The sequence below is a fragment of the Gekko japonicus genome, unplaced genomic scaffold, assembly GCF_001447785.1.
Source record: "Gekko japonicus isolate JY-2015 unplaced genomic scaffold, Gekko_japonicus_V1.1 scaffold904, whole genome shotgun sequence".
In the NCBI taxonomy this organism is placed as follows: Eukaryota; Metazoa; Chordata; class Lepidosauria; order Squamata; family Gekkonidae; genus Gekko; species Gekko japonicus.
This window is the reverse complement of record NW_015161976.1, coordinates 87,467-159,555: the sequence shown is the minus strand read 5'-3', so window position 1 is coordinate 159,555 and position 72,089 is coordinate 87,467.

Here is a 72,089-nt window from a genome sequence, read left to right as displayed (position 1 = left end):
TCAGAAGCACTAGCAAGCCTCTAAGTAAGTTAAGCTTTGAAAAAGCCTTGACTATTTCTTAGTGGATAAACTTTATTTGGAGCACATAACACGGATCATGAAAGCGAGTTAAAATTTCTTCACACTTACTCTATCTTTTTACTAAAAATTTTTTCCTCTGGCCCATCATGAAGGTAATTATTGCCCCACTGTGTTTTGCTTGTACTAAATAGACACTTTATTTTATTACAGTGAACTGTTAAATTTAGCAAGGTTGAACTGTGATTTCCGTACATGGTACTCTTTCCTGATACCCAGTTTCCCAAGCAATACCAGAGAGTGACTTTTTTTTATAATATTTGTTCATTTGTAAACACACACCGACACCAAGCAGGTAGGAAAAACTAAAAGCCACAAAATGAAGCCCTGCCACTTTTTCCAGTGCTCCTTTAACAGCCAGCAACAAAATTCAGATTGATGTCCTTTTGGGACTGCAGTCTCAATTTCACTGTTTTCCTTTAACCAAGCAGATGGGGCGTGTTCTGGCACCAACACTCACAAAGCATTTCCAGCTAGCAAACTATACAAAAGCCTTAGGAAAAGTCTGTTTTGTATATTCAGAAGTAATGTTTGCGGCAGTGTTTTTTATGCCATCTGAATTACAGGGCTTGGGGTTTTTTTCTATTAAATTATGCAGGACGATTTTGTTTTCAAGTTAGCCTACTTTCCATTTCTCAAATGGAGAGTATGTGGGACACGGGAGAAGTTTTTAAAATTGCTATAATGCAATCTTGATAAGTAATAAAAATCTCTCTGACACATACATTCTTCCATTAGGTAAATTCTGGTGCTCTCTTAGCAAACACATCTCCTACATCTTTTCGAAGTGATACAGTTTGCACAATTCTGGAGACAGATCAATTTAGCAAAGCATATCCTTAAGTCTAACAGACTTGGGAGAGCTTCAGAGATAAGATCAGAACCACAAACAATGGCTGCAATCCTATAGGCACTTTCCTGGGAGTTAGCCCCATTGAACATGAAATTTACTTTTGAGTTGATCTGCTTAGGACAGTCCCCATGTGAACAAGCCCTGTGCTCATGCACTGACCCAATGGCTGAGCAGCTAGGTTCCATATTTGATCCCCAGCATCTCTCATTGGAAGGTAGATGGCAGGTGATGTGAAAGACCTCTGCCTGAGGCTCCATCTATACATAACAAAGGCCTTATGTTTGCTGAGGAACAACATGAGTACTTTGTATTCCGAGTGCAACGGGAGCTTTGTGTGCCTATCAGATGCACACCAGTTCTTTTCGGTTTGTGACCACAGCACACAAGGAGAAGGGCAAGATAGGGCCTTTGAGCTCTACACTGCCAACGCTCATCCTGTGTTCTCTCCAAGTCAAGGGAATGGAAAACTCTGCCTTTCAAATGCTTTGGATTCACAGTTTACTAGACCCTCTGGAACTCCCCAACTAAGGATGAGTCATCTGTTATACACACCAGAGATCTTTGCATGTAGTCATGGAGAGTATATGGGACACGGGAGACAGATCGCCTGTTTTTTTGGATGGAAATAATAATCCCACACTGGTATTAAAAGAGGAACAAAGTGGGGCCTCTGTGACACCCCCTGAAAATCATGCACAGGGTTTTAATTTGTTCCCAGTCCACCACCAAACTCCCTTCGCTTCTCAGTTTGCTCCCACACACATTTTTTTTCCTGTTAAAAGCTTACTTAGGCCCAAGAACGTTAGTCCATCATCAGCTTTTGACATTGTTGTTACTCCATGAAAATGAGGATGATTATTTTTTTTGTGCCCAGATGCTGTACAAGCCTACAAAAATGACAAGTCTATGAAATGCAATAGTATGTATTACGATAACGTAATTTCAGGGTATTGGCTAACATATAAAAAACCCTTCATGGCCTTGGTCCTTCATATCTCCAGGACCGCCCCTCCTCCTATGCTCTACCATGACAGTATTGCTCATCTGAGCAGGGCCTTCTGTAGGTGCCACCCTGCAAATGGGCAAAATCAACAGCTGCCCATGTGCCTTCATGGTTGTTGCCCCCACCTTGTGTAATGGCCTGCCTGATGAGGTCAGGAAGGCTCCTGCTCTCCTGGCTTTCCATAAACTATGCAAAACTGAATTATTTAGGAAGGCTTTTCTGTACAGGTAACAGGGATGTACAATAGGGATGTACAGCTGGTAAAAATAAATAAGAATAACAAAAGAATGTGTACCATTGTTTCGTTCCTTTTTCCTGTGTTTCACATTTAATAATACTGCCATCTTTTCTCCTGTGTGTGTAAAGTGCCGTCAAGTCACAGCTCTTATGGTGACCCCATAGGGTTTTCAAGGCAAGAGACTAACATAGGTCCCTGCCACATGGGGGGGGAAGTGTGGCAAAAGTGTGGCTGTTTCAAAGCCGCACCAAAAGTAACACGCGGTGGCGGGATCACATCGATCCCCTGAGCCGCCGTGCATTACCTCCCCGGCATGATCAGATGCCGGGGGAAGCCACGGTAGGGAGAGGGAGGCTGCCGAACTGCGCATGCGTGAGCATGCTCAGTTTGGCCAGGAGCCTGGGATGCACCGGCAGAAGAACGTGCCGGCGATCCCACGGCCGTGCTTACCGCGGCCTTTCGGGTAAGTCCACCTCAGTAGGTGGGGTTTTTTCCCAGCGGATTACTGGCATTAGGGACGGATCGGGGATGGGTGCACGCTGCTTCCCAGATGTTGCGGTGAGATCGTGCCCATTTGCTGTGCCCCCGATCCGTCCCTCTCCTGGGCCAAACACTTACGTGTGACCGGGGCCATAGTTGGCTTGCCATTGCCTTCCTCTGCACAGTGACCATGGACTTCTTTGGTGGTCTCTCATCCAAATACTAACCAGGACCAACCCTACTTAGCAGTCAAGAGATCTGACAAAATCCAGGTAGCCTGGGCCAACCAGGTCAGGGCTCTTTTTTCTTCTACTGGTCAGAAATTTGGATAGAATCTCTGAAAACTGCATCGAAACTGCGTGGGAACCAAAGGAGGAGCAGGCATTTCCTACTGAACTAAATGAAACCAAAAATCAATATATAGTGAAAACTATGCAATAAAGGATACATTTTAAAAAGTAATGAAGCTTTTGAAAATGAAAACAAGAAAAAAACGGAAATGGAAAAACTTGCATGTCATGTTTTTCACACAGCAGAAAGTTTGACGGTGCTTTACTATCCCTTTTTGTTTTGTTCCTGAATAGATTGAAAAACATAAAACTAGGAAAATGGGAACATGGATCGAGGAAAGGGTTTATTTGCGTACTATCTTTTGGCATCTCTTTTTCCCCCTGAATGCAGCAAAAATAATGTTGTTTTCATAGAACAAGCATAACTGGTTTAATTCTCTGTTGAATATAATCAAGGGAATTTGAAAAGATAATTCCATGTTAGATGATGCATGAAGATATAAATAATTTAATTTATGGTTTATATATGCAAGCACTATAAATATAATTAAAAGCATTTATAGAGGCATTGGGCTGCAGTGCTGCAATGCATAATCGTATTAATGGCTTTGAGTCAAATTTCAGATAGAATGGTGAGGGCAGTTCCTCATTTAATTTATGAGCAAAGTCTAATTAAGGGTTGAATTCTATGATGTACTGAGAACATTGTATTTCTTCCAACTTCAATGCAAGCATAAAGAATGCCGTAACTTACAAAAAAGCTATGTACCCTGAAGAGGAGGTTCCTACCTCTAATAAACTATAGGATTTTGAGCTTGTTATGTTAATGAAAAACAATTTTCCAGGAGACAGAAGACATGCTAATTCAACACCTCCAAGATGCAATAAATATATGTGCTGTTTATTAGTGCTTATTCAAGAAACTACAAGTTAACCTAAAGAGAAATGGAAAGTGTCATATCCCATTACTAGATCCTTCACAAATACCAGATAACTGTCATACCAGATTACTAATGCCTTCCTAAATCACTTTGTAATCTCTTGATTTTTCCAGTCCCTATTATTATGGAGCTGCGGTGGCTCAAGTGGTTAAGACGTTGAACTGCAGGCTGTGGAAGGTCAGTAGTTCAGTGGTTCAAGACCCGGGTGCCGCAAGACAGGGTGAGCTCCTGTCTCTAGTTCCAGCTCCTGCCAACCTAGCAGTTCGAAAGCAAGAAATTGCAAGTAGATAAATAGGGACCACTTCGGTGGGAAGGTAACAGCGTTCCGTGCGCCTTGGTGTTTAGTCATGCCGGCCACATGACCACGGAAACGTCTTCGGACAGCGCTGGCTCTTCGGCTTTGAAACGGAGATGAGCACCGCAACCCTAGAGTCGGATTCGACTGGCTTTCGAGCAAGGGAACCTTTACCTTTACCTCTATTATTAAGTTATTTTAACCAGGAAATGAGGTGGCATTTACCATGATTTGAAAAAGTATCAAATTAGAAGGTTTTTGGTTCTGAATATTTCAACCAAGCATCAAACTGGATGTAGTGGCTTTAGGAGGGAGTGGGAAACCTCTGCTGTGTGCACCATCCATGCCCTCACCTGAAGTCCTCTCAGTTTGCTTCAGTGGCTCTGCCAGATGCACAGAAGAATGAATGTGCAAAAATCATTTCCTTGTGGAAATCTTTAGGGTGCCCATTCACACAGGAGTTCTATCTGTTTACATAGACCCAGAAATGGGAACAGGAGCAGAGCTTTTCATGGAGTCATGGGCTCAGACATATGATTACAAGGATCTGCAGAGTGCAGAAGGTTGTGGATCCGTGGACTCATCATACATACATCACCAAGGCACCAACGGAGCTGTTTTGGTTCTCAGTTGATCTACTGCTATCAGCTGTCTGTACTCAGTTCATCTACTTGTTTAAGTCACTATAAATTTCAGTGTGATAAAGCTTCTCATGTTGTCTACAGTACTGGGGGGGAAAGGATAAGAAGCAGTTACTTGAGCCCTAGGGATTTGGGGAAATGTCACTAGTGAATTCAGAGAGTAAAAGAAAACTGCTTATAGATTTGGGAGTCTGTTCTCTCAGAGGGACCAAACTTCAAAGCAGGCCCTCCATATATGACAATCCTAGGCATCAGTAGCAATAGATTCCAGTTAATTCAGAGCAGAAATTCTGCTTCTTTGAAGATACTTGCCATCTCAACTACATGGTCCACCCACAGAGCAATCTGAGCTCAAATCTCAATTGAAAAAGGCAAGCAAGTGATCTTCTTTTGGGAACTGTTGATGTGATTGTGACACACAGGTGATCATTCTATCACTGCCTCCAATCACTGAACCCTGAATCAGAGGCCAGCTTGGAAAATCCCTTAAGTGACCCTGGACCCTCTTCTCAACCAACCCAATAGCAGGTCATGCAGGCTGCCACCACATATCATCCCGAGTCAGCTGTGGGACACTGAAGGTTGACTCCTGCATGCTTCAGGCAGTGGTAGGAGGGGAATGATCAGGATACATAGCCAGGTACACTTGGGAGCTTAACACTGTCAGAGCTGGGGTTTCAGAGGCCAGGGCTCAGGAGGAAAGTGGCGACAAGGGAGATATCACAGGCACCTGAACAAGGCAACTAACAAGAAGAATAGGCAGAAAGGGTTGCATAAATCAGTCCTAAACTGCTACTGGTGCATCAGGGAATTCATTTCCAGGACATTAAATGGACATCTACTGACCATTATCAGAGGCCATAAAAAGGGCAAGGAAGAGAAAGGTCACTTTAAAATTTTTCAGAGTAATATTTTCTGGACATTTAAAATGCAATTTTTGTCGTTCAAAACAAATCAATAAATGGGACAGCAATCTGAATCAAACCATACTGAGACCTACACCAAATTCAATATTTCCATTAAAAATGAATGATACAGTATTTCTGTCTACAGTATTTCTGTAGATAAACATACAGAGCAGAGGTCCATCAGTGGCTATTAGCCACAAGGTACAGATGGGAACTCTCAGCCTGCGGCAAGTGATGTACTGTATTCTTGGTGCTTGGGGGGGGGCAACAGTGTGAGGGCTTCTAGTGCCCTGGCCCCACTGATGGACCTCCTAATAGCACCTGGTATTTTTGGCCACTGTGTGATAGAGTGTTGGACTGGATGGACCATTGGCCTGATCCAACATTGGCTTCTCTTATGTTCTTATGTCACTCAGGGGTGGATCCTTGCACTTAATATCAGAGTATTTTGCATTCTTTTGATTCCTGATCATAAAAAATAACCCGTGATCCAGTAGAATGTTCAGGTTAATCATTCTGTGGCAGCTGCTGGAAATACCAGTTTCTGCATGGACTATCAAATCACATCTGGGGAAAATAAAGTGGTAAGCAAGGTCATTAGGTGCCCATGGAACCTCTTTTGTTAGCAGTCATGGGGAAATTACTTGTGCGTATTTTTCTTATAAAAGATTTGGCTCAAGAACAGTTCTTTGAAGGTTCTATAAAATGGAAAGCCCATATTCTTAGGAGAATTCTTTATTTATAGCTGTAATAAAATTAGTTCTTAAATAAATACAGTTGGTCGCTCCCAAGATTAAAAGTACTCAAGGTATGTGTTTGTTATAAAAAAATTCCCCATTATTGCCAAATCACATAAAATATTTATCTCTTTCAAACCAGCCCACTATATCTGGCATTAGGAACAATTCATACAATTTGGAAAACACACACATACATCCTGGTTTAACTAAACGACGATGAAAATCAAATCCCTAGGTGAATTTTAGGTAATTACTTTTGCAATGAAGGATTAAGAGGAGTCACACAAAGAATACTGAAAAAGAATTCCCAATGGGTTCTTGTATAACGTAATGCAATTGGGAAAGAACTGATACAGCATAATGGCTAAGGAACCAAATTGTTCTCTCAGCCATAAACTTACCAGATGAACTTAGGCAAAACACTGTTTATCTCAGCTTCAGCCCTATATGCATAATATTTGGGGGCGGGGGTGTGATAATACAGGCCAACCTTACAGGACTGTTGTAAGGATCAAACTATGATCAGATACGTGAAGAGATTTTGACATTAAAAGCACTACACAAATGCGAAGAGCACTATTAACACCATGAATTGACCCTGGGATATATTTCTACAGAAATGTAGATGGATCAATACATTTCACCCATATAGGTCAATACCAATGTCACCTAAGTGACAATGTAAACTGTCACTGCAGAAAGTTTGGCACAATGCGGTCTCTTTATCTTTTCCCTTCACTTCACAGTGTTGTTCTTGTTTTTCTGTGCTCTTTTGGCTCCATAAACAACACAGTTATTTAGCAGGCCCAGGGGCATGGGTCGTCTTATTGAATACACTCAGCAAACACTGATTTGATCATCCCAAAACACTTCTCATATGACATATGAGAAACATCATAGTGCTGTATGTTACTATACATTTGTTACATGTGGAATGACTAACCATACATTTAGGCTAAACTAACACTCCCGTGTTGACCAAATAAATGGGATACCCCTACAATATTAACACTGTCTTGGGCATGAAAACCCATGGCTGCAACTTTCTACAGTGCAATTCTAGATTCCAGCTAAATGTAGGTTTTACAATCAAATTATATTCTGCATTCCCATGTTATCCGCAATCACACATGACACAAATATAGACTGCGTCCAGACATCCAGTTTAAACATGGTTAAATGAAAATGTGCATGAACACAGTTTGTACAAAGCTGTGAGTACACCTGGCTCCTCCCTTTTCTTCATCGCAGAGCGTGATGAAGGAATGGTGGTTTAAGATGAAGTCTGGTTTTCTTTGATGTACAAATGCAGATGCACACCTTAACTAACATTAACCCTGGTTAAGAATCCCAGCCTGAGACCAGAAAAATAACTCCAGTTATAACATGTGCCTGCCTTTATACATTACAGGTCACTAGAGGTAGTTTTAAACCACTGTTCATTCATTGTTCTCTGCACACAAAAAGGCAGGGGGAGCAAGGCACACATCCAAGCCGGGCACAACCCAGATTTGTGCACATTTTTATTTAAACCATGATCAAATGGGACATCTGAATGCAGCTGTTCTGTTAGATGCTCAACTGCTTTTAAGTGTCTTTAGCTATGTGGGCCGATGCATACTAACATCACACAGATCAGGCCAAGGAAACTTTCCAGTTAAACGCAGGGAAATAATTTGCAAGTTTAAGAACTGCAGTAGCAAAAGAGACAAAGGCAAATTGTTCTTTGATCACATGTGGGTGGAGAATGCAAAAGTGTTGCCAGTTCTTAAATTTGATAAGAAGTAAGGAAAGTACCTCCTCTAAGGCCCTTTGGACTGAAAGCAAGTTATGGGCAATTCTGCATCTAGCATTCACTCCACATTTTCTCAACTGGAAGGGGGAAAGTGCAGCTCAAAATGACATTCAGATACCTTGGGGCAATGCCGTACTGACTGCAAAGTCACCCCTGAACAGCCATAAATCTATGCAGAAGGTACCATAAAATCCGATGATCAAAGGAAGTGAAAGCAGCATGCAATGCAGAGGGGAATTTCTGTTCCACTGTGGGTTTTGTAAAACAACAAAGGGAAGAGCCAATGCAGAATCAGCCAAAGCCGCTATCCACCTGGTGTTGCTGAATTTGTGGGGTGAGAGCTGGAACGGGAGCAGAGCACAAGACCAACCACACACCATATCCCTGTCCTTAGCTAACCTCAAGGATTTGCTGATTGGAAATCTGAGCTAGTTAATGCAGCCTGACATAGCATTAACTCTTACAGAGTCTTACTGCTAAGAGACAGCTACCAGGAATCCTGTCAATTTCCTGCAAAGTCCATCATTTCCTGCAAAGTCCATTTTATTATGAAGATCTGAGATGCAGAGCACCCAGATAGAGGGAAAGCTTGCTCATTGGCCTTGAGGCTTCCTTTGCCATGGTGCTCAGAAGATATTTATTTAAGTTATACACACTGTGCTAATCACTAAATGTCGCAAATCTCTGATGGTCCTAGTACAATGAAATCCTGGGGAATAAACTATACAGCCTACAATAAAACAGATATGATTAACACAGCTCTTCAGATGCTTACATATTCTTTTATGAATTAAAAGAAGATAGAATATGGACTCCAGAAAGCTTGTAGTACACAGTTCCTTACACTGTAAAATAAAATTATTACAATGCAAACAGCACAGGAATTAATTATGTACTTGTTAATAAGGATATCTGGTTGTGTCTGACTTTACTATGTCCACCCATTTTCCAATTAGATTAATCAGAGGACTCTTTCCTTCCCATGAAGACTTTCCATCAGACATGCCTCATGAGTTCTGTGCTTGGAACTCAATTCCCAGGAGCGTGGGGACCCTATGTGGATTAGAACTATGGCATGAGGGGAGAGGAGCTTAAGCCTCCCCACCCCTACACCATTTTCCTGACCTGAAACCACCTCACTGAGTTATTTCCCCATTGGAGACCCCAATATTAATTGTCATGTGAAATTTCCCCCACAAGACTAGTAGTGGCTCCCCAAGGCCATTTCAGGTCAGGAAAATAGCCCCTTCTTCCCACAACCCCCAATCTCAACCTGAATTGGGCCCCACACACCTAGGAATGAAGTTCTGAGTGTGGCACTTGTAAGGCATGCCTGACTAAGGCTGCAGTCATACATACTAAATAATCCACTTTCAGTGCACTTTCCAACTGGATTTTTACTGTGTGAACTGGCAAAATCCAGTTGGAAAGTGCACTGAAAGTGAATTGAAAGTGGATTATTTAGTGTGTGTGACCGCATCCTAAAAGTCCTCATGGCAGACCTGGGCTCCGATCATACACAGAAGTTGCCGCGGGATACTCACGGATGCTGGGCGGATTTAACAGGCGTGATCAGACCAGCACATCTGGCAAGCGTTGCGCACCTGTTGGCAAGCCATCGCATCCCGCCGAAGATCCGTAGTTCAAAGCCACTGCATGTAATGTATTCAGAAGCTGCCCTGAATGCATTAAGATGAACGTGAATCATCTCATAGGGAAGCTATGTTAAGCTTCGTCTTGGCCAGGGATTCGCGCCAAGACTAATGCGACCAATTACATTCAAACAGACGGGAAGCGGGAACGCTTGTGATTGGACTATATGCGCTCAACCTGATAGGTTGATATCTGTATAGGAAGTGTGGCTACATTAGCCCGGAATGTGTAAATACCGAGCAGCTGCAATGGAATAGCTGTTCGGGCTATCGAATGTTGTACCGTGTTGGAGAAGTGATCATCGAGCTGAATAAACCTGAGTTTTTGCTGAAATCACTCTCTGACTATTTGTTAAGCACCAGACTTAACACTGCAGAAACACCAGTATTATCCGCTTGCGACAGGCCATAGACGGACGTTCTCCGTCTGATTGCTCCAGCGCCGCATGAAGCGCACCAGAAACATGTGCCGACAAAATGCTACCCCCGATTCCCTACCATCGCATCTGATAGCGTTTGGCCGGGTCACAAATGCGGCGGAGCGAAAAGCCACGCCTCCCCCCCGTGTTCTCTGGCCAATGTGACCGGGACCCTGGTGAGGATGTGAAGAAAACATAGGCTGTGCTCGCACACACTAAATAATCCACTTTCAATCCACTTTCAATGCACTTTTGAATTGGATTTTGACAGTTCACAAAGTAAAATCCAGTTGGAAAGTGCATTGAAAGTGGATTGAAAGTGGATTATTGAGTGTGTGTGATTGCAGCCATAATGTAGTTAGGACCTCTGAGTATACTGAGTTACAGGATTTATCACTTTGCCTGCATTACATGGTGAGCAAGTTGCATTTACTACCGCTAGCATCTTTTGCCAGAAGCACACTACCCAGATAATTTAAGGGATGGAAAATCACCTACATTGGCCCCTTGAATAATCCTAGTTTGGACAATTATAGAAGGCACATTTCCAGAAATCTTAGCATTCTTCGCTGTAGAAAAGGGAAAGAGAACATTTTCATGTATTTCCACAACACATATTTTTATCTGTCTTCCTGGCTGCTGATTCAACAGCTGGGACAGGATAGAACTGCAGCAGAAAAAAACCTGCTGCCATATTTGTACCCTCCTCCCCTCCTTTGTCTGACAAATGAATAGCACTGCACCTACACTGGGGTTTCCAGCACTGGTGTGGGTACTTCCCATATCATCTAGCAGGCCCATATAGATCCAATGGTTCTTAAAAACATGACCATGCAGCAACAGTTTTCATTATCAACCACACTACTGACGAAATGTTTGAATGTGGGAAGTTGGAGATCCGCTTGACCATAGGAATGACACAAGTCTACCCTACATGATTGTTGGATAGACTGTTTTACTTTGAACACTAACAATGCATCGTCATTGTTGTCGTCGTCATAGTAGTACAATGGGAAGGCGAAGGAGTTCCCTGGAGCTCCACAGGCTCTCTTCTCCCACCCTCATCACAACAAAAAGCAGAAATGGGAAAGACCTCTTGTGATTCCTTGCCTTTTGACTTCTACCACTCTGGAGAAGACTGGGTTAAGAAGGAGAGGCTGGCAGTGACTGGAAATAACCTTTGCTACAACTGACTGGTTTCCTGGGAAACCATAAACCATATTGCAACTCACTGTTTCTCCTGTGTACCCAGCTGTCCTTTAAGGTCAGCTAGAGACACCTGGCTCCAAGTATCATTTCTATGCAAAAAGTGTACAGCTGAGGTGTGATTAGAGCTAGATGCCCTCATCTGTGGCCCCCATTCCTTGGAAATAGCTGCCCAGCAAGGCCCAACTGTAAATGGGCCATACAAGTGAGCAACCACCTAGATTTAATATGTATAGTTTATACCCACATTTTCTCTTTTATATTTTGTTTCTGATATTCCATTGTACTGGAATTACCAACAGTTATAATTCTGTGTAATAGCCATTTAGAACTGTTGGAATAAAATGGCATATTAAACATCATTGTCTAAGTATAATAAAATATAAATAAATGTGTGAATACATATTGTGACAGAATAACTGCATGTTCAAGGTTGCAACAAAGGCAAAATTTCTACCTACAGTACAACTGTTAGTTACTGTACTGAGATTACAGGTGACCTTTGACTTAATTCTGAATGCTACCTAGCATCTGGTATGAGATGTAAATGTTGCTGAATCATTCATGGACTGTGACTATACTAGGCTAGACTACCACATGTATATAACTGGAAAGTTGCTCAAAAAATTCAATATGTTCACATTCATTAAAGCTGGAATGCTGAGATGGTCAGATCTCTACAGGTTATTTAAAACCATAATACCAGAAACTCAACTAGAATGCATGCCACAGATTAGGAGTGATTACAAAAAGTCCAAGAGGATACCAGTTTGATTAACAAGCACAGTAAAGGAAGATATAAAAGATAAAGTATTACGTTGTTTCAAAAGTGGAAGTCATGTTCAGAAAGGCTTAGTTCTATCTACATTTACAGGGAAAGGAAAGAATACATTGCTGCATTACAATTTATGAATGTTTGATTAAAGCTACTAGTCTGATACCCATGCTTCGCTACGGTATTTAAGTTCTGTAAATCCAGTTATAATACTGATGATGTGACATTTGAAAGGTAACATTAGTTGTAGGAATTCTAATGGAGAAGACTGTAGTGTAAAAAATGAAGCGAGACATACATACTTTTTTTTTCTCTACTGAAGGACCTCTCTGTAGATGACATTGGTGGTTTTGCCCTCAAGTGCTAGGATCACTCTGGAGCAGGCAGCATAGAGCTGTCCATTTAAGAAGCAGTCTGTTATGTCAACTCCTGCCACCTTCCACAAAAGTTATGGCATTTCTACTTGTGTTCCTGGATTGTTTTGCTCATATGGAGACCGTGTTGTTCTGAGCACCTCAGGGTGATCTCACTGATACTTGGCCATAGGTTCTATCTACATTTAGCTGCAGCTAAGGCAACGCTTTCCAGGTGTGAGTCAATGCACAACCATTGAAGAGAGCTTAAATCATCTTTATTTTAACTTCACATGCATTCAGTAGATCATTTACTCACAATCAAGCTGATAGCTGGGTAGAGAAGTTACATCTTTGTGATCTAGGTAAATTCTATAGCCGTGGTGAGAAAGAGATGAGCTTCCCCTTCTCCTTCGCGGTAAGGATAGACAAAGAAGCAGGAAAAGAGCAATAAAACTCCTATCTTTGCGCCTCTGAGCTCAGGAAATTACCCTAATGAGCCAGTCAGAAGGAAGCTGCTGGGACCCCTAACTGAGAACTACAATTCCCAGATGCTCTTAAAGATACACAGCAGTTTTACTAAATTACAGTTAATGCTGGCTGGGGCAGCACAAGTAATATGTGCAAATGTCTTTACTACATTCCTAAGTTGCCTCCTCCTTGTAGCATTGGTGTATTTGGCTCGAGGTTTGCCAGGAGCTTTCTTGGGGGCAATAATAGGTGAGAGGTTGAGGGAGAGTTGGTGTGAGGGAGTGGTGATGTGGTGGACATTTCTTCAGGTTCATAATGCAATCCTGCTGAGCAAACCTCCCCAGTGGCTGTAAGCATCCCACCTCCTCCTGTCTGAAGACGTTTCCGTGGTCATGTGGCTGGCATGACTAAACACCGAGGCGCACGGAACGCTGTTACCTTCCCACCGAAGTGGTACCTGAAGTGGTACCTATTTATCTACTTGCAATTTCTTGCTTTCGAACTGCTAGGTTGGCAGGAGCTGGAACTAGAGATGGGAGCTACTTGTATTCTGCTTTCCAAGTAAGCCCATATTTTTTTATTCTTCAAATTAGCAGAAGTGTAGAATACAAAACTGGAAGAAAAATAACAAAGCAGAAGATACCTGAATTACATGAGATGTAATGCTTGAGTCTTGACCCTTTTTTGACATTTTGGCCCCGTTCATACGAGGCAGTTTGGGCCAGGAGCAGGCCGGATTGGAGGCGCATCAGACGGGCGCGATCCCACGGCAACATCTGCCTGGCGTCGCACTCCCACCTCCAACCCGGCCCTTCCCCCGATGAAGCGCGTCAAAGATGAACCACCTACTTTGGTGGTTCATCCGGTTGAGGCGCTTCATCTTGGCCGTGGGATCGGCGGCGCGTCTTGCCGCCGTCGCATCCCCGGCCCCCTGCTGTACTGCGCATGCTCGAGCATGCGCAGTACGGCAGCCTCCCCCTCCGACTAGTGTCGTCCTCCCCGGCATCTGATCGTGCCGGGGAGCAACGGAGCGCAGCAACCGGGATCCGTGGGATCCCGCCAGGGCGTTTCTTTTTTGGCGCGGCTTTTAAAAGCCGCGCTTCGCCCCGTCTTTTCCCTGCCGTGTGGCAGGGGCCATTGTTGGATCCAAAGGTTCTTTCCCACTAATAGGGCGCAGGGAGCGTTCCATCCACAGAACAAGCCTTTTCTCCCAGAGGAAGGATCCTTGCACTGGTGAAGGTCTCCACCCATAGTGAAACAGAATCTTTGGATCTAACCCTATGTACAGAAAATCTTGAGACCATATGCCAGTCATACTTATATTAATGTTTCCTCCAGTTTCCTGCTGCGGTCCCTTTCAGTTTTGATTCATGTTGCATTGCTGAGTCAGTTCATTTTGGAAAAATAAGACTCAGAAAATGACAAAAAAGTTTTTTTTTTTTTAAAAAAGTGGAAATAGAAACCAAACAAGGAAATTAAAATAAAGCATGTAAAACATATGGCTAAAACAGAAACAATAAGCTCTTATTTATATCTCAGCAGAAATTCAGCCATTAGGTCACAAAGACGTGAAAGAAGAGGGGTAGGATTACAGCGAAGCTCAATTCATTCTTTGCATTTGCCTTCGCTGTAGAAGACACTTAGCAACTATATTCATTTAAACCATTTGGAAGTAGCAGGGAGAATGACAGCTAGATAACTACAGCTGCAATTCTAGACACTTACATGGGAGTAAGTGCCACTGGTTAAAGTAGGATTTACTCCTGAATAAACACACATAGGATTGCAATGTGATAATTTCTGCAGTAGTGAAATTTCCCTGCATTGATGTTTAAAAAACTGTGTGTTATATGAAATTTTCTGCAGTAGATTTTTCCTCACCAGGCGCAAACCCAACATTTTCTCCTTCTTACCCTGCATTTTTGGAACTTGCTAAAACTGGGAATTCCAAAAATGTGAGGTAAGAAGGAGAAAACTTTGGGTTTGCACCTGGTGAGGAAAAATCTACTGAGGAAATTTTCACATAACACGCAGTTTTAAAAACATCAATGTGGGAAATTTCACTACTACAGAAATGGTCTGTAAATCAAACATAAGGTGAATTCTAGTGCTAACTGACAGATTACAAATTAACAAGTCATTGGGTCTGTACACCTGAGGGTTCTTAAGAAGCTCAAATGTGGAACTGTTGATCTTTTGACAAAAATAGCAGAGTCTCGTGGTGTCTTAAAGACATCAAATGAATAGTGCAATAAGCTGTCATGGACTAGAGCCCATTTCATCAGATTTTATCTTCAGCTGTAAGATATAAACACACACACACACATGCATGCGAGTACAGAGAAAAAGGTTGGGAACAGCAGGGCCAAAGGGCCATGAAATACAGACATTTCAGTAGGTCTGGGACTTTGTTATCTATCTACCCGTGCACTAATTGAGTCTAACATTTCATGCCTCTGACAAAGTCAGCTGTGTTCTCCAGAAACATATGACATATATAATACTCCGTAAATCCCTACAAGACTTTTTTTTCCAGTTTTGCTGCAACAGAATTAATGTGCCTATGGAATTTGTAGGAAAAATATGCAACTCAACTCAAGAATAAGCATCCTAATGGGAAGATAGCTAACGTTACATTAACTTTAAAAATGGAATCCAAATCACTATTAACCCAACTTCTGTCCATGGAAGGTAGGTGGAAAACATCATTAAATCGAAAGCATATAGAATATCTAGCCTTGCACATAATTAAAGTGAAAGCATAGAACATCAAACCTTGCTAGGGAAAAATAAACTTGACTTCTGTATAGAGAAATCCTGCCTCGTCAGCTTTTTATAGATTCAGTTTCAACAAATATGTACTTGGGAGTACTTCAATGTATACTAGCAGTACAATCCTATGCAGAGTTACTCTAGTCTGAGCCCATTGGTTTCATTGGGCTCAGATTGGAGTAACCATGCATACGCTTGCACCGCAAGTCTTCTAAATAGCTTTTGAAAAGTCCTTCAGCAAGGGTTACTGTATAAGCAGTCATGGGGTTAAATGACAATCATTATATGGATAGTAACTGGCTAAAGAACAGGAGGCAGGTAGGAATAAATGCACAGCTGTTATAATGAATGGAATTAAACCATGGGATGTCCCAATCAGGGCTGGACCAGGAAGTTAAAATAGCCCAGGAACAAGGCTGAATGAATGGTGCCTATGGTACTACATGCCAGCACTGCATGGGCCCCTCAACTCAGACCTGGCCAGCAATGCCAATGAGGAGCATCACCCACTGCTTTTTCTTGCTTCACAGTGGGGAAGAACTAAAGGATGACACATCATTGGCACCACTGGCCAGGTGCGAACTGTGTGGGCCCAGGAGAACTGGAAGAGCTACTGGGGCTTGACTTGCTTTCTCCTAGAAGCCAGTGTCCCTCCATGGCAGCAGCCCACCATGAATATTCCCTGTATCTGAAATAGCCAGTCCATCTCTGCACCCAACTGTCTAATCTGAGATGAGATAATATCAGACTATTATTCATAAATGAGCAGGAGTCAGAAATAAGCAGTGAGGCTGCTAAATTAGTGGATAGCACCTATTCTTCAGAATGGTGAAAATCCAGGCAGACTATGAACACTGCCCAAAGGATCTCTCCAAACTGAGTGAATTGGCCGCAAATCAGCAAATGAGAGTCAATATAAGTTCCACTTATTAACATGTAAGAGATGCACATTTGGATTTTTTAAATCCCAAGTTTTCACTTATGCACTGACAGGATCTGAAATAAATGTCAATGTCCAGGAAAGAGCGCTTGGGATTATAGTGGATACCACAATGGAAATATCAGTTCGGTACGTGATGCCAGTGGAAAAAACAAATTCAGTGTGAGTTATTATGAGGAAAGGGAATGAAAATAAAAAGGCCAGCAGCAAAATATCCTCATATAAATGGAGCAGTTGCATTTGGATTATTAGATATAGTTTTGATTGCCTCATGTGGGGGAAAAAACATATTAGAGCTAGAAAAGGTACAGAAAAGGGCAGCCGAGGTAACTGGGGGTTGCAGCACCTTCTCCACACAGAAAAGATAAAGTACATGCTGTTCTTTTAGTTTAAAAAAAGACAACAAAAGAGGAATATGACAGAGGGTTATAAAATCATGAATGGTGGTAAGAAAGTGGTTAGAGATACATTTTTGACCCTCTCTCTTAATGTTAGAAAATAATATTACAATGATATTGATTAAGAGTAGATTCAGGACAGACAAAGGAAGAGCATCTTCACACAACACATTCGCCCCAAGATATGGTATCAGCTACTGGTTAGATTGGAGCTGCGGTGGCTCAAGTGGTTAAGGCGCTGAACTGCAGGCTGTGGAAGGTCGGTAGTTCAGCAGTTCGAGACCCCAGTGCCGCAGGACGGAGTGAGCTCCCGTTTCTAGTTCCAGCTCCTGCCAACCTAGCAGTTCGAAAGCAAGAAATTGCAAGTAGATAGGGACCACTTCGGTGGGAAGGTAACAGCGTTCCGTGCGCCTTGGTGTTTAGTCATGCCGGCCACATGACCACGGAAACGTGTTCAGACAGCGCTGGCTCTTCAGCTTTGAAACGGAGATGAGCACCGCAACCCTAGAGTCGGATTCGACTGGCTTTCGAGCAAGGGAACCTTTACCTTTACCTTACTGGTTAGATTACTTTAAAAGGAGATTAGACAAATTAATGGAAGATAGACCTTTTAGCTGTCACAGCTAACTGGAACCTCCATGTTCATAGGAAGCATACATTGGCAACTACTGCCAAGCAGCCCCCCTGACAGACTGCACGGAAGGATACCATGCTCAGTAGTAAACAACACTGTTGAAGTCCCCCCTCCCCCGTCTAACCCTGAAAAAGGTCATCCATCAGCATGTTCAAGGCCCCTTTTACCCCACAGTTAGATGTGAAATAAAACTGAACTGGATCCAGATGATAATGGCCCACAGTGTGAAAATCTGAAGCTTTAATGGTTCCCCACTGCCGCTCAACAGGGTGGTAAGGGGGAAATTGGGTGTGTGTGTTGTTTGCTGTCACACTAACACTGCAACATTACTTGCAGCACCAACCAAAAGTGACATCATCACAGTGGTGCGACACGTTGGGATTCACACAAAACTCTATGGTTAAAGGGTATATTAGTGAATCCTAGAATGCCACACCAATGCAATAATGTCTCTCCCCGTTTGTACCATAAGTAATGTTGCATCATCAGCATGACACTGATTTAGTAGGTCCCTGTCCCATACAATCACCTGCTGGGTGTCAGCACTGTGCTGGCAACCCTAGGAAAGAGCAACCCATTTGAAATCAGCTGCCTCTGTCATAAAAGGAAGCTTGACTTGGAACCAATGTTCCCTCTAAAATGTAGAGTCTTGTGAGCAAAAATTCTACTTTGTGAGCTACTGGCATTAAGGTTGTGAGCGAGCAATTTGGTTACTGCATAAATTAGTATGCACTGGAGCCATCCTTCTTGAGCTAGGACAAAAATGTGTGAGCCGGAGGCTAAAAAACTGTGAGCTAGCTCACACTAACTCAGCTTAGAGGGAACACTGCTTGGAACCTAACATTTTGGCATTGAACCTAGTCCCTATATTGTGCCATAACAGCCTCAAGGTAGTACATGCAATTCTCCTGGAATTAAAACTGATCTCCAGACTTCAGAGATTTTATTTATTTATTTATTTATTTATGGATTTATATCCCGCCCTCCCCAAAGACTCAGGGCGGCCAACAAGGGCATAAGTGCCAGGTAAAAATAATAAAACAATATAAAATTACAGTAATACAAGTTGATGCTCTCTGTGTCCCCCAGTCGGTCCGGGCGCCACGATCTCAGCGAGGCGACCACTCACCACCCAACCGGCAAAAGGAACCCACGAAAGGTAAAGACCCCCTCCTGGTCCCCTCGTTGCTGGCCTCCGTTCTGTCGGCTCCTCCGTCGGCTGATGGTCCCACAGCCAGCCCAGGCAAACAGGGTCCCAAGCACCACGCAGCCCTCCTGAGCATCAACCCGGAGAGCCCCGCGCTGCCCCGCAGAGCCCTCCAGCCGTGCCCGCAAGGCGACCACTCGCCACCCAACCGGCAAAGGGACCCACGAAAGGTAAAGACTCCCTCCTGGTCCCCTTGTTGGTGGCCTCCATTCAGTTGGCTCCTCCGTCGGCTGATGGTCCCACAGCCAGCCCAGGCAAACAGGGTCCCAAGCACCGCGCAGCCCTCCTGAGCGTCATCCCAGAGAGCCCGTGCTGCCCCGCAGAGCCCTCCAGCCGTGCCCGCACTCTCGTCTCACCCCAATAGCGGCAAAGCAAGCATACACAAGGGCCTCCACGCCGAACTCCAGCACTCCTCAACTCTGCGGTCAGGCCCGCTCCGCACCAGAAGCACAGCGCTAGGTGTCCGGGAAGGCCCCTATGCTGCACCGCAGTTCCCGCTAGGTGCAGGCCATGCCAGGGAGGAGGGGAATAACAAACTTCGTAAGCTTCGCTGCACCAAAGCCTTCGGTCACCATGGGGCTTGTAAGTCGATGTCCCCTGGAGGAAATGGCTACTTTGGAGGGTGGATTGTATGGCATCACCTCCCTGCTGAGCTCCTGCCCATCCCCAAATGCCACCCTCCTTATGCACCACTCCGAAATCTCTATGAATTCCTCTACCTACATAGCAGCCATTACGACTGGTTTGCTCAGGCATCCATTTTGTGGTGACAACCACTACCTGTTCACAAAATTCCAAAAGTGCCAACACCATATTCAACAAGATTGGGAACCCCTGTTTAAAGTTTTCTTCATTTTGCTTAGGATAATTAAAGACTGTCCTTTTTCAACACCCTCTCAGTGATCACTCCCTCCCCCACCACACAGACGTTGGCTAGTGAGGCTGAGACCCACTGCTCTACTTAACAGATCCTGTTTCCTTGCTTTCATTTTCATTGCCTGCAGTGATGTAGTGTTTCAAAAAGATCCATGCATTATTTTGCAAAAATACTTATGGAAAAGACAATGAAGTCATACTCTCCATATCTCCTTATTCCGGCCATACAACAGAACAGATAGGGTTGGCAGCTCTGGGTTGGGAAATGCCTGGAGATTTTTTTTTGGGGGGGAGCCTGAGGAAAATGGGGTTTGGGGAGGAGAGGGACTTAAATGGGGTATAATGCCATAGGGTCCATCTTCCAAAGTGGTCATTTTCACCTGGCTAACTGATCTCTGTCACCTGGAGATCACTCGTAATAGCAGAAGATCTCCAGCCACTACCTGGAGGTTGGCAACCTTAAGAACAGACGATAGAGATTATATAGCTTCAGGAAGTGGATGGGGCAACCGTTTGGAGCACTTCAGCCAGTAAACCTCTCCATTTACTTATGAAACATAACAGGGAGAATGGTAGAACAGATAGTGTCACTAGTGTATTGCAATTTTTCATTTGAAAGGGTTTTTACACAGGGGAGCAGTAAAGTTGCCAACAACCAGGAGAAAAAAATGTTCTGTTCTCTTAATAGAAGCCATATGAGACATTATTTACCAGGTGATGTAATTTACCATGGCACCATGAAAAGCTTCAACTGCCCAGTTCCTAGGGTTGCCATCCATGTGAGACCGATAGTTCTTCTGAAATTTCAGTTGATTTCCAGATTACAAGGATGAGTACCCCAGGAGGGTGGACATTATGGCATTACACCCCTGCTGAGATCCATCTCCTTCCTAAAATTCACCCTCCCCAGACTTCCTCAGACTCCCCCCCCCCCAGATCTCCAGGAATTTTCCAGTATGGAGTTGGCAACCATACCATTTCCACACATTAAACCTCTGTTAAGGGGGCAAGATATTTTTTTCTCCAGGCTGTCAGCAACCCTAGGGAGCAGACAAAATAGGTATTCCAAACACACACGCACATACCCCTGCAGTTTGAAGTGGTACAGACCATTCTACCCCCTCTAGATTTTACTACCTTCTTTTGCTGCACATGTAGACGACCAGGCCTCAGTGGCTCAGATCAAGCACGCATGTAGACCAGGCCTCAGTGGCTCAGATCAAGCACATCCACACACCAGTCTTTCTGGAATGTACTCCTCTTTCTATAGAAAACAGGTGGTTTCTTTTCCATGTTGCCTCCAGCCGCTTTTGGCTTGGTTGTTTCACAACACAGGCTCTTTCTGTGTTCCTCAGCTGCTTCTCTTTTTACTCATCTTCTTTCCTGTGCCTCTAACCCTATGATCAAGTCTTCACATTCCACCTGTCTTTTTGTCAGAGACCAGCAGGTGAGCCACAATACATGGCATTCTTATGATTACTGTAATAACGGGCATCGCCTCAGATGACTGCATTCCACAAATTCTCTAGACAGCTCCGTAATTATGAGAAACCAACATAGTCCCACATAAATTAGGGAAGGTGCACAGAAATGAAATGAAATCAACTGAAGTCCCTTTCAACAGAACATAAAGTACTATGATGAATATGTAGAAGGGTTTCTTGACTCCTCTGTATTAGTGTGAAGAAAATCTATATCCTATTGATTCATTTGAAATGTGGTGTTGGAGAAGAGTTTTTACGGATACCATTAACTGCCAAAAAGACAAAGTAGGGTCTAGACCAAATCAAGCCTGAATTCTCTATAGAATGAGGCTATTGTTCACTGAGGCCATTGTATTTTGTTCACATCATGAGACGACAAGACTCACTAGACATGACAATAATGCTAGGAAAAGCTGAAGACGTAGGAAAATAGAAAGACCCAACAGGAGATGGAGTGACTCAGTAAAGGAAGCCATGGCCTTTGGTTTGCAAGACCTGAACAAAGCCGTTAATGATAGGATGTTTTGGAAGCCATTATTTCATAGGGCCGCCATAATTCAGAAGTGACTTAATGTCACATAACCCATAACAATAAGCAGTCCATTAGCAAAGAGCTCATAACAAGTTACTTGAAGGAGCAATGAAGGGAAAACAGGAATAGAACACAGCTCTCACTGGTGAGGTGAGGCCAAGCGCTTCAAACAACAGATGCATGCAGGCCAGGTTGGAGAGAGAAACAAGGAGGCCTGAAGCTGGAACCGCCCAGTATCCGGTTCTCTAAAACCTTGTTATGGTATTCTGTCCAAAAACTGACCATAACAATCTACCTGACCCGCCAGGGCTTTATAAGACTTCCAACCTCCAGGTGGGGCCTGGAGATCTCCTGGAACCACACTTGATCTCCAGATTATAGAGATCAATTCTCCGGGATAAAATGGCAGCTTTGGAGGCTGGACTCTATCATATCAATTCCCTGCTGAGCTCACTCCCTTATTCAAACTCCACCATGGCCACAGGAAGAAAAATATCTGTTTACCTTTCATTGCTTTGTTTCCCATCTGGTCATGGCCTTCAAATGCTTGCTAATAAAGAAGCAATAGTACGGAGGCCTTGAAGATGGACAGAGTCTGATATTGCAAGTTGGTTGTGCTTATTCATGTCTGTACGCTTAAAGGGGAGGGAAAGGACATGGGATGAGTGGTACATCACCAGGAGACCCACAGAAGAGCAACCACTTGTAATCTGAAAGGAACTGAGGACAGTGGTATTCTTGCCAGTCATGTCATTTGCCACTTCTGCTGGGCATTCTCCCCAAGTTTGCCAACCATCAGGTGGAGCCTGGAGATCTCACAGAATTACAACTGACTATAGAGATCAATTCCCCTGGATAAAATGGCTACTTTGGAGGATGGAAATAATAGCATTACGTACCACTATGTCCCTCCCCAATCCCCACCCTCCTCCACTCCACCCCCAAAGTCCAAGAATTCCCCAACATAGAGTTGGCAACCCCAATACTCCCACTGGCTGGGGCTTTCCCACCCATCCTTGCAACCAGGCTGGTGGCAAAACAGTGCCCACCCCCCGAAATAAAGTTGTGTGATTCACTGATGTCACATCAGGGTGGAAACCTGGACATTATATCAGCGTTATCAGCAGACACTTTGAAACTCTACAGTGATACCATAGAGTTTCCAGAGCATCAGCTGATGTGCTGACCTCATGACTGGCCTTTTGCCTGGACATGACATTATCTGATGTCACATCTGCTTCTTTCCCTTCCCTCAAAGCACACAGGGGTGCCAGGCAGTAGCCTGGCATCTCTGTGGTCTATGTATCTATCCTCTTCCCAGCAAGCTATAGGGCCAGCAGAGTTCTGTGGAAAGCCCCGACTTTTCTAAAAAAATTTTAGTCTTTCTTTAATCTGTCACATTATTATCCTGTCTGTCTCCAAGGGGTTCAGGGTGGAGTACGTGATCACCTTTCCCCCCTTTCTTAAATGTAGTTGTAGTTAGAATGAATGGAAAGTGACGGCTGCCATCGATAGTAAAGGAGTGAGTATGTAAAATATGTTGCATCTTGTTGCAAATGCTTATACTTTTTTTAAAAAAAATCTAGATCTTAAAAGTCATCCTGACAACAGCTGAACAGAGAAGTCTTCCACAGTGTAAGCTGCAGGTTTTGTGCAAACTGCAAGCATTTCCAAGAAGCTTAATTTTTCACTGGTATATTATTGTTGTCAGAACTATTTGCAGAGAGCAAGAGTAGCAGAATGCTGGCGTTTTAAAAATAGAATATCGTGCCACTTTAGTGTAATCCACCAGGAACCAGGCCCATCTGTTGCATTCTAAATTGTGAATCTAATTGTTAATGATTACTAACTTTTGCTTGGAAGTATTAAATCAATGGCTACCAGTGCTTGCTCATAATGTTGTTCTCAGGGCTGATTCACTCATTACCCTCAAAGTGTGAGACCACATATACTGAAGCCACTTTACCTTTGTAGTAGCGCTCAGTTCCCCTGACAGCTATTACAGATGGCTGTGGTCAAAGAGGTATCTTCAAATAAGATGACAGCTGCTCCTGCTACCCACTCACCCTTCCAACAGTGCTTTCCCCTTTCTTTGCCAGAGGAAACAGAGAAAGCCCTGGTTGTTTTCCTTCCTTCTAGTGGCAGCTGCTCATTGGGGAAAGGGATTACTTGTATCCACTGTTTCCATAGAGTGACAAGTAATTTGGTGTCTCTGCATGTGACAGCTCCTTACCTTTTAGCCCAATAATATCTTTTAGCTAACCCAATCACATAGGATCTCGGAACCTAAGCAGGGTCAGCACTGGCTAGTATTTGGATGGGTGACCTCCAAGGAATACCAGGGGCGTGATGCAGAGGTGGGCAACAGCAAACCACCTCTGAAATGTCTTTTGCCTTAAAAACAAGTCTAGCTCGCCACCTAGTGGTGCATAACACTAAAAGAGCTAGAACTTTTGACTGCCAGGCAATCTTAGGATCTCCTGGCTACACTACACACACACCACCATATCTTGTGAAGGGAGAAGTTTAACAATCTGGAAGTCTCTTTTGTAGGCAAGTATGCGAGGCTGAATAAAAGAGAAAGTGGAAAAGAACTATGTATACATTATGTCAATGTATGGATAATATGCATTGGTACGTTAGGCCTGAGGCCATATAGTTGGATCTATTAATAAAGAGGGGCTTATGAAAACTACAAAGTTATAAGTGGTTGACAGATGTGAAAGCCTTGCATATGAGACACTTTTCATCAGGAATCTGCAGTGTAGAAGTGTCATATATTGCAATGTGGGAGAACAGAAGGGGCGAAGCAAAGATCACAAGGGTTTTCCCCCCACCCTTTCTCTTGCCCGCTTGGTCAATTTTCAATTTCATATTCTTTTTCCTCAGTGAATGTGCGTCATTATGCAGGTATCATGTTGCATTAAAACAGAGCATAATATTGAGCACTAAAGCTTGAAGCCTTCCCATCAAGCGGTGGCTATTGTTACCTAACTACTTTAATGCAGTTATCATCAGCATTTTAATGAGGTGAGTGGGAAAGGAATGTGGCTGGTGAACAGCAGAGGAAGGCTTGATCCTACACAGATCGGATGCCTCAACTCCAGCTGCCTACAAAGCTGCTTAAACAGCCAAATTAAATGCAATAACTTTTATCTGAGGGCCTAGAACAGACCAGGCAGTGTTCCAGTTATCATCTGGGGGCTTCTGGGAAGAGATGACATCCCTCTCGAATTTGCAATGCAGAGATCCATATAGCTGGAACGCTTTTATGGGTCAAAGGAAGTTTACGTGGTTCCTTTGACCTCATTTCCCTACGAAAGGCCCATTTAGCAGCTGCTTATACATCCTCCAAAGCATTTTATACCCAATTAACCCTTCACATGGCATTACTTAATGTTTCCTAGGGTTAATTATATGGCACTAATCTGCAGTGTGTACACAGTATGCTCTAGGGTAACTCTCTGTTAAAAGAGCACAGAAAGCTTAAATGTGGATAACAATTCAGAAGGCAGGTTGCAAAGAAAAATACAAAAAGCCAGTTTAGTGTAGTGGTTAAGAGTGCAGACTCTAATCTGGGAGAATCGGGTTTGATTCCCCACTCCTCCACGTGCAGCTGCTAGTGTGACCCTGGGTCAGTCACAGTTCTCTCAGAGCTGTTCTCTCAAAAGCAGTCCTCTCAGAGCTGTCTCAGCCCCACCTACCTCACAGGGTGTCTGTTGTGGGGACAGTATGGGAAAGGAGATCACAAGCCACTCTGAGAGGAGGAGAAAGGATACCAAAAGCCACTCTGAGACTCCTTCAGGTAGTGAAGGGCAGGGTATAAATCCAGTCTCCTCCTCCTCCTCCTTCTATTACATTTTGTCATTTCACTGGGCCAACAGTTGAAGAGGTATGAAGGGGTTTTTGCCAGCAAAAATTATTGTATTGCATAAGAACACTAGGATTGCCTTCGTGGAATGGACCATCTAATCCAACATCTCTCTCCAGCAGAGATAGGCTGAACCTTCATAAGACACTCATAAGCAGAGTAAGAAGGTGATGGCCATCCTCTGTTGTTCCTAGAGAGGCCAACCCGGAGGTGGAGCCTAGAGTTCTTCCAGAATTACAGCTGATCTCCGGACTGTAGAGATCAATTCCCCTGAAAGAAATGGCAGCTTCAGAGGGTGGACTGTATGGCTCCCTCCCCCCAAGCCCCCCTCCCTATGCACTGCCCCCAAAACCTCCAGGAATTTCCCAAGCCAGAGGTGTCAACCCTAACTGTTCCTTCTTCTTTTTTTATTAAGGGGGAAAATATGCCATCTCTCCGGAGACCTCAGGGTAGCTCACAAAGTAGAAACCATGCAATGAAATCATAAAACTAACAGCATAAAAATAAACATAAAAACTGCATAAAATTCCACTGAGTGCAGGGATTTGGACTGGGGGGAATGCTGGGCATTAGAAGACTGGGCAGGAAAATGAGACCAGTGAAGGCCACAAGGCCCCAGAAGCTGAACCTTCCTATCTACATGGTAATGAAACCCACTGTATGATTTTTCAGGGAATATCCTACCAAATCTATTTTGAGGGAAAATGCAGCAAAACTAGTGAAAACCCAGAATGTGCACAAATGCATGACAGCGTTGTTCAGAAGCAAAATCAACAAGAACAACCAAACACACAAACACAGAGACTTGTGCACACACAATGCAGTTGGGGAGGCAAAAAACAGAGCAAAACCTCCATGTGGAAGCAACATGAGCTTTACACTATGACTTCAATAATATCCCTTTCTTAGGTACCTGTAGCCAACATTTGGACAAACCCAATATTACGTTCAAACACAGAACTACACTTCAATTACTTACTTCTAAACAAATGGAAATTTGGAAAGGATGATTTGGAGTGATATAATTAGGGGAGGGGGGCTTATCTCTTCTCCCAGCAACTGCCTTTTTCAGGGTAAACTGTATGCCACTTACCACCTCTACCCCAGAAGGGTTCAATATTTAGGGGTTCAAAGTCCTATATTGCATGTATTGCATAAGAAACTAAATGGATCCTGCATTTCATGACAACAGATAGTAACCCTTTGTTTTTAGGCAGTCATTTTATCAAGCTGGTCACAGTAGAAGAGTTTTGCTTCATTTTGTATTCTTCAGTGCTGTCTCTGTATTGTTGGTTTTTAATAAGATTCTAAATTAAAATGTTCAAAGAACAAATATCTCTGCCTGTAGCCACTTCTGCATCCCATCTGAAAGGACACTATGGCAGTAAAGCAGAATGGAAAGGTATGCATCAGCAAAACTGGCCATGGATTCTGAGAAGTGAGAGCTGGAAATTCCAGATGTGATGTCCCCTGTCTCAGACCTCCAGACTGAGTGGCAAGAGAGACTAGATAGCTAGATAGGCACAGTGATCTTTCCTCCTATATCTACTCTTCTGCCACTGTCCTCTTTGAAATGCAGATTGTGTTCTCAGAGATCAATTTCCCCTTCCTCCTTCTCCCTCTCTCTTGATGAAGACATGCTCTTGTCTCTACCTGTATGCACCAAGAGAGGGACATGCAGTCCTTTCTTGGCACCTGAGGCAGATGGGCCTCTCGCCATCTGCTTCCATCCTTTAGCTAGTAAGTTAGTAATCTATCAAGCTCTGCTCTTTCCTATCCAAAGTGTACTCCCCCCCCCAAAAAAAAGTGATGCTCCTGCATTTGTAGCTTTATTTAAGTACTCTGCCAACTAATGGTGACTGGACTAACCACCAGTTAACCTCAATAGTAAGCTCCACTGAGTTCTATGAGACTTGCACCCTAGTTATGGATCTCCCAACACCAGCTGACCACTCCCAGTTGTCTTTTGTCGATCCCAACACTACATGGCAACAGTAGGCATTCAGATCCTAAAAACTGAGGGCATGTAGAACCAGAGAGAAGGGACAAAAAGCTTACCAACCTGCCGCTGCTCTTTCTGCTAGTGAAAGCATTTTGGGAGGGAAACTGGAAGCTCCTCTCCCCCATCACAGCCCTGACAGCGGTGGCGCAGGGAGCAAAAGCACCTGCCTTAACATCTAGCGAACAGCCTGTAGGCTGTTCGAGACCCACCGCGGCCGGAGTGAGCACCCGGCCCTAGTCCCAGCTCCCGCCCACCCAGCGGTTCGAAAGCCTTAACAACTTGCGAGTAGATGAATGGGTACCTGCCTTAGAAGGCAGGGAGCACCCTCCTCCATTGGGAGGTAAGGTGGGACCCTCCCAGCGGCGCAGGCGTGGCGGAGCCTGAGGGACGGAGCCGGAGCCACGCTGTGGTCGGCGCGACAAATGGCCTGTTGACTCCAGAAGACCACCGAGAAGTCTGAAGAAAGAGTGGATGGAGAGGCCGAGCTGAAGCCAGGAGCCGAGCCGAGACAAGCTGAGGAATTACCAACTGAATCCCACTGGGTGCTGGTAGGCAATCCCGCCCCAATGATGTATGTGCCCATAGTTAGGGATAATAAACCATGTAAGCCGCTCAGAGACCCCGTGGGAGGGGTTCAAGCGGGATATAAGCTGAATGTATTATTATTATTATTATTATCATCATCATCATCATCATCATCATCATCATCATCATCATCATCATCATCATCATCATCATCATCATCATCATCACATATAATTAGCAGTGCAATCCTGTGCAGAGTTACTCTGTCTCAGCCCATTAATATCAGCGGGCTGAAACTGGAGTCATTTGGTATGGGATTGCACTGTAAATTCACATAGCCTTGGACACTAGGATTTTTGTTTTGTTTTACTAGGACAATTTTTTTGGTAACATATGTAATTAAAACAAAGTATGTTGCTCACAATGATTTGCGCAGTAAAACAGTTTTCTTCAGCTACCATGTCAGTTTCGCTCACTGAAGTCTCCCCACCTATAAGTTCATCACTTGTTTAAAATGGAACAGGAGCTTCCCCAGAGGGCCGATGCTCTCTAACAGTGTAACCCAATACCCCTAGCGCCTGCCAGTACTTAACTGCTTTTCAGAGAATGGAAACAAAGCAAAGGAAAGTGCCAAGAACTGTTAATTGCTGAACCAAGCTGTTTCACCAAAATTTTGTGCAATATCCAGCAGTATTAAATTAGGGATTTCCATTTAAGTTAACAAAACTAGATAGGGTCTCTGGATGCCTATGGGCTGCCATGAACAATCACAGGGCATGAAATGGATGGTGTGTGTTTCAAAATGATACGTCCAGTAATAATCACTCATCATGTTTGCGACAGGGGATGACCTTTTGCTTAATGATCACTACACATGGAGTTGGGGAGGGGGGTGCCACAAAACACTTCTAATTTGAGACATTACATGATCCTCATACCCACTCCTTGTTCTGGACTTCCCTGTAATAAACTAACATGGGGTCAAGTAATTCAAACACTGAAAGCATGTGTTGTTGATATCATAGTTTTAAAATAAAACATCTAACATATTCCTATAGTAACAGCAAGACCTATCAACAGTGAACTCACATGAGCTTAATGTTTGTTGGGGAACACTGATTCTATGCCTTCTGATGCAGAAGGTTAGAATAGCTCACTGGGAGAGCACTGGCTTTATATGCCATATTCAATGGCTAGGGGAGTCTTTCACCAGCTGAAGTGCTTCCTGGGTGGAAAAGATCTTGCCACTATGGTGTACACCCTGGCAACATCTATATACAGCTTTGCAGACTGTCCGGAAGGTACAGTTGGTGAAGCCAGAACGTTGACTGGAGTGGGTCATAGGGACTATGTCACCCCAGTCTTATTCCACCCACAGTTGCTGCTAGTTTGCTTCTGGTATCAATTCAGGGTGATGGTATTGACCTTTAAAGTCCTATATGGCTTTGGGCCAGGAGCTCTTTCTCCCATATGAACCTACCCATGCATTCTAGATGTTTTGGATGCTTCAGGTGCCCCCCACCACCTGAGGCTAGATGGGTGGCAACCCAATAAATAGCCTTCTCAGTCATGGCACCAAAACTTTGACATTCCCTCCCCCATGAGATTTGTTTGTCTCCATCATGATCTTCCACTAGTGGGTGAAGATTTTTTTGTTTTATTTGGCATACCCCAATAATGACTATTTGCCCTCCTCCCTGGTTTTGGTTTTGTGCCTTTATATGCTTTTATTGAATTCTTTTATATATGTACTTTATGCATGTTCTATTATATATGCTGTTTTAATGTTGAAATGTTTTGATATTCATGGCCTTGGGGACCCTGTTTGGGTGGAGAGATGGCACAGAAATGTTATATATACAACTAGGAGTAAGGCCCATTGTGGGAAGAAATACAACGAGCTCTAGAAGGAAGCTCCAGGTGAGTTTCCCAGCTGTGGCTGGTGAGGCAGCAGAGGGAAGGGGAAAATAGAGGGAGGCAAGCCATGTTTATTTCCTTCTGCTTAGCTATAAGGCAGGGCTGTCTCAAGTCATTTCGCTGCCCCAAGTGGGAAGTATGGGAGGACAGCCTCATGGTAACAGGTATGGTTCCCTCCACCTCTGACATATGTTGATTTGTGGTTATGCAGTGGCAGCTAAGGTAGAAAAGCACCTCCTCCTATGCCATGTCTTCTGGGTTCCAAAGGTCTGGAAAGCAGTTCCATAGTCAGTTACAGGGCTGCCAACTCTGGGTTAGGAAATACCTGCAGCTTTGAGGGGTAGAGCCTGGGGAGGGCAGGGTTTGGGGTGTAGAGGGACCTCAGCAGGGTATAATTCCATAGAGTCCATTGCCCAAAGCAGCCATTTTCTCCAGGAGAACTGATCTTGGAGATCTCCAGGTGCTGCTGGAGGCTGGCCATAATTCCATAGAGTCCACTGCCCCAAGCAGCCATTGTAATAGCTGGGAAATTTTCTGTAGGGGAAATGATGTGCTGTGAATGGGGAACACGGTGATTTCTGGGAGATCTCCAGGCCCCATAGGGAGATTGGCAACTCCAGTGACCATTTTAGGGAAAATTGGGATATGTATTTTACCTCAGGACACATTCAATGACTCCCAACAGCTGCAAAAAACTGTTTAGAATGTTAGAGGCAAATGGCAATCAAGCCACATATGCAAATGACCTCTGTGTTTCGACTGGCTATTGGGGGGAGAGGAACAGCAAACTGTTTAGAATACTGGAGGCAATGCAGCCAGTGGATAGGGACAGCTTCTGAGTGACAGATCAGGGAGTCAATTGATTTGGGAGCGTGTGGAATGTTCAGGAGAGTCCATGACCTAAACAGAATTATTATATATAGAGATTAACAAATAAAGTACATGTTCAGCAGTACATGTTTAACAGAAGAATTACTCAATACATGTAGAAAGAAAAACCAAGCGTATCCTATATGCAAATTGTACACACACTCATCACTCACTGTAGCGTGTGAACACTGCTGACAATACTGAGCAAAAAGGACTAAAGGGCAGGCTTGTTATAAGGCAGATTTATAAGTTTATACAAATCTTGAGTAAAAGCCACAGTTTTACACAATTTACTCCCAGAAGTCCTCATAAGAATTGAATGAATAGATGTTTACTGTTCTGTTAACTATTGTTTTTAAATCAATGGAATCACCAGTTCTATGACCATTTGCTGGATCTCTAGAATGTTCCCTTGCCAGGGAAGAATTTCACTATTATCTCTCTTTAGCTTCTTACCCCACATTAATCCTTATCTATTATGTTCAGCACAGCCTAACACAAAGCAGTTAACAGAAGGGATTTTTTCTTTTGCTAGAGGAAGCTTCTCAGAACACCCTTTTTGCACTACCGGGGACCCAGCCATTACACAAAAACACACTTCCTTATAAGAATCTTGGAACCTGCTGCCTGTAATGACATCGGAAACACCAACTGATGCTCATTTTCACTCCACTCTCCTGCTTTGTCTAACAGAACAAAACAGTTGAGCAAGACAAACTGCACCACCCCAGCATATGCCATGCTGTTTATGTTTCTACCATTTCTTTGCCTGCTTCTGGCACTTTTCCATTTTCAGTAAACTCAAGTGGATTGTGCTTGGTATATGTGAAACGAAGGAAAGTTGTTTTGCTGTCTGCAGCAGAGCATTTCATGGTGATGCTATATCACCTGGCAGCACATTTGCCAAGGTCCCCCATGGCCACCAGCAGGGGATGGGGGGGTAGGGTTGCTGGATCCAGGTTGGGAAACTCCTGGAGATTTGGAGACAGAGCCTGGGGAGGCTAGGGACCTCAGTGGGGTACAATGCCATATAGTCCACCCTCCAAAACATCCATTATCTCTAGGGGAACTGATCTCTGTAGTCTGGAGATGAGCTGTAATCCCAGGGGATCCCTAGGTACCACCTGGAAGCTGGTATCTCTTTCTGACAGCCATTTTGAAGCAGAGAAGTGAGGCAAGTCAGTAGGTCACCCCCCAAAGAACATTTAGTAAGTGGTGACTGTGGCCTCTGTAAAAGACAGGAAGAGGAAAAACATAACCATATCCTAAAGCAATTATCCTTGTTCTATTCACATATCTATATACTATTAGTGACATGTGGCCTCCATCTGCAGATACCTAAAATGGATTGGGGCCACAAGGACACTGAATAGATTTTTCAGCAAACTTGGAGACTCCCCAGGTTTGCAGAAAAGTCTGAAATGTCCAAAAAAAATACACCAGGGGTTTAAATCCCCCCAAAAGTAAAGTAGCATTCTCTGCACAAGCACAGAGAATGCACTTAGTGGTTCAGCTGTCAGTGGTGCAGGAAACCATTCTAGGTTTAGCTGCAGTGGGTGCTGGGATGGGCTCCTTGCCCAGTGGTGGTGGATTTCAGGAGTGGCTCCTCACCCTACTGCAGTGGCAGTGATGCCAGGAAAAGCTCTGGACCTTGCTGCCACAGCAGAGCACTCTGGGAGCCTCCCTGGGCTTGGCATTGGTGGCAGAGCACTCTGGGAAAGGGTCCAGGCATGGCCATTATGGCAGAAGATACCAGGAGCTACTTCAGGCTCTTTCCTTCCTGCATTTCCTTGATAATGACAGGTCCTGCCTTTTACCCCTTTCCCACACCCAAGATCAGGTGGTCCACCAAGCAGTATTGTTTCCATGTTGATTAGTTTAAATTAGCAATCCTGCCAAACCCTGGAGAACTAATCAGGAACCCAGCCCAATGTCTACTTTACATGTAGAAGAAACCTCTGGACTCTTTTGTCCAGTCTTGGGAACTAGTTATCATGTTTCCAAAGCTACATTGTCTTATCCCTGAGTAATCCCATCATAGCCCTGATCAATCTCATCAATGCTTTGTTCTGAGGGATCCCTCACATTAGCAAGCCCTCTGGACACATTTTGGGTATAACTAGCCCAGCACAATTCCAGTATGTTCTTCATGTTATCTTGGGGTGCCCATTAACATGCACCCCTAGTATACTGAGTCTTTCCTCTCAGCAAAGTGCTAGTCATTTTGCCATCTCTCCTTCAGGGACATCTCCAGGAAAGGTAGTTATCATCTCAACCCCCGCTATTATCCTGCTCCTCTCTTTATTTCCATAGATCTTGTATGTGTGTATGTTTCATGTGTGCTGCTTGTGTGTTATAATCCCTAATTATCCTTTAATAAAACATTCTCTCTTTTATCCTTGGTTATTAAGAGTTCTCATAAAGGGAAAAATCCCCGTAAGCATTGGTAGCAAGATCTCCGCTATTACCCCACCTCTCACTGAGGCCTACCATTTGACTAATTTATCCCAGAAACTAAAGTCAGCTATTCAGCTTCTTAATTCAAAGCTGGTAGGGGTAACAGGGTTTTCAGTGTTATGGAAAATATAAATTTTTGAGCAAAATGTGTGAAAATCAGATCAAACAAAGCTGTTCATGATGTATGGTATTTATCTGATTATATGGACAGAGTAAATATTTTTGTTACCTTCATATTTGCTCAGCCTCTCTTTTTTCATTTCAATATGTCATCCCTTCAGATGTGTTATTTTTTCCTAACTCTGTGTAAAACTCTGGGCTTTTCCACATGGGGTTTTTAGTTGGTTCTGGCCTCAAATTGCTTTGATTTATCCTGATTTCCACATACATTTTCATGCCCTTAGTGTTCCCTTCAGTTTTTTTGTCGTCATCCCCCCCCCCCGGGTTTTCTGGACCACTTTTGCCTCAATCTTTTTCTGGAAGCCAATATTGAGTTCACTTTTCCCTAATGTGTAGAGTTTCTCTTGGTTTTCTTTGATCTACCCATTCCCACCAACCTCCACCCCACTTTTCAATGATTGGACTATGGTAGTCAAACCACTCCCTCTCCCCCCCATCCTGAAGTCAAATGTTTTCTTTTTCTTTCAAACAACACTAAAACATGAAGGGGATAGATACTTCCTTTTAAAAAAATTATAGGCTGCTAAGCCTATTGTTACAATTCTCTGGTGATGTATGGATATTTTAGTGCCTTTTTTAAAAGGAGGGTGCTGTGACACCACCAATGACAACAGTGCCCTCCTTTGAAAATCCTCATTGTCAAAGGCATGCATAGAAGAAAATAAACTGACTCCACAACTGTGAAAATGCTGAGGGCAAACATGTGGAAGATTCCAGTGCTTGTGGACCGATGGCCAAGAAAGCCAGGAGTTAAGTCAAACAAGCAGAAAAGCCATCTGTCATAAAACCCTCCCTGGGATGACTTCTCAAAAGTGATCCACCATGATTTCAACTCCAAAGTGCTATTAAGGTCAGTGGTAATCAGGCTGCTGAGAACACACGTGCCAGTATGTGCAGCATTTTCTGCACTGCAAGCATTTTTGTACAGGATGCCTCATGTTATTCAAAGTTGTGCTTACAAGTTAGCCAATCAAATGGGGCTTTGCTTTCCCTCTTAATTGTGTTGACAGATGAAATAAATGAAGGGAGGATGCTATAGACAAAGCTAGGGTCAAATAAAGAAGGTTAATTCCCCAGAAGCTCATCAGGGCTTAGTATAGTGTCACTAGAGCAGAGGATTACACAGCTTGGTCAGCAGCCTACACAGCACAACAACATCAGCATTAAGCTAATTAAACAGAAACAAATTAAATCAATTTTCAGGATCAACACTATCCTTGGACTACTGGCTTTAATTCGAATACTCAGAAATGTCATGTGGCATATTTCTCCTGGCATTGTACCACTTTAGAATGCTGACAGGGAATTATGTTTTTGAATACTTTACCGTATCACAAAAAGTCCTAATTGTGGATAAGCATGTCAAGACAAGCTTCATGCTTGAGATTTCAGACTCGCAAGAAATGGATCAGGGCATCTGAAAAAAAATAATCCTGAGAATGAAATCTAGACCATGGACTAGATCCAACCAACTCTTCCACTGGTGAAAAAAGGAAGTCTGGGTTCCTCTTGACCACCAAAAAGGCTATACTGCGGATTGTGAGACCTGCATGGACAAAAACCCCTTGGGATGGGAGCTGCAGTATGGAGAACAGGATGGCACTGAACAAAAACCTAGCTAAATCCAACCCCAAGTTTTTCTCAAGGATTACTCTCTTACCTGTTCTTCAGAATGCTAGTCTATACTGGGGGGGAAATTAGTATCTCACAGTATTTCTAATGTGACTACAAACAAGGAGTTCTAAGACCCTTATTACGGAGATGTGTTTAAATGTAATCGCTTGGTCAACATTCCAATCCTTGGTAATGCAAAAGAATTGTTTTGAAAAGCTTCCTCTAGCAAGAAACACTTCTATTACTGGACTAAAGTCTTTGAACCTCTCTTTTCCCATCTGTTGATATCAGTTTGTATTTGAAGTGCAAATATATCCAGTCAGATTCTCTGGGATTCTTAAAAGAAACCAAAGAGAGATGCCAGTTTTCCAGCAGTCAGCTATTGGCAAAACAGATTAAGACTGATCCACAATAAACTAAATTACTACATTGTGTTTTTGTTTCTATTTCAAGCCCCACAAATGGTTTTTGGCAGCTAAGACATATTTTCTCCTGTTAGTGTACAATGGGCAAATTCAGAAACCCCAGATCTGCATTCTTCAAGTGACCAAGTAAAATCACATGATTGTGGAAAATGGGCCTGTTTGCCAACTTTGGAGCTAACTTTCTTAAGCTGACTATTCATTTTGTTTGTGTTGGTCCTGCTATGAAAGGCATTTAGAGCATTCATCAAAGAAACTAGAAAAATAAGAATGCTTCTGTTCTGCTTATGGACTTCTTGGAATCATCTGGTTGGCCACTGCAGGAAATAGGACATTGAACAAGGTGAGTCTCTGCTCTGATCCATCAGGGCTGTTTCAAGATTCTTAGGCTTTTAGGAAGCCATGTATTATCATACAAACACTACAGTACTATAAACAACTTGCTCTGACCCACTTCACAGCTTTCTTCCTTCCACAAAGGAAGTATAATCCAGTAATTCCTTGCAGGCAAATGTACACATTAAAGAACAACATACCATTACTCATAGCAACCCTTTCCATGGGACGTTCGTCCAGGCATGAGATGAACAGCGGTGGTTTGCTATTGCCTTCCTTCACATAGCAACCCCCAGTCTTCATTGGTGGTCTCCCATCCAAGTACTGACCATGGCTGAACCGACACAACTCCCAAGCCCTCACGTGCTTGGACCAAACTGGCCTAATCAGGCTACTGTACACATAAAATCTCCCCATCAAATTAGGTGAAAACAAAAAAGGAATCTTGTGGCACATTAAAGGCCAACAGCTTTATTGACATTTTTGTAAACTACAGCCATTTTCACCAGATGAAGTAACCTACAAACCATTTTTTGTTTCAATAAACCTGTTAGTTCTGAAGGTGCCATCAGGACCTTTTGCTTTGTTTTTGCTCTTTTGCTGCTGTCCCTCTGGAGTTAAATTCAGTGGAAGAAGCAACTCTGCACCTGCACTGACATGCATATGATGCACTGCTACAGCTATCCAAATGACCAGGGAAGCCTACTCATGGGTTTGAGCAGGAGCTCCAGTTTGCTTTCTCTCCCTCATTCTTTATCTCTCGCCTTCTCTGCTGTGCTTCATCCTTCCCAGTAGCACTGCTGCTCCACTTGTTCCTTGCAGTTGCTGACTTGCTTCAGACCCCTTTAAAGGCTGCAGTTCAGGCCAAATGGCAAATCCAGCCACTCACTGAGCTTGCCCATTGTGTTAGTTCTTTCCTTCATTTAAATCTTCACAATTAAAAATGCATATATCATGTCATGTTAGAACTGCAGAGAAGTTATGATTAGAGCACAGAGAAAGACACCAACATGTCACATCCCCTTCCCTTAGGCTATGGGATGCAAAGCAGCCTGTGTCTCTCTTTTAAAAAGCATCCATTAAATCTGGAATTTTAAAATCCACTGCATTTGCCCTTTATGTGATAGAGAACAGTCATATGCTATAAGGAAATCTAGCAATTACAATGGCAGTTTGGCTTATAATTGAAAAAAGAGAGAATGCCCTTTTTTGTATTCTCCATAACTGAGTTGTTAGAGAAGGAGTCAATTACAACCATTAGATCATTTGGCAGCCTGCCAAATACTTTATTGTATGCTTTTGTTTGCTTTTAATTTAAATTTATTGACTTCTAATAAAATGTGCTTGTTTACAAAAAATAATCTAATATATGAATAGCAATTTCTACGCAGGAATTAAATTCAGTGCAGACAAATGCACTCTGAATTGGTAAACACTGAGAGAATGATCTGGACAGGATCAGCCTGATTCCAAATTCATCACAGGGAAACTTGACCTTTGCAATATCCATATGTTATTCAGATGTGGTCATGCGGGTGCTTTCTGCAAGTGAAATGGTAACCATCTTAAAGGTACAATGTCTACGATTACATTTCCTTTTCCTCTAAGCAAGCTCACAAAATTCCGCAGTGTACCCAATGTAAAACGTAGTGATCATCATAACCATTTTTTTATCTCTGAAGACAGGAAATAAAACCCTTAATCTAGTACTGTATGATTTACTTAGATTTAGTTTCCATTTCAAAAGACCATGTGTCTTCTCCCTTTACAAAATAAATTATGTACTCCCTCTAGTGTCAGAAATGGTATAGGAGCTTAATCTATGTTTGATCAAGTACTGCTATAAATGGGAAGCAAGGTACAATTTCATCGTTTCACATTTTGAGTTTAATTAATTAGGGTAATATTTGGAATGAATAGTATTCTTACGAGATGGTGTCAATAAAATAACTGTCTTGCATAATTTAAGAATTTTACCTGTAAAAGAAAACAAATACCTCTTGATATACTAAGATCAGGGCTCTAGTCGGGGGGGAGCTCTCAGGTACGGAGCTCCGGAAGAGAACCTCTAGGGGGCGGGGCGGTCACGTGGTGAAGCCCCGCCCCCTTCTTTACCCCGCCCTCTGCTTCGATCCTCATTCCGTTTGGGAATGAGGATGAAGCAGGAGGGTAAGTAGCCGGGCCTTCTGACACACTTCCGGTGATGTCAGGGGGTGTGGCCTTCTGTCACTTCTGGTGATGTCAGGGGGCGTGGCATATGCAAATAAGTTATGCTAATGAGTTATGCTAATGAGCTCCGGCAGCTCTTTTTCTACAACAAGACCCCTGACTAAGATGCATCCTGATTAAAGAGGGCAGATTTTTCCCTAACAGTCATTTTAGGCTAATTCTTCATGGAGAGTTAAATTCCTCACTCCCTGTTCAAGATACAAATGTGAGCTTTCACAGTAATAAAAAGGTGTGCTTTATTCTTTTGTTTTTCTTTCTATTGCTTTCTGTGGGAAGCACATTTCTAGCTGTAACTTTTTTCAGTTGTCATGACCTTTAAAAGGACTGTAGCCCTCACTGATGGAATCTTACCCATCAAATCTTAGATGCGCATGTATAAATCCTGCCAGTTTTTATAGGCAATTAAAGACAAAATGCGTTTCAAGGATGTAATGTTATCTATACATAGATGGGAAGAAATTTTCGGGGATCATTCCTGGCAAATTTCAGACAGATGGGAGGAAAGGTCCACATCTTACAGGCTTAGTGGTCCCAGGGTTGCCAGCTCTGGATTGGGAAATACCTGGAAATTGTGTGGGTGGAGTCTGAGGAAGGTGGGGGTTTGGGGAGGGGATGGACTTCAGTGGGGTATAATGCCATAGAGCCCACCTTCCAAAGCAGCCATTTTCTCTAGATGAGCTGATCTCTGTCACCTCAAGATCAGCTGTAATAAAGAGAGATCTCCAGCCACCACCTGGAGGCTGGCAACCCCTATCCAAGGGAGCAACCTGCAAAAGCAGATAGAATGGAAGAGAGGGAACAAATATGATACAGGTAAAAGGCCAATAGACACCATGCTTAGCAGAAATAGGGGCCAAGTGGGCACCAGGCATGCAGGGACCAGGTGAAGAAGCAGCTGGCAGAGCCACTACACCCAACTGCTCTGCCTACATGGTGGCATGGGTTTTTTAGTTTCCCTTGGTTTCCTTTTCCCTTTCCAATCAACTAGACGAAAGCACTTTCAGACCTTTCGTTTTGGGGCTCCAATGGCACTTAATGGGAGCATGTGCTACACATGATCACCACTTGGTCACCATTGGATGTAAATGGGGTAACACATATTTTCCATCCATGTACGTGCAAAAATGTTTCCTCAAAACACTGGGGTTCCATTTGCACAAAACAGATATCAGTGTTGGCCCATTCACATAAAATGATCCGTTGCACATATTGGGAGGCTTGCATGTAGCTCATGCTCTGGTTACACATGGCCGGTACTCCAAAATCAAACATCGGGAAACGACTAAGATTCTAGACATCCGTCATGACATCTGTTTGTGTATTTCAGGCTGCCTGTTATCTTGATGATAAAGGCTAGTCTGTTCGAAGTGATGTGTGTGATGGAGTAGATGTCGGTCAGGGTCAGGGCTGTTTTTGGGCAGGAACGCACAGGAACGGAGTTCCGGCTGGCTCCTGAGTTGGCCACACCCAGCAGGAACTCATTAGCATAATAGGCCAAACCCGACAGCAGAAACTCATTAGGATTGGCTACAGTAGGCGTGTGTGGCCTAACATGCAAAGGAGTCCCTGCTACAAAAAAAGGCCCTGGGTTTTGACAACAAACAAGGTAAACAGAATAAGAAGCAAATGGTGGGTGTGGCTGGATGACCACACTTTTGGCAACACGGGGCTGCGACCTAATATGCTAATGAGCTGTGGTGGCAGGGAGTGGCCTAATATGCTAATGAGTTTCAGCTGTTGGGTGTGGCCTGTTATGCTAATGAGTTCCTGCTGGGCTTTTTCTACAAAAAAAGCCCTGGTCAGGGTTATTTCAACATTGCAATGAAAGTCTTCAGTAGACTTCCTGGTGCCATGAAATAACTGGGAATTTGTACCAAGTAAAAGCAGATGAGAATATGAGCAGTAAATGCAATAGAAGAGGATCTGTAATATTATAGCCATAGTAAAGCTATTCAGGTAATTGTTACTGTTTATTTATAGCCACCAATGTCAATTCAGTGTGTAAACCAATTTAATACGTAGTGCTTGCTTTTTGAAATACATTTGACTTATGTTATCCCACTAGAGGGTGCTTCAGCAATATATATTTCAGAAACTCTGCTTTCGCAAGTTATAACAATGATCTCTGAATTGTTTGCTTGGCCAGCTTTCCTAAGAAACTGTAAAGAACACTGTTGTACAAATGGATCTAATTTTTTTTTTTAAAGGAGAACAAGTGAAACCAGCCAAGTTCATTTTTACAGATGGCAAAAAGAAGGAAACAAAACAGGAAAGGCCTGCAAAGAAAATAAATTACAGGTATGCATTTGTCTCCAAGCTGAGAATAATTACCGAAATATGGTTTAGAAATATGACAACACCTGATGAAGAGTTTTATATTACTCAAAAGGTTGTACATTCCAACAGCAGTCATATACTGCCCACCCCCCAGCTATAGGTATTTTGAAGAAATATACGTAATTAATATAAAGGTATGTTAACACTGTTTGTTAACATTGGATGTACAGACATCTACAATCGCCAATGAAGTTTAAAAAGAAGAAGAAGAAGAGATTGGCTTTATACCCCGCCCTTCACTACCCAAAGGAGTCTCAGAGTGGCTTACAAACTCCTTTCCCTTCCCCTCCCCACAACAGACACCCTGTGAGGTGGGTGGGGCTGAGAGAACTCTGACACAAACTGCTCTTTTTCAAGGACAGCTGTGCCAGAGCTTGTGACTGACCCAAGGTCACATCAGCAGGTGCAAGTGGAGGAGTGGGGAATCAAACCCGGTTCTCCCAGATTAGAGTCCGCGCACTTAACCACTACACCAAACTGAAGCTGCTAGAGAGGTTGTGCTACAATTCGATAGACTAAGGAACTCTCATATGAAATACCGATGAAGCTTACCTGGCCCTGGCCCATGCTTATAATTGCTCTACTACCATAACTGAGTTAAGAAGTCAGCAGTAACAAAAATTCACAATTATATCAGGAAAGGGGGGAGGTAGAGTGTGCAGAATTTCAGGATCAGAAAACAAGATTCAGTCCACTGAAAATACCAGAAGGAGTGGCACACCTGGGCAAGAATTCAAACAATCCCTTGGATATGTGCACAATGGATCATTTTTCTCAGTTTTCCTAACCACGGCTTCTAATGCTATGTAGGAAGTCACACCCAATTTCTCCTGTTTTAGAAGTGGCTTTTCAGACTTGGGGGGGGGAAGCTGCTTTTGCAAGGACAGAAGCTCTGCCAATATACTCTGTTCCCCAAGTTTTGGGCCCCATCTATAGGTACACTGTTTATCTTGTATTCAGACTCTGGAGAGCCACGCTACTCTGTCTAGACAATGGCTGCAGTCACACACACTAAATAATCCACTTCCAATCCACTTTCAGTGCACTTTCCAACTGGATTTTACTGTGTGAACAGGCAAAATCCAGTTGAAAAGTGCATTTAAAGTGGATTGAAAGTAGATTATTTAGTGTGTGTGACCACAGCCAATGTTGAGGCAGATGTGTTTAGGCCTGCTTCCAAAAGGATGCTTGCTCTGCCTTGGCTTCCTTATTGTCGCACTGTTTTCAGTATTACCCACACATCATCATCCTCTTGTCCTGTTTCCTTGTTTTGTCCTGCTTTGCTGAAAACTTTCCCAAATTGGGATTGGTACAACCTTTTTGGCAAGATCCCAGTTAAAGCACTTTTGGATGCCAGGTGGAAGGCGCATGGTTTTAGAGATCCCACCCACATTGACACAATTTCCTTACCTCACCCCTGTGGCTGACATTTCTCCCCATCACCACTGGAGGGCTTCTTTCACAGCAATATCTTAGCTCCCAGCTTTCAGGTTTAAAAAAACAAACAAACTCTAGCCCTTTTTGTTGCAGAGTTAGAAGAGCAGTTTGCAGGCTTACTTTATAAAAAATGCAATTTGTGAACCAGATAGTTATAATGTTATAATGCTTAAGCAATCTAGCAATTGTAGAATTTTAAAAAAAATGTTTTCCAGTGCCAGGGAGTGGAAATGACGGCCAGGGAGGGCTGAGGCAAAGAAAGTATGGGAAAAAATTTACATGTGGATGCTCCATTGTGACTTCAAATGCCACCACATTTACAGCAAGGAGAAGAATACAGAGGTCTGTTTCAGCATAAAGCAGTTTAATACACTCACCAGCTGGGGGCACATGGGAGGGGTGGGAATAACATGGAAATCCCTCTCCCAAATCCTCCTGTAGGATTCTCTACTCTCTCAGGAACTTGAGTACCACACCCTTTCTTTCTGCTGTTTTCAACATTTTGTGCCTCAAGTGCATGTTCACTTTTTATCAGGCCATTAGAAGGATTCTTCTTTTCTGCTGGCTAATTTACAGAGTAACGTGTCTTCTGCATACCTGGTGAATTTCCTGAGCATGTAGAAACTTGAAATATACTGGGTTCAGACACGTAGAAGTGATCAACTCATAGGGTGCGTTCAGACGCACCGTTTCAGCTGGCATAAACTGTACCAGTTGGAACTGGTGCAGTTTATGCCGGCTGAAACGCGATGACACTCACCTCCTGGCTGCGGAGCCCATCGCAATATGCCCATCCACACTCGTCGTTGGTTTGGTTTTTTTAACTTAGTTTGCGCATGCGCATAGACAGCCATCCATAGAATGGCGATCTTCGTGCATGCGCAAAAAACCCTGTCTTACATTTAAACTTTAAAGGTAAGGACTTACCTTTAAAGTTTAAAGAGCACAGTAGCCTCCCTGAGGTCCCGGACGCCTCTGAAACGCTACAGTAAGGTCCTTTTCTTTTTTAAAAAAAACAAACGGCAGGGCGAAGCTTCGCCCAAGCGCATATCGCCTACTTTTAAAAAAATGGCGGGCAAAAATCGGAAACCTCAGGCTTCCGAACAGAAGTAGCTGTGCAACGGAGGAGAGCGATCAGATGGCAGGGAACAGCGTTTACAACCGTTGTACTCAGGATACCACCACTTGGGGACCTAGTGGCAGAGTACAACAGTTTAAAGGGCTTTACAACAGTTAGGGACGGGAGGTAGATGTTCACCGTGTGAACGCCGGTAAGTAAATCCCTCGTCTGAACGCACCCATAGTTTATTAGTGATTCATCAAGAGAAAGAAGACTGCAATCCTTGGCTGAAGCCAGGTATTTATGCCTGAAAAGGGTTACACCCAAAAACACCCCACTCCCAATGATAGGCTATTTACACTCTATTGTTTCCCAACTGGTTTACTCCTTGTCTCCCTACTGGTCCATTCTAGGATCCTAGCAAGCTACTGGTGTTTCCCAACTGGTTTACTCCTTGTCTCCCTACTGGTCCATTCTAGGATCCTAGCAATCTATTGTTATGCATCCCAAGCTCAGTCCTTTTGCAAGGGCACTTCAGGCTCAATATATAACAAAACCCCTACCTCAAGGCCCCACTATGCAACTTTGAAGACTGTCACTCTATCACATTTCCTATCAGATGCAGTGATGTATAGGGAGTTAAGGGATGTGTGTAGATTCAAGATTTGGAGATCCTTAGAGACTTAGGAACTGGATACATTTGGGCCAGCAACACTAATCTGGCCAGCTTCAAGGTGGTGGTAAACCACTGTTGAAACAAATCTACCTATTGTAGAAACAAAATCTAAGAACTGGCCATGACTAGGGCTGAAGCATTCCCTGGACTGCATGACTACAAAAAATGTTGATTTATTTATTAAATTTATGAATCACCCCATCCCTACTATTGTAGGGCTCTGGGCAATGCACATAGTATTAAAACAATAACCACAGTAAATCATCATATTAAATTACATTTTAAAAGATGGTGAATAGTAATACTTATAATTAGTTATTCCATATTACCGACTGCCAGCCACTTCGTGGGCAGGGGGGAAGAGGTTGAAACGAACATGAAAAACTGAAGAGGGTGCCAGCTGAGATAAAAACCATCACTGTCCTCAACCAAAAGCCTGGCAGAACATCTCTGTCTTTCAGGCCCTGCAAAAGGTCCTGCAGGGCCCTGATGGTATTTAGCAGACAGTTCCACCAGACTGGGGCCGGAACCGAAAAGACCCTGGCCCTGGTTGAGAACAGCCAGATATCCTTATGCCAGGGATCACCAGTGTGTTGTTATCCAAGGAGCACCACGTCCTTCCGGGGACATAACGGATGAGACTGTCTCATAAATACTTTGGTCCCTGATTGCTCAAGGCCTTATAGGTCAAAACCAAAACCTTAATGAGTGAAGCTTTTCCCAGCAAGAGATGCTAAACCTTTTCAAATTTTGCCTGTTATACAGATGTTTCCTGATGCACACTGCAGCTCTGCCAAGGAGACAACAACAAAGCCTTTTACAATGGTAACTAGCTGATCACTGTAATGTGCTGTTTGTTTACTAAATGGAGAATGAACAAGAAATGGTGTCCTCCAAACATTTTCCCGGACTAGGCATCTTTAGCAAGATGTACACATCTTAAAAGCAATGCACTCTCTTCAATATGGATTTCAACATTGCAGTTGGCTGGATCTGTTGTGCCTGTCAGTTTCCTGTTTAGCTGATATCCAGTAATAAAGACCTGATATTCATCTTACATCTCATTGTACTACAACTGCAGCAGTACCCAGATAGCAGAGCTCAAGCCAAACTTATTACAGCCCAGCAATTTGTCATTTAGCTGAATGAGTCAAGTATACACAAGAGTCTTCTTGGTGCATTTTGCCACATTAAGGCATGGCATTTATCTCTAAAGATTCTGGAATCCTGGAAGCTTTTTTTTAAAAAAAGGATGAGGGAGTATCTTTTAAACCGGCAAAAAAGGCCTCATACTAGTCTTTTCAAATATTGATGATGCATGGAGCTCATTAGCGACTTACACTGCTGTTCTAAGCAGAGCTATGCCCTTCCAAGCCCATTGTCTTCAGTGGACTTGGAAGGATATATCTCTGTTTGGGATTGTGCTGTTAAAGACCCAGTGGCCCTATTCGTAACTTCTTCTTATGAACATTCTACCTAAGACAGTTTCCAATAATGTTTGCTAAGAATGGATATTTGGAAGGTTCAATTGTATATTTAATTTCAGTGGTAGCCATGTTGGTTTGCAGTAGAACAGCTAGACAGTGGCCCAATCTGCATTTGCTATGTAAAGCTGTTCCGTGCTGCTGTGGCGCCAGCTTCCCATTTGGCTCAGTATAAAGCTCTCCTCTGTCTGCATCAAGATGCAAATTGTTTAGGGAGAGTGTGCATGAGAGGGGGGAGAAGTGGCCTCCCAGGGGTGCCAGCAGAGCACTGCACTGCAGGGAGGAAATGGCACCTGTGACCCTACCCACAGAAAGTAAAAGGGGGTGACCTGGCAGAGGGGGAGGTGGGGGGCAGGAAAGATGGAATGAGGTGGGTAAAAAGCAGGAAACAACCAGCAGTTGCCAGGCAGGGCATTCTGGAGACTGCCCCAGGAAATAACAAATGGTTCAGGGGTGGGCATGCTTCCACCACCACCCCAATATGATCACAGAAAAATGTTCCCTGGCTGCTTTGAAATGCAGACGACTGGATTTTCAGCTAACTTGCTTCCTTTGTGACAATTTGCGTTATCTCCTTAGAAAAGATGGGGGGGGGATTCAGCTCCAGTTGTCTGCTTTTTGCTCACAGTGGCTCGATGGTGGGGAGGAGCGGTTGTACCACCTTAAAACCACATTCAGATAAGGCGGTGAGATGCCGTAGTGACCTCGGAGTCACTACTAAATGGCCATAAATTGATGCAGACAGGCGATGCTGAGATGAAACAATAGGAGAGTGGATGCGGCATGAAATGCAGACAGAAATTTGTGAGATGATGTGAGATCATTTGCACAATGGTGGGAAATACCAATGCAGATTGGATCAGTGGCACCTTAGAGACCAACAAGATTTTTGGATTATGAGCTTCGGAGCGTCAAAGCTCTGACAAAGGGAGCTTTGACTCTCAAAAGCTCATATCTGCAAAATCTTGTACATTTAATGTAAATTTCTGCTGTATTTATTTCTATTTTTTGCATTGGAAGTAAACACTTTGACCACTGATAATATGTCAAGTGCTAAATATGCCAACTTGCTTTCCCCAGCCAAATTTAAAAGGCAATTTATTAGCCTTAATTATCTTGTTTGATTGTTATTTGATTCTAATATCTATGCCAGTCAGACAGCAGTTAGTGGAAATATTACAGGATATTATTTCTCTGCTGGGGTCTAATGGCATGCAGTCATACTGAATACACACGAAACCGTAACTTCTATTGTGACCTTTTGCAGAACAGGGGAATTCTCCCTTAGGATTTTCACTATGACTGGTATTTCTAATAAACTGCTAATTTTCCTGCATAAAATGCTGGTAGTTTTACCATGGAAAACTAAAAGCTGTGAAATTAATCCCTACAACGCAAGCTGTGCCAAAGTAGTCTCTGGGATTAAGTGGCAGTTGCGGGCCAGTCTAATGTAACAACATTGCATTATTACCATGTAAATTACAGAAAACACTACTTGTTTCTTAGGAGAATAGTTGGGTATAAAGGATTAATGTAAAGACCCTCAGAACTTTTACTGACCATTATGCCTTCTCATTGTCTGTGGTAGTCTCATAGCTGCAGTATTAAAACCTATATCTAGACCAGCAGTTCTTCCATGTGCTCAGCTTTGGAGAACGGGAAGGAGGAGCTGGGGCTGTCTATGTTAGATCTTGTGACCTTTCGTTATTCACCCTTCACTTACCCTTTTCCTTTCCCCCCACAAAAGTGTAAATTCAGCTCCTTCCATCCATAACATGTGAACCATAGGCTCACGCAGCCTTGATTTACCTTGTGATGAGATGAAGTAAGCCAGTATGGATAGGAGCTCCGTTTCAAATACCCTGGTTCAGGCAACCTGAAGTGACAGACATCTTGTCTGTTTGAGCCCTAAGCTTTTCTGCACCTGAGCTGTACAGAAGCATTGTGGTGTTTCCATTTCAGGGCCATTGCTTTGACTCCTCTCCTTTATCAATGGAATTTTTCTTATTTAAAGAAAGATTTGTCCTACTGTACCCAAACACCCATTTAGGTCTTCTTGATTCCACCTGCTAATGGAGGAGAAGGAGAGAGAGTCTTAGATGCTTCGTCATTGCCTGCTTTAAAGGGAAGGTTATGCCCAGATGGCAAGAAATGCAGAAGAGCTGCATGCTTACATGTTATTTTTAGGAACCGCTGGCAAAGTGTCCTGCCACATGAGGAAGGAAGCTTCACACAGGACTTCCCTCCCCCTCCCCCATGCATTCTTTCTGTTGGCTTTTTAAAAAATATGGTAGTAGGCATATCTCTATAATGGAGTATCTGCTACTGATTTTAAAGGAGCCAGCAAAAAGCCCACCACTAGAAGGAGGCAGAAAAAGGAAATGGCACTGGTTGATGTGGCACCAAATATGGACACAAAGAGGTAGAAATTCATACTATTGTATCCACACGAATCCCAGACCTGAAAGATCATACCAAAGCAGTTTGGGAAACTACAGCACAAAGTAGGAGGAAATCCAGAAGGTAGACAACTGCACAGCAATGTTGTATGGAAGCTCTCCCCCTCTCCCCAAAAAACTACAGTTTGGGAGAGAACATTGGTGCAGAAGCTCCATATAGAAAGGACCAATGTCTTATATCAGAGTTATTAACTTTAAAACTGTTCACAAACCACAAAGTTGAACTTGGTTAAAGCAGGATTTAAACTGAAATTCTGAACACTCCAAAGAGATGGGTCTACAACTCCAGCAGGGGACATCAGGCTGAGACCCATGCCCTTCTCTGGACAAGGAATACAAGAATATCAGGAAGGAAGAGAGATGGAGTAGGCTAGGGTTGCCAGGTCCCCTTGTCACTTTGGGGGGGGATATGGGGGGTGTTCCAGGGGTGGGGAGGTATACCCCCAAGCCCTGTCCCCAAGCCACACCCCCAAAAGTGACCACTTGCCTGGCCACCCCTCTCCCTCCTCTCCTGCCCGATTTAAAGGGCTTCAGCTTATCGGCAGGGAGCATGTGGCCCACCGACCAACTGGAGGGCCCTTTAAATCTAGCAGGAGGGAGGGAGGGGGTGGTTGCGGGCCGCATACTCGGCTTGCAAAAAGACACTTTAGAGAGTCTTTTTGTGAGCGGGGTGGAGGCTACAGTGCCCGTGGATGGGGGAAATCAGCCCCGCGTGCTGTGGCCCTACCCTGCTCACAAAAAGACCCTTTAAAGGGTCTTTTTGAGAGCCGAGCATGTGGCCCACAACCGCCCCTCTTCCTCCCTCCTGCTAGATTTAAAGGGCCCTCCAGCTGGTCAGCAGACTACATGGTCCCCCCTGATCAGCTGAAGCCCTTTGGGTGGTCACTCTTGGGGTCAAGGCTTGGGGTGGGGCTTCCCTGCCAGTCAGCTGGCCGGGGGCAGATTGAAATCCCCAGAAGAGGAGGAACCCCCACCCCGAACCTGGGGGCTTGCAATCCCAGAGTAGGCCAAGAAGGCAAATGGATCAGACCAGAGGTTGTAAGCAGGAAAAGCAACTCTCTCCACTTCAATTCTGAGGCTTTGGCTTCCCCTGTGGGACATCAGGAGACACGGCTGAGGCACCCCTCCCCTCTGGGGAGGACCCCCGGCGCGACAACCACATATATCTCCCCATGTGATTTCTTGCAATATGCAAAAAAAGCCATCCAGATAGGGTGATTTGGATTCTCACATTGCACGGTAGGATGCTTTCACCTGGCTTTAGACAGACAGCCACATTTGCTGTAATGGTCTTGTCAGAGCTATTTTCATGATTTTCAGTGCTAGAGCTTGCACTAGTGAGCAATTACGTACAGGAATTCCGCACAGAGCAATAGCAAGTAAGCAATTCACTAGATGGCATTTCTAGTTCAATATTTTCAAAACCACCTTAAAGAGAAGATGGATATAGGGAACACTGTGCAGCTCATATTGATGTCAGAAAGATGTACTGCCACAGTAAATCACCAGGAAGGAAAGTTTTCTTATTTGTTTAGATTGTCACTAGAGACCTAATTCAGATCAGATTCCTCAAAGTTCATTCCATTGCTCTTGTCAATTTTTTCCTCTCACAGCCGGTTTCTGCTGTCCCCTACGTACTTGAAGCTTTAAACAGATAATGTTACAATGCCTTGTTAGAAAAGGAAAATGGTATTGCTCAAAAGCAATCTTCAGATTTCTGAAGCAAAATAAGGGTTTCTGGGTTTCAGATTTTGGATGCAGGATAACAGTAACAAGATTCTTGTCAAGCCAAATTACAAACAGGAAATATACAAAAGAAATACTGATTTTGCAGTACTGAAAACAAGTCCGCAACTTGTCACTAACCTTTGAAAGCTTTGTGCTAACATGGTCTCAGATAAATTTCTTTTCTTCAGTATTTGGTTCAGAGCTCATTCAGGTGTGGAAAGGAAATTTTATAGCAGGGCTCAGAACTGGACCCTACATTCAGTTGCTTCTTTCCTTATTCCTTAATTTAGCCTTTGAGATTCCACACAGTGCCAAACCAATGGGCACAACCACAGCCTTTGATTACTAACCTACAGTGCCAGGACCTAGGCCTATAGCTTCTCTCTCACTACAGTTTTAAAGAAATTTCCCTTTATCTCCTTTTCTCTGTCTTTCTGATAGGATACTCCAGTTAACCTTATTGGCACTTACACTTACTTAGCTGAAACAAATCCAATGGACACTGTGGGCCTGATACTATTTTTTCCCCAGTGTATTAGGATTACTTCAGGGCAATGAAGAGCCTAATCAGAACCCTTCCCCTTTTTTGCTGAATTGCTGAAGAATTCCAAGGGATGACTTTCCCCTCCTTTTGACGGCCATTTTTTTTTAATTTCTCCCACTGCTACTCTAAGCCCCTAGTGAGGTGAGCTGGGGATGGCATCCCTAAGTATAACTATAATTACAGCAAATGTTACAAAAAAAACCCCAAACAAAACACAACCCTTAAGAGAGCAGTCCTAAGCAGGTCTACTCAGTCTGTTCATTAGGGAATTACTTTCAGAAAATTGTTCTTAAGATCTCACCAAAAATCTCCTACAAAGCGGACCAAGCTAGGAAGTGTTGCCCTTGGAACTACTAATTGCTGGAGGGGCGTGTAACAAGAACAATGCACACAATGCATCTCATTCATCTTTGTCATTATCAACCCATTATGTATGTCAGTGCATTTTGATGGCATTTCATAATTTCTAAAATTTTCTTAGAAGCACTGGCCAATAACAGTGTACAAACTACACACCAGACGTGTTTTGCCTCCATAAAAAATCCTTAGTGTGGTAAGTATTGAGAAATACTTAACTCATTCTCAAGGCAGCTGAGGTTTTTGTTTAGAAGAAAGGATCAGAAATTAGAAAACATTATGTTGGTGATAGGAAAAATAACACTATCCTGTCTCACAGTTTCTGAAGCACTATGAACATTAGTCCAGAAACAAAGAGCCACCTAAAGAGCATTTGTTTCTTGAGAACTATAGTAAAAGACAGGTAGCTCTAAAAAAAAGATATATGCTACCTTGTAACATCTCCCGTGGCTAAGGAAGTATCAGCCTCTTTGTAACTACAGCTACTAGTGTCACTTCAACATGATTTTACAACCCTAAATTCTTCCTAAGGGAAGACATTAAATTTATAACACAAAGAGGAAGGGTAGTTTCCCAGTCAGATGTGCCTGTTTGATGGGAAAGTTTACTATGCTTATTATTATCTATTTCAACATCCTTAGACCAGGCACGTTTGCTTAAAAAAAAAATCAAATATGCATTATAAAAGGGGGATAGCATGTAGATATTGGACTAAGTGAGAGTGGACTCTGGCAAGATGCATGCCAATAACATTTTGAATGGCTCTTCAGCAGTTAAAGCACCCACCTGTCTGAGGGAAAGGCAAAAAGGTATATGGGTAAGTTAATGAAGGCACTTCTCTAACTGCTGCTATCCATTCCTTGTCACCTCATTTACTTATCTCCAAGCTCGTCAGCATTTACAAAGTCATTGCTGACACTGCAGACTCCAGAGGAAAATGTGTTAAAGAATCCCTTCTGCTTGCTAGGGAACCAATGTAGTGTTGACTGCTTGAGTTATGAAAGATGTGAACTGGAGAGTCTTCAAACATCCACAATTGATTGGCACACCTGAGAGTTCTTGGCTTAGAAGGAAAATGCACAGGTACCCTAGAATAATAAAAATAAAAATTACATCTCTTCAGTGACATAAGAGCTTGGGTTTCCAGGTCTCGCAATTTAAAAAAACTCTGTGCTAGAAGTATAATTTGAATACTCCTTCAAGAATCACACTGTGCCTCTAATATGTAGAAATCATCCACAGTGTCCTTTTTAATCAGCATAATGCCTCCTTTTATCTTTCACATCATTACTTTGACCAGCTCTGCAGACATGAGTGGATGGACATTCTAACTCCCGGAAAGAGCACCATCTTCAGGCGGACAGCAGCCTGGCTCCTGCAATCAGTCTGAGAAAAGGCAGCCACAGAGAGTTTGCTTCCCTCTTCTCTAACAGAAAGAACACTCCACATTATGGAAAGCGGCTCAGGAACTGCCCTTATGAAGGGAAGGATATCCTGGCCTCTGCCGTTTACCAGAGGTCCAAGGGTGGCCCAGTAGGTAGGAGGGGTAGAGTATTTGATCTGTTGCTTATAAGTTGCCTTAAGCATCATTTGATCAAAAGGCAGAGCAGAAATTTTAAATGGATACATATTTAAGTTGTGCCACTCTTCTTTACCTTGAGGATAGTTTCAGAGAGTAGCCATCTTGGCCTGCAGTAGAACAGCTAGAATCGAGTCCAGTAGCACCTTACTGACCAACAAGAGCTTCAGCACATGAGCTTTCAAGGGTCAGAGCTCTCTCTGTTAGATACGTTATCTGATGAAGGGAGCTTTGACTCTTGAATGCTCATACCCCGAACATCTTGTTGGTTTCTTTTTTAAAAAAGTAATACTTTTATTATTTTCCAACACATAACAGCAACACCAACACACAAAAACAAAACAGAAAAAAAAACATTGAGCAGGAGTACATTCCATTAATTGTGCTTAAGGTTTCCCTTTTTATACAGCAGTAATTTTTTTGCACCTATTCTATTACTTTATATATACACATATGCTAACTGAAATTTCTATCTATATATCTAATAGTGAAGGTGCCCCCTGGCATGTGGATACCTAAATCCACGCATCGGGGGCACCTGGGGGGGAGGGAGATTTTTGTGCACACTTGGGGCAGTCCCCAGGTGTGCACAAAAATCTGAAAAGTTGGAAAAAATATCGGGGAGATACTTAAATCTCCCCCAAAAGTAAAAGAGCATCCACTGCGCATGCGCAGGGAATGCTCTTGGAACGGCTTCGGCAGCGGCAACAGGAGGGGAGGGGGTGGGGGGAAGGCTTGGCCGGCTGGCGGCTGTAAGCCGCAAATCCCTCGCCGCCACCACCGCCTCTGCCCAGGGAGGAAGGAGAAAGTTTGGCGAGCGGAGCTCTGGCCTCACTGCCACTGCTGGGGAGGCTGGGGGGGGAGAAAGCTTGGTGGCCAACGAAGCCTCGCTGCCGCTGCCAGGGGAAGAGGGAGGGAGAAAGTTCGGCGGGCCAACAAGGCCTCGCCGCTGCCACTTGAATGGGGAAGGTCGAAGGCTTGCCGTTTTTTTGGGAAAAAGTTGGCCGGGCCGACAAGGCCTCGCCGCTGCCACTTGAAAGGGGAAGGTCAAAGGCTTGCTGAGCTGGAGGTTTTGTGGGCCCGACAGCTCGGATCCACACGGGCCTCGCCGTCAGGGCCAGGCAGGGGCGGGGAAGTAAGTAAGCAAGTAAGGGGAGGGAGGGGGGAAGGAGAAAGGTTGCCGGGCTGGCCTCACTGGGGGTAGAGGGAGGGAGAAGGATGGGCTCTCCTGAATTCAGACCACCTCCCACTCAGCAGAGCCCCACTTAGGCCGCATCTCCGTCTCTTTAAATTGCCTTTCTTTTGTTCCTCCTCTCCTTCCCTCCCTCCGACGCCCGGTTGAGTGGTTCCATCTACCTCCCCCTCCCCCACAGCACTGCGAATTCAGCCAGGCCCAGAGCCGGATAAACCAAGTGAGGAAAGGAATGGGGAGCACTGCGAATTCAGCCAGGCCCAGAGCCGGATAAACCAAGTGAGAAAAGGAATGGGGGGGATGGGGAAGGATGAAAAGCTGCGAGAGACAGGCGGCCGAAGGACAGCCAAAACTCTGGCCTGATTGCTCGCGGGACGAGCGACATCCCGCCCCCCTGGCTGCTTCTCTTTGGGCGCACCGCCTTCGGAGTTAGGTGGGGGGGCGGGTTAGTCTGTGTAGTCTTCCTGATTGAATGACAAAGGAAGTTTGAGAGGCACTAGAAAGAGAGAGAGGGAGAAGTGCTGGGAGGAAAAGGAAAGAGTACGTGCTGCTGCTGGAGCTCTACGATTGGTGGATTCTCGGTTTGCAGGGGCGGAGGAAGATGCAGATTGGCTGGGACTGATGTCTTAGAGTTAAGGACCGCCCTTTCAGGACGCGGGTCCAGGCAGAGGCTGAACTGTTGTCATATCCGCTTAGTTTTTGCAGCTTCTCTGTTGCTCCAGTGATTTCTCACCGTCACCACTGGGGGTAGAGGGAGGGAGAAGGATGGGCGCACCTGATGCCGCTTCTGCAGGCCGGGAGCTGTAGGAAATACTCTCCTAGAGTAGGATTCGACTGGCTTTCGAGCAAGGGAAACCTTTACCTTTATGTGGTTATAACATGAGTCACTTAAGGTACCACTCAATCCATTTATAGAGCCTTGACCATGTTTTCTCGAAGATATCTTCTCTTTTGCCTTGTAATAGCAAAGTTAATTTGTCCATCTCAGCCGTTTCTAAAAGTTTATAAATTATTTCTTCTTTTGATGGCATTTCTTCTTTTCTCCAATATTTAGCATACAAGATTCTAGCAGTGGTTACCACATGTATAATCATATAAACATCTGGAAGGTCGGTAGTTCAGGCTGGAAGGTCGGTAGTTCAGCAGTTCGAGACCTGAGTGCCACATGATGGAGTGAGCTCCCATCTCTGGTTCCAGCTCCTAGCAGTTCGAAGGCAAGAAATTGCAAGTAGATAAATAGGTACCGCTTTGGTGGGAAGGTAACAGCATTCCATGCGCCTCGGCATTTAGTCATGCCGGCCACATGACCATGGAAACATCTTCAGACAGCGCTGGCTCTTCAGCTTGGAAATGGAGATGAGCACCGCAACCTTAGAGTCGGAGTCGACTGGCTTTCGAGCAAGGGAAACCTTTACCTTTATGTGGTTATAACATGAGTCACTTAAGGTACCACTCAATCCATTTATAGAGCCTTGACCATGTTTTCTCGAAGATATCTTCTCTCTTGCCTTGTAATAGCAAAGTTAATTTGTCCATCTCAGACGTTTTCCAAAAGTTTATAAATTATTTCTTCTTTTGATGGCGTTTCTTCTTTTCTCCAATATTTAGTGTACAAGATTCAAGCAGTGGTTACCACATGTATGATCATATAAGCATCTGGTTTTTTTATAACTTTCTGGTATTATATTCAATAAAAACAATTCTGGTACAAAAGGTATATTTGTTTCTAATGTTTTTTCTAACATCTCATGTATCCAGGCCCAATACTTTTTACTTTTATCGCATGTCCTCCATGTATGAAAAAAGATCCAACATTTTGTTTACATTTCCAACAATCATTTGACATATTAGGATAAAATTTTGCTAATCTGTCTGGTGAACATCTTGTTGGTTTCTAAAGTGCTATTGGTCTTGAATTTACTTTGAGGAATATCTCTTAATATGTGGGGTCTTCTTGATGAGGAATGAGAACCTTCCCTTGATCTCCTTTCCCCAGCTTTAAAGGATTGTTCTAATATGGACTGCCCAAAATGTTTTTGCAACTTGTGAAGACAGGTCTCATGAGGATAGCCAGTATGGTGTAATGGTTAAAGCGTCAGACTAGGATCTGAGGAGGCTAGGTTCAGATCCCCTCACTGCCATTGAAGCTCCCTGGGTGACCTTGGGCCAGTCACATGCTCTCAGCCTAACATTACCTCACATGAGTGTTGTTGTGAGGACAAGATGGAGGCTGGGAGAATGATGTCATAAGCCACTTTTGGTCCATTGAGGGGAAAGCAGAGTATAAGTAACTATCTAAATAAATACTACCGGTACAAAAGTTTCCTAAGCTTACTGTCCTTCATAGCATCCAGTGGTTTGGGAGGGGGCATTCAGGTGATGGAACTCCTAACACACTTTGTCAAATACCCAGGCTTTCTGGAAGGTATTCACAATAGGTGAAGGATGCTTATTAAATCCTTCCCCATCTAATTTACTCCCCAGATTTAGGGTTCAAATCACTTGATCATGTTTGCAGACTTCCCCCCCTCCCACATTCACATTTATATCCCGTCCATCCCGTAAACGGGCTCAGGGCGGGTTACAACATTTTAATAACTACAATAAAATTTAAAACACATTAAAACATATAAAATCGGTAGTCATGCTTGCCATAGGGAGAATCCGGCCCATTGATGTAACTAGCATGCATACATTAGCAATCCACTGTTCTTCAGTTTTTTATTTTTGGACTTTGTACAGACTTCTGTCCATTTCCATCTTGCCACATTTCTCAGGGGTGGGGTGGAGGCTGTCCAGATGCACCCAAGTGATTGTGCACCAGAGATGCCAACCTCCAGGTGGGACCTGGAGATATCCTGGAATTACAGCTGATCTCCAGACTACAGAGATCAGTTCCCTTGGAGGAAATGGCCCATTTGGAAGGTGGACTCTACGGCATCACATCCTGACCTCCCTCCCCTCCCCAAACTCCACCCCCAAAATCTCTAGGAATTCCCCAACCCAGAGTTGGAAACCCTACTGGGCACACTTCTGAAACACAGCACAAAATGCATAAAGATGTGTGAAAAAGTCACATTCAGAAGTGTCCATCTTATATCATTTTCAAATATCAGCTGGAGTCAAATGTAGTCATATTAGTAAATCAGTCCAATGGCCATTTCATCAGTTTCAGGGAAAACACATCCCCCCCCCCCCCCCCCCGGCATCACATTCCCCCATTTGGAATGAAATTTTCGGGAGTTGTAAACCTCACAACAGAAACATCACTCCCAAATTTCAGGTAGATATGAGAAAGCATCTTTGCTGTATAGGCCATTTAAATCCTCACTTGCAGAACAGGCCCAAGGAATAGAAGCAGGAATTGGTGTGTGAAGTGAGCTTTTCCTTCATTTCTCAGGATCCTCAAGCAGGAAAGTTGGCTCTATTTTTTTAAAAAAAAAATGTGCAGACAAACAGTGAGTAAAATCACACCTCACTCTCTCCTTCCTTTCCATATAAGCCTTTCCTACTGCCCACAGGTGCTAATAGCAGCTACGTGGAAGCATTTTGTTTTTTGGGGGGAGAGGTATAACCGCTTAGTGCTTGAACATGAAATTACAGAGGTCAAGAGATTTCAGATCCTGAATCAACAGTTCTCTCATACAGAAGCCCTGTTCACATTTTACAGTGAAAGCACATACACTCTGCACATACTTATGTATATAGAATAATAGAATCACAGAGTTGGAAGGGGCAATACAAGCCATCTAGTCCAACCCCCCCACACACACACTCAGTGCAGAATCAGCCTAGAGCATCCCTGGCAAGTGTTTGTCCAGCTGCTGCTTAAAGACTGCCAGTGAGAGGGAGCTCACCACCTCCCTAGGCAGCTGATTCTACTGTTGAACAACTCTTACTGTTTCTAAGAAAGAGTGAACACACATTCACTTTGCAAATGAAACCAGGGACCAGTGTCTGGATGAATGTGAGGTTTGAATCACTGAATGTAAGATGAGAGTTACTCAGTGCACATATAAAGAAAAGTCAAGTGTACTGTCTACCAGGGTCATTTCCTAGAAAAAGAGATGCAGGAGATCATTTGCATAACTTATTTGCATATGCCACACACCCTGACAAAGGGCAGGCATGTTTAGAATGAGTTATGCAAATGAGTTTAAATCCCCCCCCCCGAGTCTCTCCGCAAAAGCGGAGAAGCTCAGAGGGGAAGGCAGGCATGTCTGCCTCCCTGCCTGATCTTGGCATGGTGCCCCACGGCCGCGGGACACCTGGAGAAGATTGGGCAGGGAATCCAGGCATTTAATTCCCCCCCTCCCTGAGTGTCTCCATCGGTGGGAGGGCGGAGCCTGGGCTTCTTCCTGCCGGAGCACCGCTCCAGGTTGCTCCGGTAGGAAATGACCCCTGCTATCTTGGTAGCTTGTGAACAGGAATACAGGGACCATCTGATCCTTATCACCAATCTCTTACACCTTTCTGGTTTGGGAGATATACATGCATTTACTCTTGGGTGGAGTGAAACCAGACTCAATGTCTACCAATTCCCAGTTTTCCTACAGCACTGGCAGACTACCTGTTACTAGGGGAAGGGCAAAACCTGGGTGCAGCCTCTTTTCCTGTCTCTGCAGCCCTGACAACCAGTCAGTAGAAGCAAAGAACTCTGTCCTCCATACAGCATGTAGCACTGTTTATCTGTGGGGAGTACTGGGATAGTATTGGCATCCCTGTCTCAACCTTGCATACACTGGATACAAGCAGAGGCTTTCCTCTCTCGTCCTACTACAAGCACGTCTTCACTTTCTCACCTCTCTGACCTTTCTGGACATTGAAACTAGACAGTGAGGTATCAGAATAGCTGTCAGATCAGAAGGCTACGTCTTTCTGGAGCCCAAGTCCTATGAGGAAAGGTTGAAAGAGCTATGTTTAGCCTGGAGAGGAGACGACTGAGAGGTGATATGATAACCATCTTCAAGTATTTGAAGGACTGTCATATAGAGGACAGTGCAGAGGGTTTTTTTTCCTTTTGCCCCAGAAGGTTGGGCCAGAACCAACAAGTTGAAATTAAATCAAAAAAGTTTTTGGCTAAACATTAGGAAGAACTTCTGGCAGTTAGAGCAGGCTTCCTTGGGAGGTGGTGGGCTCTCCTTCTTTGGAAGTTTTTTAACAGATGCTAGATGGCCATCTGACAGCAATGCTGATTCTGTGAACTTAGGCAGATTATGAAAGAGAGGGCAGGAAGGGTTGTATCAATGCATACTTCTTGTGGCCCTTTCTTACACGCCCAGGGAAATGCCGATTGCCACTTTGGGGTCAGGAAGCAATTTTTCTCCAGGCCACTTTGGCCAGGGATCCTGGAGGTTTTTTGTCCTCTTCTGGGCATGGAACAGGGGTCACTGGCAATGCTCCCTCTGAGCTGTGGAGTCCTGAGAGCAAAAATTCTACTTTGTGAGCTACCAGCATTAAAGTTGTGAGCAGGTGGTTTGGCTAGTGCATAAATTAGTTTGCTCTGGAGCCATCCTTCATGAGCTAAGACAAAAATGTGTGAGCCAGAGGCTCACGCTAACTCAGCTTAGAGGGAACACTGGTCACTGGGGGTGTATTTGTGAATTTTTCTGCATTGTGCAGGGGGTTGGACTATAGATGACCCTGGAGACCTCTTCCAACTCTATGATTCTATGATTCTCTGCCAAATGGTGTTAATAATATTGTTTAGATTCAGAAAATTTCCAGTATTTACAAATAGGATATTGTTCAGGTCAGATCTTTATTAGTAAATTTGTGACTGCAGAGTGCCGTTGATAGGATGGTGTGTAAAAATGTAACAGAATTTCTTTACTGGTATTTGCTTCAGCAACACATAACAATTTATATGTGTTAGTAATCTGGAGGAGGGGAGCCACAAGAGAATGGGAAGCTGTGGTTTACTGTGCATGAGTGAGTTCTGGAATTTGTTTTAGAAATTCTCCATACTGAATCTGATGACAAATGCAGATAGAGTCAGAACAACAACAGACTGCTGGAAATTTGTTCATCCCTATGGCTGAGTATCACTGCCCAGCTATCTTGTTCTTTCTCTCACTGATATGCGTGGGTGCCAGGCTCCTGTTACACGTGGATGGAACATCTGAAGAAGCCTTCTCTATATATGTGATTTATACTGTGCAAAAATGCAGAGCACAGATCCCTATGAAAATCCTACAAGCATACTGCTTAGACTCTGCAGAGGTAAGGGCGGGCCAGTCGGTGCAACCCCAAAACACACATACACACACTCATTCTCCTTGGGTATATCACTTGTACAGGGACCTCTCTGCCAGTCAGATCCAGACAGTATGTTTTCACTGCCAGGACAAATGTTTCTCTTACTAATAATGAAGCTCAGGATTGCTGGAGGACAGTGATTTGATCTGATTGCAGGTAGCAGAATTATATGACAATAGTTTAAAGCTACTTTTTTTTGCTCAGTATGAAACTCCTAAGAATAAATTATGCAATTGAAATAACCAAGTGACCCTCTTTTCCAAGTGGTTAGAAGCTGGCAAGTTTGGAGAGCCATTAATTATCTGTTTGTCATCTCCGCCTACAGCTGAGGCAATGCATGGTAGATGATGGCATTAATGTGTAAGGGTGGGTGGTATAATTTGCATTCAGTGCTGCAGTGCCTCTTAATTTTTCTTTTTCTCTCGGAAAGTCTCCAAAGATATTGCTGTGCTGTTCCAGAGACTGGCCCCACTAAAACTCCCCACAATCAGCTAATGAATGTTTCATCAAATTGTTCCCATTCAAAGCAGAATTATCCCCTGAAGTGCACTTGTTCCGTACTCTTTTACATGTCGCCTTTAGTAATGAAATGACACATGTGCTTGAGGCATGTAATTTATGTTTATCAAGGCTATTAGAACAGCACTAGAAACCTGGAGAAGCCAGAGAGCCTTCCAGAATCCAAAAACAGGAGTCCCTTTGTCAGTCTCTGCCTCAAGACCAAATCAGACAGCGTCCTTGTGGCTGCCATGAGGACTCCGAACCCACTTTAAAGTGATGTAAAAATACCACAAAGGACTTATTCTAACTGGGACCGATTTCCCACAAGCGCTGCTTGGGGGTCATTTCCTGTGTGGGAGCACACAGGAGCGGAGCTCCAGCAGTAAGGAGCCCAGGGGGTGTGGCACATGCAGCAAGCCCCGCCCCCTGCCCCCAGCAGCCCTCAGTCGGGCTACAAGGAGCAAGAAGCAGCCAGGTAAGTCGCAGAGCCCACCCCCCCCCCCCCCAATAGCTAGCAATCCAAAACAGTCCAGTGGAGCCTGAGCGGTGGGTGTTGCCTTTTGACACACTTCTGGTGATGTCAAGGGGTGTGGCATATGCAAACAAGTTATGCTAATAAGTTATGCTAATGAGCTCCTGCACCTATTTTTCTACTAAATGACCCCTGGCGCTGCTGCATGTTCGCTTTTCCCTTTTGCCCCGATGGTACGTGTCAATTTCACACAAGCTGCTGCGCGGCTGCATTTTGCCCCACAGCTTCACGTGATTTTCCTCGCGTCTCCTCAATCCTGTTTTTTGAAGTTTGAGTAGACGCGGGGGAAATCGCGTGAAGCTGTGGGGCAAAATGCAGCCGTGCAGCAGCTGTGTGAAATTGACATGTACCACTGGGGCAAAAGGGAAGAGCGAGCGTGGAGCAGCGCTTGTGGGAAATCGGCCTGGGCCTGCAGCACAGCACTCTTATTTCCCCCCCTTCAAGTGCCTCTTCAAGTGCCCAAAACAGCCATGTTGGGGGGGGGCATGATAAAGCTGGGGTAGGGTGGGGGAGACAATGCCTCAGCCTGCCACACTGTAGGTCTGATCAGGAGCAGGCCCTCGAGGCATTTTTAAATCACTTTAAAATGGTGGTGGTGTCCCCATGACAGCCACAAGAACAGTCATCGTGTCTAGTTTGGCCTTCAGTGCTGACACCTCTGCCTCTCACAGTGTACAGTTACTCCACAGACAAAGGGAGGAAGCAAAGTAACACCTAGTGCTACTACCTGCCATATTGCTCTCTCACGGATGATTGATTTATCTATATCCCACCCTTCCTCCAAGAAGGCGCTTAAACTGGCATAAATTGTTTCCCCACCCTTTTTGTCCTCACAGCATCTCTATAATTTAGGTGAGGCTGAGGCCCCAAGTAGATGTTACAAGTGACACAAGCCTGGGCATGGATGTCTGACCCAATTCACTGCCACATGTAATGACTTATATAAAGTGGGTTTACGCACCTAAAAAGTGCTCTGTTGTGTTCCAGAGCACTGCAAGGTAGGAAGAGGGGCTTCAAGCATCCCTGCCATGGTGTTTCCAGCCATTGAAAAAGCCACACCGGGGGGGGGGGCGACTGTTTGCACCATTCTCTGCTCTACCCACCCTAGAACACTTTCTCCCCATCACAAAGCTCTGGAGCACTTTCTAGGTGAGTAAATCTACTTTATATGAATTGTCCCATGTCCTTCATGCCACATAGCATCTAGTTTGGCGCTCAAAGAAAGAGTGGGCTGTAGTGGGTTTACATGCGGAAGAGCATTAGATGGCAAGGAGAGAGTGAATCTTTTCAGAACCCCATGAATTCGCTCTGTTTGCCCTCTTTTACTCTATTCCAGGCTTAAGGGCTGCACTATGAGTGTGCACCAAGAAAAATATACACTATCGTTTTGAATATGGGATGGTGGATAACCTTTACCATGATTGCTGGGTTTGGGGTAGGACATTACCAGTCTGGGTGTTAAATCTGTGTTTTCTTTTTTGGGTTCCAGAGTTTGAGGGCAATCATTTTCGATGAGGTAAAAATTCAAGGATCTGGGGAAGCTGTCTTTAACAATAAGGGCCTGGGGAGGACAAGGTCTGGGGAGGCGATGGACCTCAGCAGGGCACACTGCCTTATAGTCCACCCTCCAAAGCAGCCATTTGCTCCACGGAAACTGATCTCTGCAGATTGGAGGTCAGCTGTAATAGCAGATCCCCAGGCCCAATTGGCAAACCTACTCCAGAGCAGTTGGCAACTCAATGGGTATTTCATTCATATACCTTTGTAAAATTCACTGCTCCTTCTCTGTGTTATCCGGCCTTATTGCCTCATTAGGGTTATTGGTATAAAGGAACAGTTTTTTAAATATATATGAATAAAACTCCTGCTCAGTATTTGCCTGGTAAGGGGGCTATTGATCAGTGGTATAACACTATTCAGAAACTGAAATACTAGAAAGAGCAGCCTTGAGATGGAGGTGTGTTCCTGCACACAATAATATGAGGTTCTGCATTTAACCTCAGCTTGGTCAAATTACTAGAGATTCCCCCTGGAGCTTGGTGATCCTACCCCAAAATCATGTTCCAAAGCCCAGTACAGAAGCTGTCCCTGCCTCTATCTTTCTCTCCCTCTCTTCAGGTCTGTGCCTCCATCACGCAGCAGTAATCTGTCCACAGCACTGAAAAGTAACTTCAGCCAACAAATAAATTAAAATGTTTTAACTAAATAACTGTTGAAAGTGAAAGAGTGGGCAACATGTCTTTGCACCCACCGTACCAGTGCTCTAAGGGCAGTAGAGTTAGTCAGGTCAGCTTCCACTGTATCCTACCTTTATGGCATTATAACCCTGCTGATCTGCCCAAACTCCACCCTCCTCAGGCATTGGCCCCAAGAATTCCCAAGATGGAGTTGGCAATGGCAACCCTGTAATGAAGGTTACCAGGTCTCCCACTATGGCGGGAGACCTCCCGCCTGCAACCCCTACTACTCCATTAGCTGGTGGGAGAAAAATAAATTTAAAAATTGCTGTTGGTGCTACAAGGTTATATCACTTCTGGGGGGAAAACCCAGAAATGATGTCAATCCACTGTAGGAATTGTGGGTAATTCTACGGTAACCAAGCTCTGACCTGGATAGCCCAGGCTAGCCTGATCTCATCAGATCTCAGCAGCTAAGCAGGGTGAGTCCTGGTTAGAATTTGGATGGGAGACTACCAAAGAATACCAAGGTCTTGACACAGAGCCAGACAATGGCAAATCACCTCTGAACATCTCTTGCCTTGAAAATCCTACAGGGTCACCAAAAGGCAGCTGTGACTTGACGGCAAAAACAACTATAAATATGGTAACCATACAGTTTCTGGCAATTCCTAAAGAGTGTGACATTACTTCCTTGGAAGTGACATCGTGCCATTGCACTGACAGTGTCCCTGATGCCCCTCCAGACTCCCACTGGCTGGAAACCATAATAAAAAGACATGAGTCCACCACCATGTCAAAACTTTCTCTAAAAGACAAACTGTGTGTCCGTAATGGGCCTGTATAAAGGGATAAAAGCTTTCTTCCCTCTAAGTAGCCTGCTATTGGATCTAATCTGAATAAGCTCACATACAGGCTAATCAATAGGATAATAGGCTGCCAACCTTCAGATTTTCCTCCCTTCAGAACTCAGTTCACTTTCTGGTCTCTGTTTCTCTGGGTTTTCTGCAAGTACTATTGTGCCAATTTTCCCCTTGTTTTGCTTCCAAGCTGAAGGTAATTCAAAAACGTACAAATTCCCATGGATTCCCCCCTGCCCTTTTGCTGCCCCTCGAAGGTCACTTCCCACCACATCAAGGTCGTTCTGCCCACTCTACACCTACTGCCATCCTCCCCTCTTCACTGGTGTACAAGCTCCATTTCCCCTTCATTTTAAATTTTTAAATTTTTTTTTACAAGCAGCATGAGTCTAGCAATATGAGACTATTGCTAGTCTTGGATCAGTGGATTAAAAAATTAAAACGATGGAGGGAGTTTAAAAGGAGCTGTGCGAGGTTTAGCTCCCTGGTGGTATTGACTTGAAAGGGGGACTGGAGAAGAGGCAAATGGCAGCATCCTCAGTGGAGGGGGATGATTTCAGAGCTGCATGCAAACAAAATAAAGGGGGGGAATTGTCAGCACAGAATGAAACTGACATGAGATGTAAAGAGAGACAGACTGGGATGGGAAGCCTAAAGCTTTGAAAGCATTTTTCCTTTAAATGCTTTAGTTAACTGTCCCGAGGACGGGACTGCCCATACCCCAAGTCCCAAGAACTAGCCTTCTACCGGCCCGGAGGCAACGTCGCCAAGATCACCGTGGCTCCGGGGCGAAGAATGATGAAGCTTCAGTCACTTACTGGGGGGGCGAGGGTTCTGGGCCGGCGTCAGGGCAGACAGGAGGAGTCGGGGCCGACAAGAGGGGCCGCGTCGGCGAGGCCAGAGGCCTGGAGGGGGAAAGAGCAGAGGCCGTGGAGGAGGGTGGGGAAGCACCGGCCCCCAGCCTCCACACGGAGGGAGTGGCTGATGGGGAGCAACGTGCCTGGAGAGAGTCGGCAGCATGGTGACACAGACCCAGCACAAGGGTGTGGCCATGGAGATGGGCGCCGTGGCTCGAGCGAATGGAGGTAGGAGAGGAAGGAGCCACGTCCGGGAACTAGCGTCTCCGGTCTTATACGGGGGCGTGGCCCAAGGGGGAGGAGAGCAGGGAACAGAGCAGGGCACCTTGGGAGAGGGGGAAGGAGGATATAAGGGTGGAACGGAGGAGGCCAGGGATGACTCCTGGAAGACGACGGCACACAGAGAGAGAGAGCACGTCTGCCAGCAGGGACGGGAGTGAAGGGATTGGTGAGGTAACCACCCTCCCCCGTCCAGGTGTCTGAGGCCATCATTCTCCGGGGTGTAACGGAAGAGGGCAAGTCAAGGTGGCCACACTTGAGGGACTTGGGAGCGAGAGCGACGAGGACAGCGCCGGGTCATTGTCAAGCTCCTGTGACATTAACAAAGGTTTTTTTGGGGGGTACCATTTTGGCAGTCTCTGGAAGCCTAACATTAAAATGGTGGCTGAGCCACATGAACCTTCTGCGAACCACCAAACTAAGAATCAGTTGGGATCGATCCATTTGGAGGAAGTGTGCAATCTGCACAGGACAGGCTTTAAAAAACTGCTAAGATCATGACCAGTGTGCAGGATCAAATTAGAGCGCCACAAAGAGAAAATCATGCACATTTGCAAGGAAGGGCAGGAAATATTACACACACACACACACACACACACACACACACACACATATATATATATATATAAAACAGCATTACTATGCAGCTGTGCTAGGGCATTGACGAAAATACCCCCCCCCATTTTGTCGGTTTAGTGGTACAAAACTAAAGAAGCTCTCCAGAGCTTCTGCCAGAGGACTCCTCCCCCATACAAATTGCAACCCTATGCAAAATGTAGTGAAGTTGCAGCTGACTTTGCACAGGTGTGCATGCACACAGACACACACATGTTGCCAACAATCACAGCTTGCAATGCCAATGTCAGTGTGTTCTACCATGCATTCTGTACACTCAGTGTATTCCCCCATATCATGAGATCATGTGACTCCCATTTTTTCACAGTGGCCACAGCAAAGCATCCCCAAGTGCTCTGCAATATGGAAAACAGGGCTTTGCAACTGCTTGTCAGTTTCTGAAAAAGTCTGGTCAGTTTCAACAGTGGATTTTTCCCCCCTTTGCCTATTCCTTTCTGTTCCCCTTCATTCAATGAACTAAAGCTAACATACACACGCAGAACCTAAACCACAAGAATTTAAATGGAAGGTGCTTGCTGGCCGCTACTGCATAGGGCAATTGCATATTTTTTTTTAAAAAAAAACACCTTTGGATGCCACCCCTCTCTGTCACAAGTGACATTCCACCCCAATTTAGAAATGTGGTGTTTTTTTAAAATTATAGCTGCAGAATAAATACACCAGAGGGAAAAGAATGGTGTGTAAAGCGGGCACAGAATCCAAAGTCAAGATTAAAGTCTTACTGCTCTGAAAATCTGCCATCAGGTGTGCATAAGTTGGGCTTTGGCAACACTAAAAAAATTCCCTTTAAACAGCCTGTGTGCTGGTCCAATCCAAGGGCTTTTCTGCTGGCGCTACTTATTCCTGTTTTTCTTGGCAATCAATCCACAAGGATTAGAATTAGTTTGGGCACAGTTCTTCTGCACATCTGTTCTCCCTCACAGTTGTGAAGTCAGTTTATTTTCTTCCACACATGCCTTCAATAATGAGGATTTTCAAGGGAGGGTGCTGTCATCATTGGTAGCATCATTAGTAGTGTCATTGGCTACAGCACTACAGCACACGAACACACACCCGGTTTTTAAAAAACACTAAAATATTGATACATCATCAGAGCATTGTAACAATAGACTTAACAGGTTCTCTCAATTCCCAGCTTTCTTTAAAAAAAAAAAAAAGTAAGTCTCTATTCCCCCGCTCATAAGGTAAAAGGCATATCTCAGTGAGGGAAGGTCGTAGAAATACACTTTTTAAAAAAATGAAAGTTGGGAATTCATAGAACCTTCTAAGTCTATCATTACAATGCTCTGGTGATAGGTTGATATTTTAGTGCCTTAAAAAAAAGAAAATGAAACCATTTGTCTTTGGGGGGGAGTTATTTGACTACCACAGTCCAGTCATCAAAAACTAGGCTGAAGGTTGGTGGGACAAAGAAAACTAACAGAAACATTACACACAAGGAACATTACACTTGAGGAAAAAGACAACTCAAAAATGGCTTCCAGAAAAAGATGGGGTTAGGAGTGATCTCAAAAGAACCGGGGGAACTGCTGTTAATTTAAAAAATTCACTTTGCCAACTGGCTTTTAATCCAAAATTCTCACCTGACTACGTGACAGCTGTTGCTGTCCCCCTTATATCTGAAATCAGGTACTTGATGACAAATCTTAAATAGTTTAAAGTAATTAGTGCCATCAAAGCATGTAAGTTTACTTTCCACAGTGCATAAATGTTCTATAACTGCTATGAAATGGTACGCCAGAGAGCTGAGCGTGATTAGGCTGCCCACTGTAGTAGTCATTGAAAGCCTTTTGGCTGGATGCCCCCAAACTGTTTGTGGCATGATGAGTATAGTAATTCTAACAGCAAGAAGCTTCCAGGGCAAACAAAATGCAAAACAAGAAATCATTGGCTGTATATTATTTATGAGTTTTGTGCTCAGACAAATTAAGCAGCCATGAAAGCCATTCAAACAAACCAATGCAGCATTCCTCACCCGGCTTACTCTAGAACAGTTGTATTAATGTCAGTGGAATTGAAGTTGTGTAAGTATGCTAGAGGGTGAATTCTGGTAGGGCAGCCTTAACCTTGGACATAAATCCTTCCACTCACTCCCCTTGAGTTTCCTTTTACTGAGCAGCATGAAAAAATAAATGTTAAACAATATGCTATTTATCAAGGACAGAACAAGTGAACAAGCAAGCCAGAATGGATGAAACTCTTTTGCACAAAAATGAGCACCCGAACATATTTCTTGTAGTAACCACAGATAATAATATTCTCCCAGTTCAGAAAAGAGACATCTATCACCTGTACATTATTTTCAATTATTTGTTCGCATTTTAGCTCATTCATATCTAAAGTAGCTGTGTCATTAAAACGAATAAATATGACAGAAAAGATATACGCAAGGTCCTTTTGAAGAGGGAAGCATTCTGGATATACAGACTCAACACCATACATCCACATGGTCTGAATGCATCTTTAGATCTGAGTTGTTTTTTATAATTCCTTCCTTAGTGTCTTAATGTTAGGACACCCAGCCAATGCTTCAGTTTGTATGTAAGTTGATTCTGGAGCAATCAATTATTGTGTGAACTCAATATAAGTCGGGAACCACCAACATCTGGTTAACACATAAGCTTTAATCCGTCTGAGAAATGTTCTCCTCCATTATTTGTGCAAGGTAATAGGTGGTAAGTAGGTTTGAGTATTTTCCTTCTCACATGGGCTTTGGTTCTGAATTGTCCAGTCTGGTTTCATAGCTTTGCTATAATTTTTCCTAGAAACTGTTATCAAACTCCATGTGAATTGGGCAGCTTTTCCATTGAAGTGCAATTTTTCATACATTATCAAGTAAGGCTTTGTACCAATTTTATGTTATTTCATTGTACAATTACCAAGATGCACGCACTGATGTTTCTATATATATTATATTATTTATTGGCTTATAGACTATTGGTTAGAAGAAGACGTCTGTCGAAATGGCATGGCATTCCGGAGACTACCGTCGTTGTCACCTTCTATCTTCTTGTACCTGAATCTATAACTTGAATGTATTATTATTACTTTTGTACTTTCATATTCATAACTTCACGATTTTTGTTAAAGAAATATTGAGCGCACTGTGCACAGTTCTTGTAGAGCCCAGTTTAGCCATGAAGCTCATTGTAGGAACAATTGTAAGCAGCTCTACTCAGATGTAGGTCTAATTTTATTCAGTGGCACATTATCCCCCAAAAGTGTTCTGAATATTGCTGCCTGGGTGACCTTGGATGAGCCATTGTATCCTACCAGGATTGTTGTGAGACCAATCCTACACCATGAGATTGTGGTGACACCAAAATAGGAAAGAGGTGAAGATTAGAGGAAGGGCAGACTTAAATTGGAATAAATAAAAATATAACGATTCTCCTTATAGTAAGTGCTACTGGATGTTCAAAATTTTGCCCTGAACTTTTGGGTAGAAATGTGGGATTGGCTTTGTTGTTGTTGTTGTTCAGGTTTTGTTTGTTTGTTTTGCTTTTTGGTAAGTCAATAGTTTACATTTCTGTCTTCACAACACAATATAGATCATATGAGTGGGGCCTGTAATGTCCCAATGGTACGTTACCTTCTTAACTGACATTTACTTCTCTCTTCTTCCTGGAAATCAGACAAGTAGCTGTGTAAACTCCATTCCACGCTATGAGAGCAATTCTTAGCAGGTCTACTCAGAATCCTACACAGATCTATTCAGTGAGGCTTATCTCCAGTGTTCTTAAGATGGCACTGTAAATGTTTATAAGTATGGCGAGGGAAGGGGACACTAAACCCAAGCCGGCTCCTGAGTAGGGTTGCCAGGCCTTGAGGATCATGCAGTAGAAGGCTCGAGGGTTGGCGATGGGAGGAAATTGTGATTTGTGACATCATTTCCAGCTGAAAAAAATGGAAGTGATGTCACCATGTTGTGGCATCACTTCGGGGGGGAGGTTGGGCGGAAATTACATCATGGTATTGAGCAATGCCATTTTTACCTCTCTGTCTCCCTCCAACTGGAAATGGGTAAGTGGCACTCCTGATACTTCATAATAAAAATACAGCATCATATAAATGTCCTTCTAAGTAATTGTCAGCTAGGCCTCTGGCTGTACTAACTGCCATGGGTGTGGGGAGACTGTGGAATTTTGACGTTAGTTTCTGCTGTGTTTTCAGTCATTCTTTATCTATGCAACTGAAACCCTCGACCTTGAGTGTCTGGTGTACTTTTCTCCTGAGAATTATTGCCCGTTACATTGGCAGGTTTCTACCTGGGCTCTGATTGGACCTGAGCCATCAGGGGACCCTCTTGAATAATGTATATCTGCTTGCTTTGCGTGCTTTATGCCAGTTCTAACACTAAAAGTGTTAAGGTATCTGCATACTCTCAATGTCTTAATAAACTTTACTTCTTTGAATGAAAGCTGTTGGGAACTGATTGCTGCAGGAGTCTGACAGTAATATGGGGGGGGGGGAGAGAATATATGTGTGATTCCAAAGAAGTATTGTTACATATTAAAGGTAAAGGTACAGGTTCCCTCGCTCGAAAGCCAGTCGAATCCGACTCTAGGGTTGCGGTGCTCATCTCCATTTCAAAGCCGAAGAGCCAGTGCTGTCCGGAGACGTTTCCGTGGTCATGTGGCCGGCATGACTAAACACCAAGGCACACGGAACGCTGTTACATATTACAACTGGTATTACAAATTATGCTTGCATCGTCAGGATGTAATATAGATAACCTAACTTTACTATTTAAGATTAATAATGGAACTTGGGCAGCTGCTTGGCCTTCTACGTTTTCTTTCCTAGCCATGCTGTAGCAAGAGGGACTTCCATAATTTCCCTCCCTGCTAGTTCTTTTGCTGTGTGTGACAGTGTTAGGCTGGAGGGATAGGGACCAGAAAGGGAATGTATGTGAGATATCGAGGCCTGTTGCATCATACAGAAAAAGATGTAACACCTTTTATTGAGGCCAGCCCAAATCACACAAAACATTGTGTCAGCTGTTGAGTTCTATAAAAGTCTTCGATGTTACAAGAAAAAATTAAAAATGAAGATGAGAAAAAAACATACTTTCCAGGTCCAGATCTTAAGACCCCTACTTGTCAACTTTTGACGTTAAACGCTGGCAGGTTCACAGGTTGCTTGCTGTATGTGCTAGATTAGAATGCTTATATTCTAGGCAGAAGAAATAAAAAAAAATGGAGGGGCATAACATTAAAGGTGAAGTTCATTCTCCAGGTGGCATCCTCGCAGCTCTATTTATACTGCAGATCAAGAACACTCAGTATTTCTGTTCCCATTTCACAAATGGGGAAGTGAGGCTATCAATGATTTTCTAGTATCCAAAAACTGAGGAAACTATATGCAAAAATGTTGCAGAAGAGGAAATTGCAGGAATTACAAATTGTATTATCCTTGCGTTGAAAAGCTCTCCTGCCTCTCATTCCAATTGCTCCCCCTTGTGTGCACTGCCACAAGGTGCTCCTGAGAGACATGGGGTGCTTCATGCCTTGGGTTAGCAGCCTCCGGGTTGAGACTGGTGATCTCCTAGAATTACAACATATCTCCAGGCTATAGAAATCAGTTCCCCTGGAGAATATGGCTGCTTTGACGGGTGGACTTACATACATGGCACTATTCCCCGTGGAGTTCCCTCCACTCCCCAAACCCTGACCGCCCCAGGCTCCACCCCCAAATCTTCAGGGATTTCCCAACCCAGGTTTAGCAGTCCTATCCATACCAGTGTACAATGTGCTATGGAGGACTCCAGCTGGAAGGAGGCATTTGACCAAAATGCTCTGCTTCCCACTCATGTAGGGGATTCTTTGGGTCCAAGCCACTGAAGTTATAAGCATGGATTAATTCATTTCCCCTAAGAAAGAAAGTACCACTCCGTTACACAGCGTGCGCCAAACCTGTTGATTTTTGTTGCCATAAAATCATACAGAACTCCATCAAACATCAGCTAGTGCTGCAAAAAAGGTAGTTGTCATATGGAAAAGAACATAACAATGTGATGGGCATTCTAATATTTCAGTTTTGTAAACATGGCACAGGCAGATTGTTCAATATGAGCTCAATTTGTTCGAAAAATTTCCATATGAGTTTTGTTATTGAAACATCAGGTGTGAAATGAGGCGATTCTCTCATGTAAGCAAACATTATGAGGTTGTTTGACATCGACTGTGCCTTCCACAATAGCTGAGAGAACTCGGTAAGAACAAATTAATTTTGCTTATGGTTATGTAAATTAATTTTGTATCTTCCCTCTGTTCAGTCACATTATGTAGGTAATCATTTATTTCATGGATGTGAGGGTGGTTCTTATATGATCCTCTCCCCCTTCTGTTGCATCCCATATTAAGAACAGCTAAAATGGAAGCCAGCAGATAAAACTATACATATTGGCAGAGGTCATTTCGGGGGAGAACGCAGTTCCCCCGGGTGAGGTGCAGGGGGGCAGGGCACATGACGAAGCCCCTCCCCCTGCTTCCGGCCGCCCCGCTTCCAGCCCTCATTCAGCCAGAGTTTTGTAAACATGGCACAGGCAGATTGTTCAATATGAGCTCAATTTGTTCGAAAAATTTCCATATGAGTTTTGTTATTGAAACATCAGGTGTGAAATGAGGCGATTCTCTCATGTAAGCAAACATTATGAGGTTGTTTGACATCGACTGTGCCTTCCACAATAGCTGAGAGAACTCGGTAAGAACAAATTAATTTTGCTTATGG